The sequence below is a fragment of the Oncorhynchus mykiss genome, chromosome 11, assembly GCF_013265735.2.
Source record: "Oncorhynchus mykiss isolate Arlee chromosome 11, USDA_OmykA_1.1, whole genome shotgun sequence".
Classification (NCBI taxonomy): domain Eukaryota; kingdom Metazoa; phylum Chordata; class Actinopteri; order Salmoniformes; family Salmonidae; genus Oncorhynchus; species Oncorhynchus mykiss.
In genome coordinates this window covers 81,488,816-81,558,081 of record NC_048575.1, presented here as the reverse complement: position 1 = coordinate 81,558,081, position 69,266 = coordinate 81,488,816, and the positions used below count along the sequence as shown (strand labels likewise).

Genomic DNA, 69,266 nt, shown 5'->3' with positions numbered 1-69,266 from the left:
TAGCCAGCTGAATCATGGGGTTGGACCTAGCCAGCTGAATCATGGCGTTTGTCCTAGCCAGCTGAATCATGGGGTTTGTCCTAGCCAGCTGAATCATGGGGTTTGTCCTAGCCAGCTGAATCATGGCGTTTGTCCTAGCCAGCTGAATCATGGGGTTTGTCCTAGCCAGCTGAATCATGGGGTTGGTCCTAGCCAGCTGAATCATGGGGTTTGTCCTAGCCAGCTGAATCATGGAGTTTGTCCTAGCCAGCTGAATCATGGGGTTTGTCCTAGCCAGCTGAATCATGGGGTTTGTCCTAGCCAGCTGAATCATGGCGTTTGTCCTAGCCAGCTGAATCATGGGGTTTGTCCTAGCCAGCTGAATCATGGGGTTGGTCCTAGCCAGCTGAATCATGGGGTTTGTCCTAGCCAGCTGAATGATGGGGTTGGTCCTAGCCAGCTGAATCATGGGGTTTGTCCTAGTCATCCCAACCGTGAAGCACGGCGGTGGCAGCATCATGTTGTGGGGGTGCTTTGCTGCAGGAGGGACTGGTGCACTTCACAAAATAGATGGCATCATGAGGATGGAAAATTATTTGGATATATTGAAGCAACATGTCAAGACATCGTTCAGGAAGTTAAAGCTTGGTCGCTAATGGGTCTTCCAAATGGACAATGACCCCAAGTGTACTTCCAAAGTTGTGGCAAAATGGCTTAAGGACAACAAAGTCAAGGTATTGGAGTGGCCATCACAAAGCCCTGACCTCAATCCTATAAAACATTTGTGGGCAGAACTGAAAAAGCTTGTGCGAGCAAGGAGGCCTACAAACCTGACTCAGTTACACCAGCTCTGTCAGGAGGAATGGGACAAAATTCACTCAACTTATTGTGGGAAGCTTGTGGAAGGCTACCCAAACGTTTGACTCAAGTCACACAATTTAAAGACAATGCTATCAAATACTAATTGAGAGTATGTAAACTTCTGACCCACTGGGAATGTGATGAAAGAAATAAAAGCTGAAATAAATCATTCTCTCAACTATTATTCTGACATTTCACATTCTTAAAATAAAGTGGTGATCCTAACTGGCCTAAGACAGGGAAGTTTTACCAGAATTAAATGTCAGGAATTGTGGAAAAGTTTAAATGCATTTGGCTAAGGTGTTATATATATATATATTAAACCTATATATATATATATATATATATATATATATATATATATATATATATGTTTGGGGTCACTTAGAAATGTCCTTGTTTTTGAAAGAAAAGCACATTTTTTTTGTCCATTAAAATAACATCAAATGGATCAGAAATACAGTGTAGACATTGTTAATGTTGTAAATGACTATTGTAGCTGGAAACGGCTGATTTTTTTATGGAATATCTACATAGGCGTACAGAGGTCCATTATCAGCAACCATCACTCCTGTGTTCCAATGGCACGTTCCGTTAGCTAATCCAAGTTTATCATTTTAAAAGGCTAATTAATCATTTGAAAACCCTTTTGCTATTATGTTAGCACAGCTGAAAACTGTTGTACTGCTTAAAGAAGCAATAAAACTACACGTTTTTAGACAATTTAAGTATCTGGAGCATCAGCATTTGTGGGTTCGAATACAGGCTCAAAATGGCCAGAAACATAGAACTTTCTTCTGAAACTCGTCTGTCTATTCTTGTTCTGAGAAATGAAAGCTATTCCATGTGAGAAATTGCCCAGAAACTGAAGATCTCGTACAACGCTGTGTACTACTTACTTACCGTAACTTCAGAAATCCCCCAGAATGCCTCAGGCTGCCTTCACTACTTATTTTATTTGTGCGGTTCTGCTCTTATGTGGAGCGGTCATATTGATTGCCTTACACTTCAAGGCCAAGAAGTCTACACAATCTACTACCATTGTTTTCTCTGTAATCGAGCATTTCTGCTCGCATATCACATTAGCATTCGGCTGAGGTTCCACCGGTCTCCTCGGAGTGGCCATTAGCTGTTGTATCTGGAGCATTTTGAGCACTAGCTTTGTTATTCACTTCCTGAACAGCCTCAACATAGGATACATTGTTTGTCCAAAAAAAATAAAAAAAATATACCTCTGCGCTCCCATGGCTTTCTGTTGTACTTCACATCCTGCATATGCTGCACTATGTTCTCCGTCACAGTTACAACATTTACCTTTAGCACACATTTCTCGTTGATCACCACCACACTTTGCACATCTCATTTCACCTTTGGACACATTAGCAACATGCCTCATCCGTTGGCACCTAAAGCACCGAAGTGGAGGCGGCACATACTCTCTAAACAGGATAACTGAGTGATCCTACACTGCACCCCATTCGGCAGATTCCCTTCAAAATTGTAACAGTACAGTTGTAGTCTTTCTGCTCTTCCTCCTTTCAGAGAAGCCTTAACTTCTTCCATTGTAATTTCCACTGGAGGCGGCACACGTCCTCTCCGTTTAGACATAGCCCCGGGAATGTGACATTTCACCCGACCCCCCCCCCCCCCCCATTGGGTGTGCAATGTCAAAAACTTTCTTATGCTGGATTTTACTACTTGCAATGATCAGGACCTTCCCATAACCCATCGATATGGCACCCTTATCTCTTCTGTAATTTTTTTAATTTATTTTTTATGCTAAGGGTTGAAGTACTTTCTTGCTGGCTCTGAGAACACTACCATAACTTTATAACCTTCTACTCTGACCTGTGTGTCTAGGGTGGTCCTTTTAAAAGTATACTCTCAGTACTACTTGTTGTTTCCCCAGCAGTATTCATCCCTCATTGTGATTTCTCTTAATCCCGATCCTCCTATTCTCAACAGGTGTAAATAGCTGATCATCACTGGTTTCATCATCGTTATCTATTGTCCTAACGCTGCCCTCTGAATTGTCCGCCATGCCGACCCCCGTCACAGTACAGTTGTGCAACAAACAAACAGCTTGTTCCCACTTTTCGACCACCACCGACGATGAATTGGCTTCCTAGTCGTCGCCGTCTTCTTCTTCTTCTTCTTTAGGAGCTGTTTTGGCGGATCGTGTCCAACTTTTAGGCGTATACACCGCCACCTACTGTACTGGTGTGTGAGGCCATTCACGGCATACCTACATTCTTAATACAAAACTGAGAAAAGGGAAAAAGGAACATTTCCTTGCCAACTATTAACCGTCTAAAAAAAACACACCACCTTGTCCACTATGTAACCCTGTCTACTGCAGACCATCGGTCTGAGAGGACAGAAAACTACCACTCAACACCACCTTGTCCACTATGTAACCCTGTCTACTGCAGACCATCGGTCTGAGAGGACAGAAAACTACCACTCAACACCACCTTGTCCACTATGTAACCCTGTCTACTGCAGACCATCGGTCTGAGAGGACAGAAAACTACCACTCACCACCACCTTGTCCACTATGTAACCCTGTCTACTGCAGACCATCGGTCTGAGAGGACAGAAAACTACCACTCAACACCACCTTGTCCACTATGCAACCCTGCCTACTGCAGACCATCGGTCTGAGAGGACAGAAAACTACCACTCAACACCACCTTGTCCTCTATGTAACCCTGTCTACTGCAGACCATCGGTCTGAGAGGACAGAAAACTACCACTCAACACCACCTTGTCCACTATGTAACCCTGTCTACTGCAGACCATCGGTCTGAGAGGACAGAAAACTACCACTCAACACCACCTTGTCCTCTATGTAACCCTGTCTACTGCAGACCATCGGTCTGAGAGGACAGAAAACTACCACTCAACACCACCTTGTCCACTATGTAACCCTGTCTACTGCAGACCATCGGTCTGAGAGGACAGAAAACTACCACTCAACACCACCTTGTCCTCTATGTAACCCTGTCTACTGCAGACCATCGGTCTGAGAGGACAGAAAACTACCACTCACCACCACCTTGTCCACTATGTAACCCTGTCTACTGCAGACCATCGGTCTGAGAGGACAGAAAACTACCACTCAACACCACCTTGTCCACTATGTAACCCTGTCTACTGCAGACCATCGGTCTGAGAGGACAGAAAACTACAACTCAACACCACCTTGTCCACTATGTAACCCTGTCTACTGCAGACCATCGGTCTGAGAGGACAGAAAACTACCACTCAACACCACCTTGTCCTCTATGTAACCCTGTCTACTGCAGACCATCGGTCTGAGAGGACAGAAAACTACCACTCAACACCACCTTGTCCTCTATGTAACCCTGTCTACTGCAGACCATCGGTCTGAGAGGACAGAAAACTACCACTCAGCACCACCTTGTCCACTATGTAACCCTGTCTACTGCAGACCATCGGTCTGAGAGGACAGAAAACTACCACTCAACACCACCTTGTCCACTATGTAACCCTGTCTACTGCAGACCATCGGTCTGAGAGGACAGAAAACTACCACTCAACACCACCTTGTCCACTATGTAACCCTGTCTACTGCAGACCATCGGTCTGAGAGGACAGAAAACTACCACTCAACACCACCTTGTCCACTATGTAACCCTGTCTACTGCAGACCATCGGTCTGAGAGGACAGAAAACTACCACTCAACACCACCTTGTCCACTCTGTAACCCTGTCTACTGCAGACCATCGGTCTGAGAGGACAGAAAACTACCACTCAACACCACCTTGTCCACTATGTAACCCTGTCTACTGCAGACCATCGGTCTGAGAGGACAGAAAACTACCACTCAACACCACCTTGTCCACTATGTAACCCTGTCTACTGCAGACCATCGGTCTGAGAGGCCTGAAAACTACCACTCAACACCACCTTGTCCACAATGTAACCCTGTCTACTGCAGACCATCGGTCTGAGAGGACAGAAAACTACCACTCAACACCACCTTGTCCACTATGTAGCCCTGTCTACTGCAGACCATCGGTCTGAGAGGACAGAAAACTACCACTCACCACCACCTTGTCCACTATGTAACCCTGTCTACTGCAGACCATCGGTCTGAGAGGACAGAAAACTACCACTCAACACCACCTTGTCCACTATGTAACCCTGTCTACTGCAGACCATCGGTCTGAGAGGACAGAAAACTACCACTCACCACCACCTTGTCCACTATGTAACCCTGTCTACTGCAGACCATCGGTCTGAGAGGACAGAAAACTACCACTCACCACCACCTTGTCCACTATGTAACCCTGTCTACTGCAGACCATCGGTCTGAGAGGACAGAAAACTACCACTCAACACCACCTTGTCCACTATGTAACCCTGTCTACTGCAGACCATCGGTCTGAGAGGACAGAAAACTACCACTCACCACCACCTTGTCCACTATGTAACCCTGTCTACTGCAGACCATCGGTCTGAGAGGACAGAAAACTACCACTCAACACCACCTTGTCCACTATGCAACCCTGTCTACTGCAGACCATCGGTCTGAGAGGACAGAAAACTACCACTCAACACCACCTTGTCCACTATGTAACCCTGTCTACTGCAGACCATCGGTCTGAGAGGACAGAAAACTACCACTCAACACCACCTTGTCCACTCTGTAACCCTGTCTACTGCAGACCATCGGTCTGAGAGGACAGAAAACTACCACTCAACACCACCTTGTCCTCTATGTAACCCTGTCTACTGCAGACCATCGGTCTGAGAGGACAGAATACTACCACTCAACACCACCTTGTCCACTCTGTAACCCTGTCTACTGCAGACCATCGGTCTGAGAGGACAGAAAACTACCACTCAACACCACCTTGTCCACTATGTAACCCTGTCTACTGCAGACCATCGGTCTGAGAGGACAGAAAACTACCACTCACCACCACCTTGTCCACTATGTAACCCTGTCTACTGCAGACCATCGGTCTGAGAGGACAGAAAACTACCACTCAACACCACCTTGTCCACTATGTAACCCTGTCTACTGCAGACCATCGGTCTGAGAGGACAGAAAACTACCACTCAACACCACCTTGTCCTCTATGTAACCCTGTCTACTGCAGACCATCGGTCTGAGAGGACAGAAAACTACCACTCAACACCACCTTGTCCTCTATGTAACCCTGTCTACTGCAGACCATCGGTCTGAGAGGACAGAAAACTACCACTCAACACCACCTTGTCCACTATGTAACCCTGTCTACTGCAGACCATCGGTCTGAGAGGACAGAAAACTACCACTCAACACCACCTTGTCCACTATGTAACCCTGTCTACTGCAGACCATCGGTCTGAGAGGACAGAAAACTACCACTCAACACCACCTTGTACTCTATGTAACCCTGTCTACTGCAGACCATCGGTCTGAGAGGACAGAAAACTACCACTCAACACCACCTTGTCCACTCTGTAACCCTGTTTACTGCAGACCATCGGTCTGAGAGGACAGAAAACTACCACTCACCACCACCTTGTCCACTCTGTAACCCTGTCTACTGCAGACCATCGGTCTGAGAGGACAGAAAACTACCACTCAACACCACCTTGTCCTCTATGTAACCCTGTCTACTGCAGACCATCGGTCTGAGAGGACAGAAAACTACCACTCAACACCACCTTGTCCACTATGTAACCCTGTCTACTGCAGACCATCGGTCTGAGAGGACAAAAAACTACCACTCACCACCACCTTGTCAACTCTGTAACCCTGTCTACTGCAGACCATCGGTCTGAGAGGACAGAAAACTACCACTCAACACCACCTTGTCCTCTATGTAACCCTGTCTACTGCAGACCATCGGTCTGAGAGGACAGAAAACTACCACTCAACACCACCTTGTCCACTATGTAACCCTGTCTACTGCAGACCATCGGTCTGAGAGGACAGAAAACTACCACTCAACACCACCTTGTCCACTATGTAACCCTGTCTACTGCAGAACATCGGTCTGAGAGGACAGAAAACTACCACTCAACACCACCTTGTCCTCCCTGTAACCCTGTCTACTGCAGACCATCGGTCTGAGAGGACAGAAAACTACCACTCAACACCACCTTGTCCTCTATGTAACCCTGTCTACTGCAGACCATCGGTCTGAGAGGACAGAAAACTACCACTCAACACCACCTTGTCCTCTATGTAACCCTGTCTACTGCAGACCATCGGTCTGAGAGGACAGAAAACTACCACTCAACACCACCTTGTCCACTATGTAACCCTGTCTACTGCAGACCATCGGTCTGAGAGGACAGAAAACTACCACTCAACACCACCTTGTCCACTCTGTAACCCTGTCTACTGCAGACCATCGGTCTGAGAGGACAGAAAACTACCACTCAACACCACCTTGTCCTCCCTGTAACCCTGTCTACTGCAGACCATCGGTCTGAGAGGACAGAAAACTACCACTCAACACCACCTTGTCCACTATGTAACCCTGTCTACTGCAGACCATCGGTCTGAGAGGACAGAAAACTACCACTCAACACCACCTTGTCCACTCTGTAACCCTGTCTACTGCAGACCATCGGTCTGAGAGGACAGAAAACTACCACTCAACACCACCTTGTCCACTATGTAACCCTGTCTACTGTAGACCATCGGTCTGAGAGGACAGAAAACTACCACTCAACACCACCTTGTCCACTATGTAACCCTGTCTACTGCAGACCATCGGTCTGAGAGGACAGAAAACTACCACTCAACACCACCTTGTCCACTATGTAACCCTGTCTACTGCAGACCATCGGTCTGAGAGGACAGAAAACTACCACTCAACACCACCTTGTCCACTATGTAACCCTGTCTAATTCTACTGCAGACCATCGGTCTGAGAGGACAGAAAACTACCACTCACCACCACCTTGTCCACTATGTAACCCTGTCTAATTCTACTGCAGACCATCGGTCTGAGAGGACAGAAAACTACCACTCACCACCACCTTGTCCTCTATGTAACCCTGTCTACTACCACCTGCAACTGTTCTGCAGTAAATCCCCTCAAACACAAGTACTTCTCTGCCACTTCCATCTCAACCTCTATTTTCTTTTTTAATTCCATTCCATGTCTTCAGTATAATTGACAACCATGGCTATAAACGCTAAAAAAGCTCACCTTACTGAAGAACATATTCTTCCTATCACTCTCTCTGGTCTCTGCCTACTCACAGGAATCGTCAAGATGATCCCTCACCCTGTATCCATCTTCCTCTATCAATCTCTTTGCTTCAGCATGCAAAACTTTCTGTACTTTCTTCTTCTCTTTTGGAGTTTTATGGTGAACTACACTTAAAAGGTGTGTGGGGGGTTTTGGTTTGGTCAGGGTGTGATTTGGGTGGGCATTCTACGTTCTTTATTTCTATAGTAAAACATTTACAAAAGAAAGGTAAACTCCCATACAAGGGAATGTAAAAATCACCATGGAATCTGTATTTCTGATCAATTTGATGTTACTTTAATGGACAATTAAAAAAAAAAAAAGTTGCTTTTCTTTCAAAAAAACAAGGACATTTCTAAACTTTTGAACGGGTTTGGGGTGACTTAGAAATGTCCTTGTCTTTGAAAGAAAAGCAACTTTTTTTGGGGGGGGGGGGGGGTCCTTTAAAATACCATTAAATTGATCAGATATACAAACATCGGATGCTGAACCAGAATTCAAATGATGATCAGTATAATAAATAGTATTGTGGTGTTCCTTACCGGACTTGGCGTGTATACAAGAAACATGGTTTAAACCTCAGATGGATTATATTATACCTGGGGTTTATCTCTGTGTGAAGTGATAGAAGGGAGTGTTCGGGGTGATGGGTGTGCTATATTTATCAAAGAAGGTGTAGCCCATAGAGAGATTCATGATTTCAAAGAACATGCATGTGTGGCAGTGGAGATTTGTAGAGAAGGGGGGGGGGGGGATATCACATTGTTTGATTACTATAGTCTTTGTAAGCCCATCTCTGTATCTGAATTAGACATCGTTGCAAAATCCATGTCACGCCCTGACCTTTGAGAGCCTATTTATGTCTCTTTATTTTGGTTTGGTCAGGGTGTGATTTGGGTGGGCATTCTATGTTCTTTATTTCTATGTTTTGGCCGGTTATGGCTCTCAATCAGGGACAGCTGTCTATCGTTGCCTCTGATTGGGAATCAATCTGAGTCAATCAATCTGATTGGGTAGCATGTTTTGCTACCTTAGGTTGTGGGATGTTTTTTTAATTTTTTTTTTAGCTCTGAGTAACCTTCAGAACGTGAAGTTGTTTTGTTTGGATTAAATAAAGAATCATGAACACGCTGCACCTTGGTCCACTTCTTCCGACGGAGATATAGTGTGGACCGAGAGACTGGAAAAACAGCTTCTATCTCAAGGCCATCAGACTGTTAAACAGCCACCACTAACATTGAGTGGCTGCTGCCAACACACTGACACTGACTCAACTCCAGCCACTTTAATAATGGAAAAATTGGATGTAAGAAATATATCTCTAGCCACTTTAAACAATGGCACTTTATATGATGTTTACATACCCTACATTACTCATCTCATATGTATATACTGTACTCTATACCATCTACTGCATCTTGCCTACGCCGTTCGGCCATCGCTCATTCATGTATCTTTATGTACATATTCTTTATCCCTTTACACTTGTGTGTATAAGGTAGTAGATTTGGAATGGTTAGATTACTTGTTAGATATTACTGCATGGTCGGAACTAGAAGCACAAGCATTTCGCTACACTCGCATTAACATCTGCTAACCATGTGACAAATAAAATTTGATTTGATTTGACATATCAATGCACATAACAGGCTGTGGGGCAGCAATACCAATGTGTCTGAAGACTTTATGGAGTGGAGGGGACTAGTTTGTATAAATGACGGTTAGGGGACACGGGTAAATGTGACTAGAAGTATATCGTCATGTTTATTAGATCTTACATTACTGTCCTCCTCCATTGCTGGTATATGTGAGTGGGATGTGAAAATATAATCCACGATAGGTAGTGATCATTTCTCATTCATGTACCAACATACAGTACCAGTCAAAAGTTTGGACACAGCTGCTAATGCTAGTTAATTTTTACATTTTTACTATTTTTTACATTGTAGAATAATAGCGAAGACATCAAAACTATGAAATAACACATATGGAATCATGTAGTAACCAAAAAAAGTGTTAAAACAAATCAAAATATATTTTAGATTCTTCAAATTAGCCACCTTTTTCCTTGATGACAGCTTTGCACAATCTTGGCATTCTCTCAACCAGTTTCACCTGGAATGCTGAGGTGACCAGAGCTTTGGCAATGAAGGAAGTGATGTCAAAAGTATATTTTGATATTGAAAAAGCATGTGATACAATGTGGCAAGAAGGTCTACTGATTGGATTATGGATCATGTTTGACTGAACCTTCCAGGTAAGGGTGGGATTGTAGTTATCAAGAGAATATGAGGTGGAAAATGGAACTCCACAGGGTAGTGCTATTAGTCCTATCTTATTCACGTTGATGAGTGACGATATCTTCGGGGATATCGGACAGGGTATAGGGGGCGGAGTTATGTGCCGATGAAGGTGCCATTTGGAAAAGGGGAAGGAATATTCATCGAGGAAATGTAAGGTGCAGTTGTAGCAGTAGAGGAACGGTCCTTATCACGGGGTTTCAAGTTATCTTTAGTTAAATATTGCCATACGTTGTTCACTAACAAAAAGTTTAAGGAATATGTCAGTGTTCAATTAAATGGAGAACGACTGGAAAGGGTAACAGAATTGTGAGTATTTTGGGGGCCTATGGTTTGATGAAAAGCTGGAGACATATTACATTTATTGAGACTGCATGTAAGAAAGTATTACATCTTATGAGGACCATAGTTGGTCATGATTGGGGGGGGGGGGGGGGGGGGGCAGATAGGCAATCTTTACTGAATATTTTATTAAGGTCACTCAGAATGTGCGATGACGCTTTTAAAACTACACCGGTAGAGGCTTTATAAGTGTATACTGGGGAAACGCCACTATCCTTTAGACGAGTTAAGCTAGCCCTGGCATACTGTGAAACACTGAAGGGTAGTACGATAGATCATCCTACACTGACGCTACCGGAAGACTGTTGGGAATATAAACGATATCAAAATAAGTGTTTTGGGCGAGAGTTTGAATGAAAAGTTGATGACTATGGACTCAGAGATGTTGTTATAGGACCATCTGTGGTAATAGAAAATGTGCCACTGTAGTTTTATACAAGACCACATGTTGGTCTTAGCCTGATAGAAGAAAACAAACAGTTGTGTGAAGAAGATAATGTAGAAATAATAGTGGATCAAGATATTAGTAATCAGTTGTATTCTTGTCTTGCAGTGTATACAAATGATCCCATGAATGGGAAGACAGGAGCGAGGTGTGTTTATTCCTGAGTTTGACGTTAATCTACGCATAAGAGTGACTAATGATTTATCTGCATATTCAACAGAATTGCTTGTGATAATTGTTGTATTGCAATGGATAGAGGAAGGAGCAACCAAGAAAAGTAGTAATATGTTCAGACTCCGCATCAGTTTTAAGATCTGGAAAATCAGAATGTGAGGATTTATGGGTAGAAATAATGATGATGTTCTTGTGGCTACAAAGACATGGTATTGAAATTCAGTTCTGTTGGATACAAGCTCATACAGGAGTTAAAGGATATTATATAGTAGATATATATTATATAGTAGATATTATATAGTAGATATTATATATTATATAGTAGATATTATATAGTGGATATTATATATTATATAGTAGATATATATTATATAGTAGATATTATATATTATATAGTAGATATTATATATTATATAGTAGATATTATATAGTGGATATTATATATTATATAGTAGATATATATTATATAGTAGATATTATATAGTAGATATTATATAGTGGATATTATATATTATATAGTAGATATTATATAGTAGATATTATATATTATATAGTAGATATTATATAGTGGATATTATATATTATATAGTAGATATTATATAGTAGATATTATATAGTGGATATTATATATTATATAGTAGATATTATATAGTAGATATTATATATTATATAGTAGATATTATATAGTAGATATTATATATTATATAGTAGATATTATATAGTGGATATTATATATTATATAGTAGATATATATTATATAGTAGATATTATATATTATATAGTAGATATTATATATTATATAGTAGATATTATATAGTGGATATTATATATTATATAGTAGATATATATTATATAGTAGATATTATATAGTGGATATTATATATTATATAGTAGATATTATATAGTAGATATTATATATTATATAGTAGATATTATATAGTGGATATTATATATTATATAGTAGATATTATATAGTAGATATTATATAGTGGATATTATATATTATATAGTAGATATTATATAGTAGATATTATATATTATATAGTAGATATTATATAGTGGATATTATATATTATATAGTAGATATATATTATATAGTAGATATTATATAGTGGATATTATATATTATATAGTAGATATATATTATATAGTAGATATTTTATATTATATAGTAGATATTATATAGTAGATATTATATATTATATAGTAGATATTATATATTATATAGTAGATATTATATAGTAGATATTATATATTATATAGTAGATATTTTATAGTGGATATTATATATTATATAGTAGATATTATATATTATATAGTAGATATTTTATAGTAGATATTATATATTATATAGTAGATATTTTATAGTGGATATTATATATTATATAGTAGATATTATATATTATATAGTAGATATTATATATTATATAGTAGATATTATATAGTAGATATTATATAGTGGATATTATATATTATATAGTAGATATTATATATTATATAGTAGATATTATATAGTAGATATTATATAGTAGATATTATATATTATATAGTAGATATTATATATTATATATTATATAGTAGATATTATATATTATATAGTAGATATTATATAGTAGATATTATATAGTAGATATTACATATTATATAGTAGATATTATATAGTAGATATTATATATTATATAGTAGATATTATATAGTAGATATTATATAGTAGATATTATATATTATATAGTAGATATTATATATTATATAGTAGATATTATATATTATATAGTAGATATTATATATTATATAGTAGATATTATATATTATATAGTAGATATTATATAGTAGATATTATATATTATATAGTAGATATTATATATTATATAGTAGATATTATATAGTGGATATTATATATTATATAGTAGATATAATAGCAAAAAAGAGCAAGGCAAAATGATATTATGGATATACACGTGGAGTTGGGTAGATGGGGAAATTTAAACATTGATTCAGAAAAATGGGGTTAGATTGCTGGCAGAGACAATGGGAGGAAAGTAGTAAGGGCAGATATAAAAAAAAATTATAGTACAAGTAAATATGTACAGGAGATAATGTCATATAATGGGAACGGAAGGGAGGAGGTTATGTTGTGTAGGATAAGGTTAGGGCATACGGGATTGAATTAATCTTTGAAATTGATAGGGAAACATGGTCATGGAATGTGTAATGGAGGAAACGGTTGAACAGTATTATTTTGTGAATTGTATGACGTACAAAGGGAGAGGTTGTTTGATAGGGTCAGAGAGGTTGTGTAACGGATGTGAAACGGCTAGCTTAGTTAGCGGTAGTACGCGCTAAATAGCATTTCAATCGGTGACGTCATTTGCTCTGAGACCTTGAAGTAGTAGTTCCCCTTGCTCGGCAAGGGCCGCGGCTTTTGTGGAGCGATGGGTAACGATGCTTCGTGGGTGACTGTTGTTGATGTGTGCAGAGGGTCCCTGGTTCGCGCCCGGGTATGGGCGAGGGGACAGTCTAAAGTTATACTGTTACATTGGTGCCGTGACCCGGATCACTGGTTGCTGCGGAAAAAGGAGGAGGTCAAAGGGGGGGGTGAGTGTAACGGATGTGAAACGGCTAGCTTAGTTAGCGGTAGTACGCGCTAAATAGCATTTCAATCGGCGACGTCACTTGCTCTGAGACCTTGAAGTAGTAGTTCCCCTTGCTCGGCAAGGGCCACGGCTTTTGTGGAGCGATGGGTAACGATGCTTCGTGGGTGACTGTTGTTGATGTGTGCAGAGGGTCCCTGGTTCACGCCCGGGTATGGGCGAGGGGACAGTCTAAAGTTATACTATTACAGTTGGATGGGAATTATTTTATTTTATTTTAAATTCAGGGTTAGTTAATAGGAGCAGCGAGTAGCCTCATGGTTAGAGAATTGGGCCAGTAACCAAAAGGTTGCTAGATCAAATCGTTCTGCCCCTGAACTAGGCACTTTTAGTGGCACTGTTCCTAGGCCGTTATTGTACATAATAATTAGTTCTTAACTGACTGACTGGCCTGGTTAAATAAAATAAAAAAATAAAAATACAATATAGTGTTATAGAAATCTCTCGACCGGCCCCACTCTCCAGAACAATAGGTGGCGCTGTATGCACCTGTCTGTTGGTTGCGATTCGCCCAAAAAACTTAGAAGAAGAAGCCCAGCAGCAGCTCTTTTTGTTTAGTTTTGAACCTTCCCGTACTCCGTACAAATTAGCTGTTGACAGAATCATGGCGTCCTCAATGTCACTTCTAGGTTTGGGACGGTGTTCCCTGCTAAATACAGCCACTAAAGTAATCCTGAATCCTGTCAGGTAATTATGTTTTTATTTTGCTACATTGCTATAGTCATATTTCTGTCGCACAACGAGTTTCTATCCTCCTATTCGTCATAACATGCCATTGTTAGCTAGTTTATGCCTGTGTCATTGGTTTACTTTAGCTAGCTATTTAGCTTAGCACAAACAACACAAAAGTTACGTTTCACGGTGTGTTCTTGGGATATTTCTAGGTGATAATGAGTATGGATGGTTGTATTGGTTTTTGTGAAAGGCAGTGTAAATAAGTCATAGCTAGTTAAGGAGTTAATCGCTAGTGTTAACGTTAGCTAGCTGCATGTGTCCTTTAAATGTGTTAACTAGCTAGTTAGCAGCAAAGACAGTACAGTATGTGGAGATGGGCAGAAATCCGCGATCATGCTTGTATGCGATGTCATGTCGTCGGCTGGCTAAGTTCCGACTGGGAAAAAATATATTTGAATGGTTATCCAAGTCGGGAACTCGGGCCTCTTTATATATAGAGCTCCTACTTTCTTTTCTTACCGGAAGTAAATACTTTACCTCTTTATTTTTCCGACTTCCCAGTTGTCTTGAAAGCACCCAAATTTGTTTGACGACAATGAAAACGTGTCTGTTTGTCACTTTTCACAAGAGCTGCGTTCGAATACCCATAATAACATACTGTATGCTACATACTTTCTACTATTAGTTCATTTTAGTATAGAGTAAATGAGCGGTATTCTTTCAGTTGACTGTCCTAAGCACTTCGCCTGTCCACTGGAAGTGGATGCTGTTGCTATGCAACCGCCTGTTAGCATAGCAAATTAATATCTAGACATTTTATGACTTTGTGCGGGTTTGTCAATTCAATCTGGAGTGCCAGAGTGCGTTCTGGGTGTTTGTAAATTGTCAAGATGGTCCATTGGTAAATTCAGAGAGCGTTTTGCTATCGCCGTTCTGACCTCACAACGACAGTCAAGCACCCAAGCTAACTTACTAGCTACTTCCTGACACAAATGAGAGAACACCTCACTCTGACCATTTTACTCTGACCTCACTCTGACCACCTCTATGTCCACCTCTTGAACATCAGACTCTGAGGCCTCATCTTCACTGTCGCTTTCCAACCTTGTTGAGGATGGCTCGTTGTCAGGCTCAAAAAGCCTCAAATTTATGAGACACGGTAGCGATGACACCATAGGCCTTGTTGAGCTCTACACCAGACGGGATGCTCTTGCCAGCAGACTTGAGTTCCAACATATATGCTGCGGTGTGTATGGGCTTCAGGCAGAAGTCTTCACGCCTTTTGATATATTTCAGAACTGCAGTTTCCTCTGCTTGGAGCAACAGTGAAGTGGGCAGGGCAGTACGGATTTATTATCTTACATCTGCAAGCAGAGTCGGAACATCAGACTGGATGGCATTGTCTCCTTCAATCCGTGCACTGGCTACTGCTATAGGTTTCAGGCTGCTTACCGCTCTCTCCCAAAATACATCATCCTGGAGGATCCTCTTGATGTTGATGTCCATATTGACAGACTGAGATATGGCCATGTCTTGGAGACTCCTTCCCCTCCAGGAGACTATTAAACATCATAACAACACCACCCCAATGGGTGTTGCTGGGCAGATTTAATGTGGTGCTCTTATTCTTCTCACTTTGCTTGGTGAGGTAGATTGTTGCTATAACTTGATGACCCTTCACATACATAACCATTTCCTTGGCTCTCTTGTAGAGTTGGGGAAATGTTTTCAGTGCCATGATGTCCTTGAGGAGCAGATACAATGCATGAGCAGTACAGCCAATGGGTGGGATGTGAGGGTAGGACTCCTCCCACTTTAAACCAAGCAGCCTTCATGTTCACAGCATTGTCTTTCACCAGTGCAAATACCTTCTGTGGTCCAAGGTCATTGATGACTGCCTTCAGCTCATTTGCAATGTAGAGACCAGTGTGTCTGTTGTCCTTTGTGTCTGTGCTCTTGTAGACTACTGTTTGAAGGGCGGAGATGTAGTTAATTATTCCTTGCCCACGAACATTCGACCACCCATTAGAGATGATTGCAATACAGTCTGCTTTCTCTATGATTTGCTGGACCTTCACTTGAGCTCTGAACTCTGCATCTAGCAAATGAGTAGAGAAAGCATGTCTGGTTGGAGGGGTGTATGCTGGGTAAAGAACATTCAGAAATCTCTTCCATTACACATTGCCTGTGAGCATCAGATGTGAACCAGTTGCAGACACAGCTCGAGCAAGACATTCATCAGCATTTCTCTGACTATGTTCCTCCATTGAGACAAAAAAACTTGATTCCATTAGGACCATGAGCTGTTGCTATCGATAAGATGTCTGATTCATAATTTTCACCTTGAATAGATGTAGAATTTTGTCAGAGGTTGCTTGTTGTGAGCAAGTCTGTTTCATCTACTTTGTGCATGACACAAATACTTTTTCCAATAATTGTTTACAAACAGATTATTTCACTTATAACTCTGTATCACAATTCCAGTGGGTCAGAAGTTTACATAGACTAAGTTGACTGTGCCTTTAAACAGCTTGGAAAATTCCAGAAAATTGTCATGGCTTTAGAAGCTTCTGATAGGCTTATTGACATCATTTGAGTCAATTGGAGGGGTACCTGTGGATGTATTTCAAGGCCTACCTTCAAACGCAGTGCCGCTTAGCTTGATATCATGGGAAAATCAAAAGAAATCAGCCAAGACCTCAGAAAAAAATGGTAGACCTCCACAAGTCTGGTTCATCCATTGGAGCAATTAAATATAAAAAAAATTAAAAAGTACTTTTATTTATTTAACTAGGCAAGTCAGTTAAGAACAAATTCTTATTTTCAATGACGGCCTAGGAACAGTGGGTCAGGGGCAGAACGACAGATTTGTACCTTGTCAGCTTGGGGGTTTGAACTTGCAACCTTCCGGTTGTCCAATGCTCTAACCACTAAGCTACCCTACCGCCCCAAATACCTGAAGGTACCACGTTCATCTGTACAAATACATGGGACCACGCAGCCTCCATTCCGCTCAGGAAGGAGACGCATTCTGTCTCCTAGAGATGAACGTACTTTGGTGCGAAAAGTGCAAATCAATCCCAGAACAACAGCAAAGAACCTTGTGAAGATGCTGGATAAAACGGGTACAAAAGTATCTATATCCACAGTAAAACGAGTCCTGGCAGCATCATGTTGTGGGGGTGCTTTGCTGCAGGAGGGACTGGTCCACTTCAAAATCGATGGCATCATGAGGCAGAAATTATGTAATGAGATGATGCTTCAATATATCCACATCAGTTACATCTTGGTTGCAAATGGATCTTGCAAATGGACAATGACCCCAAGCAGACTTCCAAAGTTGTGGAAAAACTGCTTAAGGACAACAAAGTCAAGGTATTGGAGTGGCCATCACAAAGCCCTGACCTCAATCCTTTTGAAAATGTGTGGACAGAACTGAAAAAGTGTGTGCGAGCAAGGAGGCCTACAAACCTGATTCATTTATACAACCTCTGTCAGGAGGAATGGGCCAAAATGCACTCAACTTATTGTGGGAAGCTTGTGGAAGGCTACCCAAAATGTTTGCCCCAAGTTAAACAATTTAAAGTCAATGCTACCAAATCCTAATTGAGTGTATGTAAACATCTGACCCACTGGGATTGTGATGAAAGAAATAAAAGCTGTAATTAATAATTCTCTCTACTATTATTCTGACATTTAACATTCTTAAAATAAAAGTGGTGATCCTAACTGACCTAAGACGGGGAATTTCTACTAGGATTAAATGTCAGGAATTGTGAAAAACTGTTTAAATGTATTTGTTTAAGGTGTATTTACATTTACTGACACCGGCCATATTCAACTGGTGTTGAGCGCTCATAAATTCATTAGTTATTCTGCTCTCTGGCACACTCAGATGAGAGTGCTCTGAAATCGGTGTAGATAGCCAGAGAGCGAATTTACGAATGCATTACGACTATGCCGCTAAGCTAAGAATGACTTGAATAATCAATTCGATACACTGTGTCGTTAGAGAGGATATAGTTAATATACTGGCAAGTTCGATGTATCAGTAGCCAACTAACGTTAGGTAGCTAGCTAACATACCGGTACATCCTGCTGTTATGATATGCGATTCGTAAGGACAGCGTAGCGAACAAATTGTCAGCCAACATAAGTTACACGTTATCTGAAAAGTCATTGCTTTATTACATTGCTCAACATTTTTACATTTGTCATTAGTTAAAGCAATGATTTGTATCAGACTTCGGCTGCATATTTTCTTCAAATCTGAAAATTTAGTGAAGCCATGCCCATTTTCGGGAAGAATGGCATTATGGGCCCTAAAAGCACGGAAATAGTGTCCACTGCTTGTATACTACATATTCAATTTCTGTCGCAAATAGTATGTTAGTGTAGTTAGTATTCAAACACACCTAAGGACTTTACCGTGGTTGGAGTCATAACATGTTCGAATCCCCGAGCTGACAAGGTACAAATCTGTCAACTCTGCCCCTGAACAGGCAGTTAACCTGTTCCTAGGCCGTCTTAACCGACTTGCCTAGTTAACTAAAGGTTAAAAAAAAACAACTACTGAAGACATTGGCGGTAACTCAGGCCCCGTAATAGGGTTAGAGGCAGAGAATCCCGGCGTAGAGGAGTGAACCCGCCCAGGCAGACACAGCAAGGGCAGTTTGGTGCTCCAGTGCCTTTCCGTTCACCATCACACCCCTCGACCAGACTACACTCAATCATATGACCTACTGAAGAGATGAGTCTTCAGTAAAGACTTAAAGATCAAGACCGAGTCTGAATCTCTCGCATGAATAGGCAGACTATTTCATAAAAATGGAGCTCTATTGTAGAAAGCTTAGAAATTCTAGTGACGGTTAGGAGGCCTGCGTCTGGTGACCGTAGCGTACGTGTAGGTATGTACGGCAGGGCCATATCGGAAAGATGGGTAGAAGCAAGCCCATGTAACACTTTGTAGGCTTGCCATAAAACCTTGAAATCAGCCCTTGCCTTAACAGGAAACCAGTGTAGAGAGGCTAGCACTGGAGTAATATGATCACATTTTTGGGGGGGGTTCTAGTCCAAGAATCTAGCAGCCGTGTTTAGCACTAACTGAAGTTTATTTAATGCTTTATCCGGGTAATCGGAGAGTAGAGCATTGCAGTAGTCTAACCTAGAAGTGGCCAAAAACATGGATAAATTTTTCAGCATTTGTTTTAGGACAAAGTTTCAGATTTTTTTTGCAATGTTATGTAGATGGGAAAACAATGTTTTTAGTTAACCAAGTTACTGACTGACTAGGATCATTCTTCTTTGTGTTTTTGGGGGTGATTCAAAGGGAGTTAAATCACTAGAAAAGCAGCAATGCAGACAGACCAGGGAGAATTGAGCATGAGATGGAGTGAGTACAGTAAATCCTGTCTAACCATTGGCCCTGGATAATATGCTGACATCACACAAGCAGACTGCCATAGTGAAGGAGGTTTACCCAGTGGAGGAGGTTTACCCAGTGCAGCTTACTTCTCTGTGCTCTGTAGAGATCGCAGGTAGTGGGTCAGAAGGCTCTAGAGGTCCTTGGACCAGTCACTCTGTAGCACCCGGAGAGAGATGGATAGAGGTAGGGAGTGTGCTTGAAAGAGAGCTCTCACCTACCACTGGCTCAGGGCCTCCTGCCTAACCCTCTAATTGGTCTCCACTGGCTCAGGGCCTCCTGGCTAACCCTCTAATTGGTCTCTACTGGCTCAGGGCCTCCTGCCTAAACCTCTAATTGGTCTCCACTGGCCCAGGGCATCCTGCCTAACCCTCTAATCGGTCTCCACTGGCCCAGGGCCTCCTGCCTAACCCTCTAATTGGTCTCTACTGGCTCAGGGCCTCCTGCCTAGCCCTCTAATCGGTCTCCACTGGCCCAGGGCATCCTGCCTAACCCTCTAATCGGTCTCCACTGGCCCAGGGCCTCCTGCCTAACCCTCTAATCGGTCTCCACTGGCCCAGTGCCTCCTGCCTAACCCTCAAATCGGTCTCTACTGGCTCAGGGCCTCCTGCCTAGCCCTCTAATCGGTCTCCACTGGCCCAGGGCCTCCTGCCTAACCCTGTAATTGGTCTCTCTGACAGGAATTTACTCCAGGAGTAGAATGTTGTATGGGGTCTAGGGCTTCTCCACTTCTTATGAGTGTAGTATTAACTCTTGAAATTTCTATCATTTTTATTTATTTAACTAGGCAGGTCAGATGACGAAAAATTCTTATTTACAATAACCGCCAAACCCAGACGACACTGGGCCGCCCTAAAGGACTCTCAATCACGTCCGGTTGTGATACAGCTTGGATAATGCAATGTGAAGGAAACAATTGTATCATGACTTAGTGGCACCAAGTGGTCCATGTTCCTGCTGATATCACGGAGTTGTCCATGTTCCTGCTGATAGCACGGAGTGCTTCATGTTCCTTCTGATAGCGAGCCTCGACCTGGATGCGCCTGTAAATGACGTCAGAGCTTTCGTCACTAGTTACCACAGCCACAAAGTTTTATATCCCGGCCTATTTCTACATTTTCTCTACTTTAAAATCGGATAAAAAAAATAAAAAACTTAAGCCTAACCTTTTACTGAAACTTTTAAATTAAGACCCCATGTAAACGTGTTTCCCGTTTCACCCTACATATGAACAGGGTGATTCACGTCTAGCCTTGCCATGGAAACGTACCTGTAAAACATTTATGGTAGGCCTATTTTAAATTCAAAGAACCCGTAGTGTGATTATCCATGTCTGATTGGTCATCTGTAGGATATAGCCTGTACATCTGATTGGTCATCTGTAGCCTGTACATCTGATTGGTCATCTGTAGCCTGTACATCTGATTGGTCATCTGTAGCCTGTACATCTGATTGGTCATCTGTAGCCTGTACATCTGATTGGTCATCCGTAGCCTATAGCCTGTACGTTGTCCCCGGATTTTGGGAGCGTTCCCTGCCAATTCAGCTGGGTCTTATTCACTAGGAAGCAAACAGGCTGAAATGGCAAGGGACCTACCTGACTTTGTCCAATAAACTATTTTATTTTTTCCGTAAACAAAACATTTTTGCTACAGTGTGCACCAATGAATATGACCCATTCAATAGTCTTATTTAACCAGGCTATCAACGGGCTGGTCTTCCATGGACTAACACAGACGGGCAAATCTACCTCCCTGGCTTGCTCCAGTCCCTGGCTGGCCACTGGGCTGTTTTTGTGACAAGCTAATAGCCAGTAGGCCACTTTGTTCACTTCTCACAGAACCGCCCCAGTTCTTGCCCCACTGACTCAGTCGCCATGGTTTGACCAGGACATTGTTGGCTGGCTAGGCTTCCTGGTTGTTTCATGACAAGCCAGCAATGTTCACTACTCCACACAGAGCCATCCCAGTCCTTCCTTAGGCACTCGGTGGCGGTGAGCCGACATAAAATGTGGTCTGCCGTCAACTCATCAGCAGACCTGGGTTCAAAGGTTATTTGACATTGTTCAGATACTTTTGCTGGGCTTGATTGATTGTGCGATGGAACCGATTGAATAATTTGAACAGCCCAAACCCCTCCCATTTTGGCATTCCAGACAGGCTTGGGGCAAATGCTGTGTTTTGAAATATGTCAAATATGGGTTGAACCCAGCAGGTCCGTCTGGTTAACAGGCAAGCAGGAGCCAGAGACTCACCAGACAGAACTAATGGGGAAGGAAAATAACCCCCCCCCGTCTGTCTCCTTTCACTGTTTCCTTCCCTCCTTTCTTCTCCTCCGCTGAGTCCTCCAAGACAGTTAATTGTCATTTAAGTTCCTAACTTGTTTGCGTAATGTTGTGAGTGTGTGTGTGTGATTCTTTGCCATGAACAGTCTTCTAACTTCCTGCGTTGCCATTGCAGGTCGGTGAGCCTGTCGGGATGTAGGCTGGCAGAGAAAGCAGGACAAGAGACCCAACTGATCACCGTGGACGAGAAGCTGGTGAGTAATAGGCTACACACACACACACACACACACACACACTTCCTGCTCAACGTGTCTGTCTACATGACAGTATCTCTCGTGTGACGGCGTCCAACTCTGCTCTCACGGTGTCCCCCACCTCCGTGTGTCACGCCATCCACGTCTCACGACATCAGTTGTGTGTTAGCCTAGTTCCACACATGAATGGAACAGATCAGTTGTTTTATAAATATAATTGTAAATGTCATCAAACAGATTAGAAATATCACAGCCTGTTTTAAACAGTCCCCCCCCCCCCAGAAGGTTGTCTCCCCCAACACATTAGATCATACAGAGCTCTCAAGTCAAAGGCTAATTTCATGTTTCTAGAAATCCAAGGTCTTCACCGTCGTCCTTCTCATCTTCGTTGTATAACATAAACATTGATTAGCAAGCCTCTGGTGTGCTTTGAACATACTGTACCAAGGCTGGCTGTGTTTTTATAAGAACATTATTATTTTACACTGCAGGTGAAGTAATGGGGAGATAAGATGGGAGGCTGGTGTAAGTGGATGGATGTTGTGTTCTTCCCAGTCTCTGAGCTGGCCACCCTGGCACAGACAGAGAAAGGTGAAGTAATGGGGAGATAAGATGGGAGGGAGGCTGGTGTAAGTGGATGGATGTTGTGTTCTTCCCAGTCCCTGAGCTGGCCACCCTGGCACAGACAGAGAAAGCCTTTGACCGGCACAGGGCCCGGCTACATCCAAATGGTACCTTGTTCCCAATGGGCCGCCCGGTCAAATGTAGTGGCATTTATATAAGGAATTGGGTCCCATTTAGAGAAGCAGCCTCTCCGTCTGTCTGTCTCTCCTCAGTCCTCACAGCAGGAGACACGGTGAAGAGAAAAGGGGACCAAAGAATGAACGGGGGACTCATTCTGCCACTTGCATTCATTCTCACGCAGAAGACGGTGCTTCAGCATTGTGGGCCACAGAGATTTTTCATTGTGGTGGAGAGAGAAGCTTAAAGGGGCAATCCGCACATTTTTTATTTTTTCCCCCAACACTGTTTCAAATAGTTAAAAGGGATGAGGGATGAGGCTGAAAGGGATGAAGGGATAAAAGGGATGAGGCTGGAGAAATGTAACCACTCTCAAATTCATAGACAGAGATATGGATGCAAGGACTGACCATCCATGATATCAACAATTATAGTTTCAACCATGTTTTGAGGCTATAGAATGTTTGTTTACGTTTAATTTGTTTACAAACGTTGGAATAAAACAAGCTTATATTTTGGGTAGTGACGTGATGCGACAGTTGAACTAAGATCATGATGCATTTGTTTTAAGTTATATTCTTTTAAGAATCATTTTGTAGATTTCATTCATTTTATAAGTCGAGAAGTTGTCGTAGAAACTGCAGATTGACCATTTTAATGCTCAGTCAGACTGACCAGAGAGAGGACAGGAGGATATAATGGGACTGGCCAATCGGACGTAAAAATGTTAACGTTTCAGTCATATAGCAGACGCTCTTATGCAGAGTGACTTGCAGTCAGTTCATTCGTCTTAAGATAGCTAGGTGGGACAACCACATCACAGGCATAGTGAAGACACTTCCTCAATAAAGTAGCTTATCAGCAAAGTCAGATCTAGAAAGGCGGGGGGGGGGGGGGTGGTGCAAGTGTTTGTTCAGGAAAGATGGTTTTTAAATATCTTTTGAGTGGGGGTGTCAAGGTAAAGAAGGGTATTATTTAAGAAACACTTTGAAGAGGTAGGGTTTAAGATGTTTTCAGGAAGATGGGCAGGGACTCTGCTCTCCTAGCTTCAGGGAGAAGCTGGTTCCACCATTGGGGTGCCAGGACAGAGAAGCGCTTTAACTGGGCTGAGCGGGAGCTGCCTTCCCGTACGGGTGGGATGGCCAAGAGACCTAAGGTGGCAGAATGGAGTGCTCGGTTTGGGTTGTTGTCCAGGGTCACGCCAAGGTCCTTTGCACTGTCTGAGGCGACACTGGAGTTGTCAACCGTGACGGAGAGGTCTTTGAGTGGGCAGGCCTTCCCTGGGAGGAAGAGCAGCTCTGTCTTGTTGAGCTTGAGGTGGTTTACCGACATCCAAGTTGAGATATCTGCCAGGAACGCAGAGATGCATGTCGCCACTTGATTGTCAGATTGACGTAAGGTGAAAAGTAGTTGAGGTCCATCCACATAGCAATGATATGAGGCCATGTGAGGATATGACAGAGCTGAGTGACTTGGTGTATAGAGAGAAGAGGACAGGGCCTAGAACTGAACCCTGGGGGACACCAGTAGTGAGAGTATGTGGAGAGGATCTGTGTCTGCACCACATCACCTGGTAGGAGCGGCCTGCCAGGTAGGATGCAATCCAGGAGTGTGCAGAGCCTGAGACGCCCAGCCCTGAGAGGGTGGAGAGGAGGATCTGATAGAGCCTGAGACGCCCAGCCCTGACATGGTGGAGAGGAGGATCTGATAGAGCCTGAGACACCCAGCCCTGAGAGGGTGGAGAGGAGGATCTGATGGTTCACGGTGTCCAAGGCAGCGGATAGATTTAGGAGGATGAGAACAGAGGAGAGAGAGTCAGCTTTGGCAGAGCAGAGAGACTGTGACACAGAGAAGAGCAGTCTCCGTTCAGTGACCCGTTTTTGGAACCTAACTGGTTAGGGTCAAGATCGTTCTGAAAGAGAGACGGCATGCTCAAGTGTTTTGAAAAGAAAAGTCTCCAGAGATGGTCTGGAGGAGGGGATTGGGTAGAGTGGGCAGGTTGTCAGGCAGCCAGACCTCACTAGTCACAGGATTTCATCTGGAGAGAGAGGTTTTATTTTGATTTATTGAACCTTTATTTAATTAGGCAAGTCCATTAAGAACAAGTTCTTATTTACAATGGTGGCCTACCGGGGAACAGTGGGTTAACTGTCTTGTTCAGGGGCAGAACGACATATTTTTACCGTGTCAGCTCGGGGATTCGATCGAGCAACCTTTCGGTTACAGGATGAGTGACCTTTCGGTTACAGTAAAGACAAGGTCAAGCGTATTGCCTTGTGAATTGGAAGGGATTAGGAAATGGTGAGGTCAAGAGGCAAGGACGCGACAGCGAGAGCTGGAAAGAAGTGAATCGAAAGGCAGACGTCGGGAGGTTGAAGTTGCCAAGTATGAAGAGTGATGAGCCATCGTCAGGAAATGAGTTTATCAAGGTGTCAAGCTCATTGAGGAACTCTCCGAGGGCACCTGGTGGGTGATAGATGACAACACTGTTACGCTTGAGTGGACAAAGGACAGCGACAGCATGGAATTCAAATGAGGAGATGGACATGTGAGAGAGGGAGAAAAGACAATCTCCAGTTAGGAGAAATGATTAGCCCTGTGCCACCACCGCGACGACGACCAGATGCTCTCGGACTATGAGAGAAAACGTAGTCAGATTAAGAAAGAGCAGCTGGAGTAACCGTATTCTCTGGGGTGATCCATGTCTCCCATCAGGGCCAAAAAGTCTAGGGACTGAAGGTCAGCATTGGCTGAGATGAACTCTGCGGTGTTAAACGCAGATCAGCACTTCCCGAGCGCTGCCAGAGACCAGGAATTGCACATGGGTTGTGCTCTCAGGGTACACTAAATTTATAAGGGTTGCAGCCAAGGGGTGTGGAGCGTCTGTAAAGCCTACAGGGAGAGGCGCAAATAGGTTGCCAAACACACACCTAGTTGCCAAAGCGGCAAAAGATCAAAATGACAATCTGTAAATAACTAGGTAAGGTACTGAAGTCCGAGTGGAACCTTCCTCTTTTCTTCCTGCAGCAACTTGGCAGAACCGTCTTTGTTTTGGCGACAGTCTTTAGTTTTTACCAACGAGACCTCCACTGACACGACTGCCGTGGAGAGAACACTATTTGCCAGTTGCCTAGCAGAGGTGAAGTACACACCACCCAGACAGACAGGCGGTATACTGGGACTGGCTCGACAGACAGGAAACTATACTGGGACTGGTCAGTCAAACATACAGACAGGAGACTGACTATACTGGGACTGGTCAGTCAGACAGACAGGAGACTATACTCTATACTGGGACTGGCCTCACAGACAGACAGGAGGCCTTACTGGGACTGGCTCGACAGACAGACAGGAGACCTTACTGGGACTGGCCCCACAGACAGACAGGAGGCTATAGTGGGACTAGTTAGACACAGACAGGAGGCCTTAGTGGGAATAGACAGACAGACAGGAAACTATACTGGGACTGGTCAGTCAGACATACAGACAGGAGACTGACTATACTGGGACTAGTCAGACAGACAGGAGACTACACTGGGACTAGTCAGACAGACAGGGGACTGACTATACTGGGACTAGTCAGACAGACAGGGGGCCTTACTGGGACTAGTCAGACAGACAGGAGAATATACTGGGACTAGTCAGACAGACAGGAGAATATACTGGGACTAGTCAGACAGGAGACTACACTGGGACTAGTCAGACAGGAGACTACACTGGGACTAGTCAGACAGGAGACTACACTGGGACTAGTCAGACAGGAGACTACACTGGGACTAGTCAGACAGGAGACTACACTGGGACTAGTCAGACAGGAGACTACACTGGGACTAGTCAGACAGGAGACTACACTGGGACTAGTCAGACAGGAGACTACACTGGGACTAGTCAGACAGGAGACTACACTGGGACTAGTCAGACAGGAGACTACACTGGGACTAGTCAGACAGGAGACTACACTGGGACTAGTCAGACAGGAGACTACACTGGGACTAGTCAGACAGGAGACTACACTGGGACTAGTCAGACAGGAGACTACACTGGGACTAGTCAGACAGGAGACTACACTGGGACTAGTCAGACAGGAGACTACACTGGGACTAGTCAGACAGGAGACTACACTGGGACTAGTCAGACAGGAGACTACACTGGGACTAGTCAGACAGGAGACTACACTGGGACTAGTCAGACAGGAGACTACACTGGGACTAGTCAGACAGGAGACTACACTGGGACTAGTCAGACAGGAGACTACACTGGGACTAGTCAGACAGGAGACTACACTGGGACTAGTCAGACAGGAGACTACACTGGGACTAGTCAGACAGGAGACTACACTGGGACTAGTCAGACAGGAGACTACACTGGGACTAGTCAGACAGGAGACTACACTGGGACTAGTCAGACAGGAGACTACACTGGGACTAGTCAGACAGGAGACTACACTGGGACTAGTCAGACAGGAGACTACACTGGGACTAGTCAGACAGGAGACTACACTGGGACTAGTCAGACAGGAGACTACACTGGGACTAGTCAGACAGGAGACTACACTGGGACTAGTCAGACAGGAGACTACACTGGGACTAGTCAGACAGGAGACTACACTGGGACTAGTCAGACAGGAGACTACACTGGGACTAGTCAGACAGGAGACTACACTGGGACTAGTCAGACAGGAGACTACACTGGGACTAGTCAGACAGGAGACTACACTGGGACTAGTCAGACAGGAGACTACACTGGGACTAGTCAGACAGGAGACTACACTGGGACTAGTCAGACAGGAGACTACACTGGGACTAGTCAGACAGGAGACTACACTGGGACTAGTCAGACAGGAGACTACACTGGGACTAGTCAGACAGGAGACTACACTGGGACTAGTCAGACAGGAGACTACACTGGGACTAGTCAGACAGGAGACTACACTGGGACTAGTCAGACAGGAGACTACACTGGGACTAGTCAGACAGGAGACTACACTGGGACTAGTCAGACAGGAGACTACACTGGGACTAGTCAGACAGGAGACTACACTGGGACTAGTCAGACAGGAGACTACACTGGGACTAGTCAGACAGGAGACTACACTGGGACTAGTCAGACAGGAGACTACACTGGGACTAGTCAGACAGGAGACTACACTGGGACTAGTCAGACAGGAGACTACACTGGGACTAGTCAGACAGGAGACTACACTGGGACTAGTCAGACAGGAGACTACACTGGGACTAGTCAGACAGGAGACTACACTGGGACTAGTCAGACAGGAGACTACACTGGGACTAGTCAGACAGGAGACTACACTGGGACTAGTCAGACAGGAGACTACACTGGGACTAGTCAGACAGGAGACTACACTGGGACTAGTCAGACAGGAGACTACACTGGGACTAGTCAGACAGGAGACTACACTGGGACTAGTCAGACAGGAGACTACACTGGGACTAGTCAGACAGGAGACTACACTGGGACTAGTCAGACAGGAGACTACACTGGGACTAGTCAGACAGGAGACTACACTGGGACTAGTCAGACAGGAGACTACACTGGGACTAGTCAGACAGGAGACTACACTGGGACTAGTCAGACAGGAGACTACACTGGGACTAGTCAGACAGGAGACTACACTGGGACTAGTCAGACAGGAGACTACACTGGGACTAGTCAGACAGGAGACTACACTGGGACTAGTCAGACAGGAGACTACACTGGGACTAGTCAGACAGGAGACTACACTGGGACTAGTCAGACAGGAGACTACACTGGGACTAGTCAGACAGGAGACTACACTGGGACTAGTCAGACAGGAGACTACACTGGGACTAGTCAGACAGGAGACTACACTGGGACTAGTCAGACAGGAGACTACACTGGGACTAGTCAGACAGGAGACTACACTGGGACTAGTCAGACAGGAGACTACACTGGGACTAGTCAGACAGGAGACTACACTGGGACTAGTCAGACAGGAGACTACACTGGGACTAGTCAGACAGGAGACTACACTGGGACTAGTCAGACAGGAGACTACACTGGGACTAGTCAGACAGGAGACTACACTGGGACTAGTCAGACAGGAGACTACACTGGGACTAGTCAGACAGGAGACTACACTGGGACTAGTCAGACAGGAGACTACACTGGGACTAGTCAGACAGGAGACTACACTGGGACTAGTCAGACAGGAGACTACACTGGGACTAGTCAGACAGGAGACTACACTGGGACTAGTCAGACAGGAGACTACACTGGGACTAGTCAGACAGGAGACTACACTGGGACTAGTCAGACAGGAGACTACACTGGGACTAGTCAGACAGGAGACTACACTGGGACTAGTCAGACAGGAGACTACACTGGGACTAGTCAGACAGGAGACTACACTGGGACTAGTCAGACAGGAGACTACACTGGGACTAGTCAGACAGGAGACTACACTGGGACTAGTCAGACAGGAGACTACACTGGGACTAGTCAGACAGGAGACTACACTGGGACTAGTCAGACAGGAGACTACACTGGGACTAGTCAGACAGGAGACTACACTGGGACTAGTCAGACAGGAGACTACACTGGGACTAGTCAGACAGGAGACTACACTGGGACTAGTCAGACAGGAGACTACACTGGGACTAGTCAGACAGGAGACTACACTGGGACTAGTCAGACAGGAGACTACACTGGGACTAGTCAGACAGGAGACTACACTGGGACTAGTCAGACAGGAGACTACACTGGGACTAGTCAGACAGGAGACTACACTGGGACTAGTCAGACAGGAGACTACACTGGGACTAGTCAGACAGGAGACTACACTGGGACTAGTCAGACAGGAGACTACACTGGGACTAGTCAGACAGGAGACTACACTGGGACTAGTCAGACAGGAGACTACACTGGGACTAGTCAGACAGGAGACTACACTGGGACTAGTCAGACAGGAGACTACACTGGGACTAGTCAGACAGGAGACTACACTGGGACTAGTCAGACAGGAGACTACACTGGGACTAGTCAGACAGGAGACTACACTGGGACTAGTCAGACAGGAGACTACACTGGGACTAGTCAGACAGGAGACTACACTGGGACTAGTCAGACAGGAGACTACACTGGGACTAGTCAGACAGGAGACTACACTGGGACTAGTCAGACAGGAGACTACACTGGGACTAGTCAGACAGGAGACTACACTGGGACTAGTCAGACAGGAGACTACACTGGGACTAGTCAGACAGGAGACTACACTGGGACTAGTCAGACAGGAGACTACACTGGGACTAGTCAGACAGGAGACTACACTGGGACTAGTCAGACAGGAGACTACACTGGGACTAGTCAGACAGGAGACTACACTGGGACTAGTCAGACAGGAGACTACACTGGGACTAGTCAGACAGGAGACTACACTGGGACTAGTCAGACAGGAGACTACACTGGGACTAGTCAGACAGGAGACTACACTGGGACTAGTCAGACAGGAGACTACACTGGGACTAGTCAGACAGGAGACTACACTGGGACTAGTCAGACAGGAGACTACACTGGGACTAGTCAGACAGGAGACTACACTGGGACTAGTCAGACAGGAGACTACACTGGGACTAGTCAGACAGGAGACTACACTGGGACTAGTCAGACAGGAGACTACACTGGGACTAGTCAGACAGGAGACTACACTGGGACTAGTCAGACAGGAGACTACACTGGGACTAGTCAGACAGGAGACTACACTGGGACTAGTCAGACAGGAGACTACACTGGGACTAGTCAGACAGGAGACTACACTGGGACTAGTCAGACAGGAGACTACACTGGGACTAGTCAGACAGGAGACTACACTGGGACTAGTCAGACAGGAGACTACACTGGGACTAGTCAGACAGGAGACTACACTGGGACTAGTCAGACAGGAGACTACACTGGGACTAGTCAGACAGGAGACTACACTGGGACTAGTCAGACAGGAGACTACACTGGGACTAGTCAGACAGGAGACTACACTGGGACTAGTCAGACAGGAGACTACACTGGGACTAGTCAGACAGGAGACTACACTGGGACTAGTCAGACAGGAGACTACACTGGGACTAGTCAGACAGGAGACTACACTGGGACTAGTCAGACAGGAGACTACACTGGGACTAGTCAGACAGGAGACTACACTGGGACTAGTCAGACAGGAGACTACACTGGGACTAGTCAGACAGGAGACTACACTGGGACTAGTCAGACAGGAGACTACACTGGGACTAGTCAGACAGGAGACTACACTGGGACTAGTCAGACAGGAGACTACACTGGGACTAGTCAGACAGGAGACTACACTGGGACTAGTCAGACAGGAGACTACACTGGGACTAGTCAGACAGGAGACTACACTGGGACTAGTCAGACAGGAGACTATACTGGGACTAGTCAGACAGGAGACTACACTGGGACTAGTCAGACAGGAGACTACACTGGGACTAGTCAGACAGGAGACTACACTGGGACTAGTCAGACAGGAGACTACACTGGGACTAGTCAGACAGGAGACTACACTGGGACTAGTCAGACAGGAGACTACACTGGGACTAGTCAGACAGGAGACTACACTGGGACTAGTCAGACAGGAGACTACACTGGGACTAGTCAGACAGACAGGAGACTACACTGGGACTAGTCAGACAGACAGGAGACTACACTGGGACTAGTCAGACAGGAGACTACACTGGGACTAGTCAGACAGACAGGAGACTACACTGGGACTAGTCAGACAGGAGACTACACTGGGACTAGTCAGACAGGAGACTACACTGGGACTAGTCAGACAGACAGGAGACTACACTGGGACTAGTCAGACAGGAGACTACACTGGGACTAGTCAGACAGACAGGAGACTATACTGGGACTAGTCAGACAGGAGACTACACTGGGACTAGTCAGACAGGAGACTACACTGGGACTAGTCAGACAGGAGACTACACTGGGACTAGTCAGACAGGAGACTACACTGGGACTAGTCAGACAGGAGACTACACTGGGACTAGTCAGACAGGAGACTACACTGGGACTAGTCAGACAGGAGACTACACTGGGACTAGTCAGACAGGAGACTACACTGGGACTAGTCAGACAGGAGACTACACTGGGACTAGTCAGACAGGAGACTACACTGGGACTAGTCAGACAGGAGACTACACTGGGACTAGTCAGACAGGAGACTACACTGGGACTAGTCAGACAGGAGACTACACTGGGACTAGTCAGACAGGAGACTACACTGGGACTAGTCAGACAGGAGACTACACTGGGACTAGTCAGACAGGAGACTACACTGGGACTAGTCAGACAGGAGACTACACTGGGACTAGTCAGACAGGAGACTACACTGGGACTAGTCAGACAGGAGACTACACTGGGACTAGTCAGACAGGAGACTACACTGGGACTAGTCAGACAGGAGACTACACTGGGACTAGTCAGACAGGAGACTACACTGGGACTAGTCAGACAGGAGACTACACTGGGACTAGTCAGACAGGAGACTACACTGGGACTAGTCAGACAGGAGACTACACTGGGACTAGTCAGACAGGAGACTACACTGGGACTAGTCAGACAGGAGACTACACTGGGACTAGTCAGACAGGAGACTACACTGGGACTAGTCAGACAGGAGACTACACTGGGACTAGTCAGACAGGAGACTACACTGGGACTAGTCAGACAGGAGACTACACTGGGACTAGTCAGACAGGAGACTACACTGGGACTAGTCAGACAGGAGACTACACTGGGACTAGTCAGACAGGAGACTACACTGGGACTAGTCAGACAGGAGACTACACTGGGACTAGTCAGACAGGAGACTACACTGGGACTAGTCAGACAGGAGACTACACTGGGACTAGTCAGACAGGAGACTACACTGGGACTAGTCAGACAGGAGACTACACTGGGACTAGTCAGACAGGAGACTACACTGGGACTAGTCAGACAGGAGACTACACTGGGACTAGTCAGACAGGAGACTACACTGGGACTAGTCAGACAGGAGACTACACTGGGACTAGTCAGACAGGAGACTACACTGGGACTAGTCAGACAGGAGACTACACTGGGACTAGTCAGACAGGAGACTACACTGGGACTAGTCAGACAGGAGACTACACTGGGACTAGTCAGACAGGAGACTACACTGGGACTAGTCAGACAGGAGACTACACTGGGACTAGTCAGACAGGAGACTACACTACTAGTTAATTGAACGGTTAGAATAATCATTACATTTCCATTATTCTAACTCTATAGTTCCATTATTCTAACTCTATAGTTCCATTATTCTAACTCTATAGTTCCATTATTCTAACTCTATAGTTCCATTATTCTAACTCTATAGTTCCATTATTCTAACTCTATAGTTCCATTATTCTAACTCTATAGTTCCATTATTCTAACTCTATAGTTCCATTATTCTAACTCTATAGTTCCATTATTCTAACTCTATAGTTCCATTATTCTAACTCTATAGTTCCATTATTCTAACTCTATAGTTCCATTATTCTAACTCTATAGTTCCATTATTCTAACTCTATAGTTCCATTATTCTAACTCTATAGTTCCATTATTCTAACTCTATAGTTCCATTATTCTAACTCTATAGTTCCATTATTCTAACTCTATAGTTCCATTATTCTAACTCTATAGTTCCATTATTCTAACTCTATAGTTCCATTATTCTAACTCTATAGTTCCATTATTCTAACTCTATAGTTCCATTATTCTAACTCTATAGTTCCATTATTCTAACTCTATAGTTCCATTATTCTAACTCTATAGTTCCATTATTCTAACTCTATAGTTCCATTATTCTAACTCTATAGTTCCATTATTCTAACTCTATAGTTCCATTATTCTAACTCTATAGTTCCATTATTCTAACTCTATAGTTCCATTATTCTAACTCTATAGTTCCATTATTCTAACTCTATAGTTCCATTATTCTAACTCTATAGTTCCATTATTCTAACTCTATAGTTCCATTATTCTAACTCTATAGTTCCATTATTCTAACTCTATAGTTCCATTATTCTAACTCTATAGTTCCATTATTCTAACTCTATAGTTCCATTATTCTAACTCTATAGTTCCATTATTCTAACTCTATAGTTCCATTATTCTAACTCTATAGTTCCATTATTCTAACTCTATAGTTCCATTATTCTAACTCTATAGTTCCATTATTCTAACTCTATAGTTCCATTATTCTAACTCTATAGTTCCATTATTCTAACTCTATAGTTCCATTATTCTAACTCTATAGTTCCATTATTCTAACTCTATAGTTCCATTATTCTAACTCTATAGTTCCATTATTCTAACTCTATAGTTCCATTATTCTAACTCTATAGTTCCATTATTCTAACTCTATAGTTCCATTATTCTAACTCTATAGTTCCATTATTCTAACTCTATAGTTCCATTATTCTAACTCTATAGTTCCATTATTCTAACTCTATAGTTCCATTATTCTAACTCTATAGTTCCATTATTCTAACTCTATAGTTCCATTATTCTAACTCTATAGTTCCATTATTCTAACTCTATAGTTCCATTATTCTAACTCTATAGTTCCATTATTCTAACTCTATAGTTCCATTATTCTAACTCTATAGTTCCATTATTCTAACTCTATAGTTCCATTATTCTAACTCTATAGTTCCATTATTCTAACTCTATAGTTCCATTATTCTAACTCTATAGTTCCATTATTCTAACTCTATAGTTCCATTATTCTAACTCTATAGTTCCATTATTCTAACTCTATAGTTCCATTATTCTAACTCTATAGTTCCATTATTCTAACTCTATAGTTCCATTATTCTAACTCTATAGTTCCATTATTCTAACTCTATAGTTCCATTATTCTAACTCTATAGTTCCATTATTCTAACTCTATAGTTCCATTATTCTAACTCTATAGTTCCATTATTCTAACTCTATAGTTCCATTATTCTAACTCTATAGTTCCATTATTCTAACTCTATAGTTCCATTATTCTAACTCTATAGTTCCATTATTCTAACTCTATAGTTCCATTATTCTAACTCTATAGTTCCATTATTCTAACTCTATAGTTCCATTATTCTAACTCTATAGTTCCATTATTCTAACTCTATAGTTCCATTATTCTAACTCTATAGTTCCATTATTCTAACTCTATAGTTCCATTATTCTAACTCTATAGTTCCATTATTCTAACTCTATAGTTCCATTATTCTAACTCTATAGTTCCATTATTCTAACTCTATAGTTCCATTATTCTAACTCTATAGTTCCATTATTCTAACTCTATAGTTCCATTATTCTAACTCTATAGTTCCATTATTCTAACTCTATAGTTCCATTATTCTAACTCTATAGTTCCATTATTCTAACTCTATAGTTCCATTATTCTAACTCTATAGTTCCATTATTCTAACTCTATAGTTCCATTATTCTAACTCTATAGTTCCATTATTCTAACTCTATAGTTCCATTATTCTAACTCTATAGTTCCATTATTCTAACTCTATAGTTCCATTATTCTAACTCTATAGTTCCATTATTCTAACTCTATAGTTCCATTATTCTAACTCTATAGTTCCATTATTCTAACTCTATAGTTCCATTATTCTAACTCTATAGTTCCATTATTCTAACTCTATAGTTCCATTATTCTAACTCTATAGTTCCATTATTCTAACTCTATAGTTCCATTATTCTAACTCTATAGTTCCATTATTCTAACTCTATAGTTCCATTATTCTAACTCTATAGTTCCATTATTCTAACTCTATAGTTCCATTATTCTAACTCTATAGTTCCATTATTCTAACTCTATAGTTCCATTATTCTAACTCTATAGTTCCATTATTCTAACTCTATAGTTCCATTATTCTAACTCTATAGTTCCATTATTCTAACTCTATAGTTCCATTATTCTAACTCTATAGTTCCATTATTCTAACTCTATAGTTCCATTATTCTAACTCTATAGTTCCATTATTCTAACTCTATAGTTCCATTATTCTAACTCTATAGTTCCATTATTCTAACTCTATAGTTCCATTATTCTAACTCTATAGTTCCATTATTCTAACTCTATAGTTCCATTATTCTAACTCTATAGTTCCATTATTCTAACTCTATAGTTCCATTATTCTAACTCTATAGTTCCATTATTCTAACTCTATAGTTCCATTATTCTAACTCTATAGTTCCATTATTCTAACTCTATAGTTCCATTATTCTAACTCTATAGTTCCATTATTCTAACTCTATAGTTCCATTATTCTAACTCTATAGTTCCATTATTCTAACTCTATAGTTCCATTATTCTAACTCTATAGTTCCATTATTCTAACTCTATAGTTCCATTATTCTAACTCTATAGTTCCATTATTCTAACTCTATAGTTCCATTATTCTAACTCTATAGTTCCATTATTCTAACTCTATAGTTCCATTATTCTAACTCTATAGTTCCATTATTCTAACTCTATAGTTCCATTATTCTAACTCTATAGTTCCATTATTCTAACTCTATAGTTCCATTATTCTAACTCTATAGTTCCATTATTCTAACTCTATAGTTCCATTATTCTAACTCTATAGTTCCATTATTCTAACTCTATAGTTCCATTATTCTAACTCTATAGTTCCATTATTCTAACTCTATAGTTCCATTATTCTAACTCTATAGTTCCATTATTCTAACTCTATAGTTCCATTATTCTAACTCTATAGTTCCATTATTCTAACTCTATAGTTCCATTATTCTAACTCTATAGTTCCATTATTCTAACTCTATAGTTCCATTATTCTAACTCTATAGTTCCATTATTCTAACTCTATAGTTCCATTATTCTAACTCTATAGTTCCATTATTCTAACTCTATAGTTCCATTATTCTAACTCTATAGTTCCATTATTCTAACTCTATAGTTCCATTATTCTAACTCTATAGTTCCATTATTCTAACTCTATAGTTCCATTATTCTAACTCTATAGTTCCATTATTCTAACTCTATAGTTCCATTATTCTAACTCTATAGTTCCATTATTCTAACTCTATAGTTCCATTATTCTAACTCTATAGTTCCATTATTCTAACTCTATAGTTCCATTATTCTAACTCTATAGTTCCATTATTCTAACTCTATAGTTCCATTATTCTAACTCTATAGTTCCATTATTCTAACTCTATAGTTCCATTATTCTAACTCTATAGTTCCATTATTCTAACTCTATAGTTCCATTATTCTAACTCTATAGTTCCATTATTCTAACTCTATAGTTCCATTATTCTAACTCTATAGTTCCATTATTCTAACTCTATAGTTCCATTATTCTAACTCTATAGTTCCATTATTCTAACTCTATAGTTCCATTATTCTAACTCTATAGTTCCATTATTCTAACTCTATAGTTCCATTATTCTAACTCTATAGTTCCATTATTCTAACTCTATAGTTCCATTATTCTAACTCTATAGTTCCATTATTCTAACTCTATAGTTCCATTATTCTAACTCTATAGTTCCATTATTCTAACTCTATAGTTCCATTATTCTAACTCTATAGTTCCATTATTCTAACTCTATAGTTCCATTATTCTAACTCTATAGTTCCATTATTCTAACTCTATAGTTCCATTATTCTAACTCTATAGTTCCATTATTCTAACTCTATAGTTCCATTATTCTAACTCTATAGTTCCATTATTCTAACTCTATAGTTCCATTATTCTAACTCTATAGTTCCATTATTCTAACTCTATAGTTCCATTATTCTAACTCTATAGTTCCATTATTCTAACTCTATAGTTCCATTATTCTAACTCTATAGTTCCATTATTCTAACTCTATAGTTCCATTATTCTAACTCTATAGTTCCATTATTCTAACTCTATAGTTCCATTATTCTAACTCTATAGTTCCATTATTCTAACTCTATAGTTCCATTATTCTAACTCTATAGTTCCATTATTCTAACTCTATAGTTCCATTATTCTAACTCTATAGTTCCATTATTCTAACTCTATAGTTCCATTATTCTAACTCTATAGTTCCATTATTCTAACTCTATAGTTCCATTATTCTAACTCTATAGTTCCATTATTCTAACTCTATAGTTGGAATATAGTGGATAGCACTTTGAATACGTTGTTTCACATGACAACGAATTAATAAACCAGGGAAGAATTATTAACACGGTAGGAACCAAAAGTTTGTCAGTGTTTCCAGGTGACCCTAACTAGATGTTACATTACATTCTAGAACGCCAGAGCAGAGCATCATCTCACCAACGTTGTTGCATTCATCTGACCACGAAGAGGTGAGCGGTAAAGAAAATGCTCATGACACCTTGGTGGAGTCATTGCTCTCTCCTTCAGTGACGGGGCCCGTGGGGCTTGGCGTGATTAGAGGCATGTAGCAGGAGAGGGACAGAAAGAACTCGTGTAGCAAATTCAACCTATAAGAAGTGATCTATGCTCCCCGGGGTGGCGTATCACATTTTAACAAACCACACCATTGAAATACCGTTATAGAAGGTCAATTTAAAAATAACAAAACTCAAACCTGTTCCGTTTTTAAAATATTTTTCTCAAAAATCCTGTTAGGCAGAGGGAGGGAGACTTACCGTCCTTGCCCTTCCCTCCCCTGCTTCCCCCCCCCCCTGCTCTCCCCCGCCCTCCCTTCCCCGGCTCTGCCCTCCGCCGACCCACTTTTGTTAGTAATTACTGTTTGATTTAGCATGCTGTGGTACTCCAGGACCCGGCTGACAGGCTGGCCACTGATACACAGCTTGACATGAAATGTCTGCTCTCTCTACAAGCAGGCTGACTGGCCCTGCAGCCACCTCTACTCAACCAGCTAGTAGCTTACAGACACAGGCCTGGTCAGCTCAGCTAGGCGTAAAGGAGAGGCAGAAGCACTCTGCTTGATCTCTCTCACTCTCTCTTTCTATCTCTGTTAGCGAGCTAGCACCCTCCTCCCATCTCCGTTCTTACAAAGACAAACCAATAACCTTAAAGCGCTTGTGAAGCTTTGTTCTAGTCTTCTAAAGTAAACTATGGTTTTATGGGAGGAGAGGATTGTGGGAGAGGAGTGGAGGATGTAACATTGACTAGGTAGTTAGGACATGGTCCTTCAGTTCCAGCTGGTTTGTTTGGCATCAGTTGGCAGCCGTGACTAGTGTCCTGTCTGTTTGGTGACATTTTATCGTTATTTCATCCGGTTATCTTTGAAGTGCCTTTGCCACATATTTATGGAGAGACACTAGAGCTGATTTCTTTTCTCCCCCTTTTAACATTGTCCAAATGATGATGATGATGATTTATTATTTACGTAGACAGCAGGTGAGGCGGCAGTGGTTACTGTTGGGCCAGTAACTGAAACGTTGCTGGTTCGAATAGCTGAGTCGACAAGGTTAAATTGTCGGCTGTGCCCTTGAGCAAGGCACTTAACCCTAAAACAACACCTCTCATACTCCTACGACATTTAGAAAACGCAACTTTTTATTCTTTCAGTGAAATACGGAACCGTTCCGTATTTTATCTAACGGGTGGCATCCATAAGTCTCTAAATATTGCTGTTACATTGTACAACCATCAATGTTATGTCATAATTACGTAAAATTCTGGCAAATTAGTTAGCAACGAGCCAGGCGGCCCAAACTGCTGCATATACCCTGACTCTGCATACACTGAACGCAAGAGAAGTGACACAATTCCCTAGTTTATATTGCCTGCTAAAATGAATTTCTTTGAACTACATATGCAGGTCTAATAAAAAAATAATACTTCTGTGTATTGATTTTAAGAAAGGCATTGAGGTTTTAGGGTTACGTACATTTGTACAGAGATTGTGCTGATTGTGCTTTTTCCCGCAAATGCTCTTTTGTTAAATCATCCCCCCCGTTTGACGAAGTTGGCTGTCTTTTGTTAGGAAGAAATGGTCTTCACACAGTTCGCAACGAGCCAGGCGGCCCAAACTGCTGCGTATACCCTGACTCTGTTGCACAGAACGCAAGATAAGTGACACAATTTCCCTAGCTAAAAGAAATTCATGTTAGCAGGCAATATTAACTAAATATGCAGGTTTAAAAATATATACTTGTTTTTTATTTTTATTTTAAGAAAGGCATTGATGTTTATGGTTAGGTACACAGTGCTTTCTTTTTTTGCGAATGCGCTTGTTAAATCACCCGTTTGGCGAAGTAGGCTATGATTCAATCATTAACAGGCACCGCATCGATTTATATGCGACGCAGGACAAGCTAGTTACATTTGTAATATCATCAACCATGTGTAGTTAAAACTAGTGATTATGTTAAGATTGATAGTTTTTTATAAGATAAGTTTAATGCTAGCTAACAACTTACCGTGGCACCTTGCTGCACTCACATAACAGGTAGTCAGTCAGCCTGCCACGCAGTCTCCAAAAATGCAGATTACCGATTGTTATGAGAACTTGAAATCAGCCCTAATTAATCGGCCATTCCGATTAATCGGTCGACCTCTAGACAGGAGTAAAATGTCTGTCTGAAACTGAGCAGAGCATCTCTAGTCTGCAGCCTCTGCTGCTGCTCTGCTCACAACTTTTATTTTTTATTTGATTCATGGCTCAAAACCTACCTCTTTTATCAATGTCCACTTAGCAATGTCCACTCAGCAGTGTCCGCAATGTCCACTCGGCAGTGTCCACAAGAAGGTGTGCTTTATTGCCCTAACCATTTACCAAGTGATATGGTTATACTAGCATGTTAAGAAGATGAAAATGTCCAGCTATATCTCAGAACTTAAAACCTCTAGTGACACCCCATCCCGTGAACGGGACCGTTATCATCATCATCTGACACTAATTAGCATAACGCAACGGACATAAATCTTCCTAGAAAATATTCCTATTGATGAAAATCGCAAGTGAAATATATTGGAACACAGCTTAGCCTTTTGTTAATCACACTGTCATCTCAGATTTTCAAAATATGCTTAACAGCCAAAGCTAGACAAGCATTTGTGTAAGTTTATCATAGCCTAGCATTATGCCTTGCTAGCAGCAGGCAAACTTGTCATGGAAATCAGAAAAGCAATCAAATTAAATCGTTTACCTTTGAACTTCGGATGTTTTCACTCACGAGACTCCCAGGTAGACAGCCAAAGTTCTTTTTTTCCCCAAAAATATTATTTTTGTAGGCGAAATAGCGGCGTTTGTTCTTCACGTTTGGCTGAGAAATCGCCCGGAAATTGCGGTCACCACAATGCCGAAGAATATTCCAAATTAGCTCCATAATATCGACAGAAATATGGCAAATGTTGTTTAGAATCCATCCTCAAGGTGTTTTTCTAATATCTATTCGATAATATATCAGTCGGGACAATTCGTTTTTCACTCGGACCGATTGGAGTAATGGCTACCTCTGTATTTTACGCGAGAATCTCTCTCGGAGCCACCATGTGACCACTTACGCACTGTGGCTGCCTACGGCTATTCTTCAACAGAAATGCGTAAAACTACGTCACAATGCTGTAGACACCTTGGAGAATACGTAGAAAGCGTAAGCTGGTTGATAGCACATTCACAGCTGAATAGGGAGTCATTGGAACGCAGCGCTTTCAAAACCTGGGGTAATTCCGGATTGGATTTTTCTCAGGCTTTCGTCTGCAACATCAGTTCTGTTATTCTCACAGACCATATCTTTACAATTTTGGAAACGTTAGTGTTTTCTATCCAAAGCTGTCAATTATATGCATGTTCTAGCATCTTTTCCTGACAAAATATCCCGTTTTAAAACGGGAACGTTTTTTTTTCCAAAAATGAAAATACTGCCCCCTAACACCAACAGGTTTAATGAAGTGGATGAGTCTGAGCTCTGAAGCCTCTCTGGAGTTATGAATACTCTGACACAACGGTCTTCGCTATCTCTGTCTGTCTGTGTCTCTCTATCTGTGTCTCTCTGTCTGTGTCTCTGTCTGTGTCTCTCTGTCTGTGTCTCTCTGTCTGTGTCTCTGTCTGTGTCTCTGTCTGTGTCTCTGTCTGTGTCTCTGTCTGTGTCTCTCTGTCTGTGTCTCTCTGTCTGTGTCTCTCTGTCTGCGTCTCTCTGTCTGCGTCTCTCTGTCTGCGTCTCTCTGTCTGCGTCTCTCTGTCTGCGTCTCTCTGTCTGCGTCTCTCTGTCTGCGTCTCTCTGTCTGCGTCTCTCTGTCTGCGTCTCTCTGTCTGCGTCTCTCTACCTGTGTCTCTCTGTGTGTGTGATTGACAATGTGGACATAGAAGCGTGACTACCAGAGGAACACTGTCCTGTCCAGGGTATTTTTTAGAGTGATGAGTTAAGATCAGGGTTTGAATTCTCTAAGCCGGCCAGGGCCTGCCTAGCCTGCCTCGCTCTGGGGTAGGATGACATGCACTGGAGCATATTGCATTGATTCTCCCCTCTCTCGCTCTCACTCGCTCTCTAGACATATCAAGTGTCTGTTTTGTCTGGTTGCCTCCTTGTAGTGTGTGTGGGAATCTACCGGCTGGTGTGTAGAGTAGCCTAGCAGGTCAGAGGAGAGGCCTCTTTGATGGGGCCCTGGGACAAGAGGTTTATGTATGCTCCACTAAATAAGGATTTCATTTAGTTAACACACTTTCTACACAGAGAGAGGAGTGTTGTCTGAGCTGTGAAGGGTTGGAGGAAATGACAGGCCGTGGCTCGCTGGAGCATACGGTCTGATGTGTGGAAAACAGGAAATCTCCCAACCCCTTGTCTGTGGTAGTGCTAGTCACCCCTTGTCTGTGGTAGTGCTAGTCACCCCTTGTCTGTGGTAGTGCTAGTCACCCCTTGTCTGTGGTAGTGCTAGTCACCCCTTGTCTGTGGTAGTAGTCACATAGCCAGGCTGTCTGTCGGCTCCTGTTTTTGCAGGTTTTCTTTTGGTTCTGTGATTTTGGGCCTTTTTTTAAAAGTTTGTTTGTAAAATCTGTCCATTCCACATGACACAATTTCATTTTTTTAAATTAAACAAATGTTTTTTTTCTCCTTCAGGATGTAATACTTGACTTGCTAGACGTTGTGGACTTTCTTCAGCTGAGTCCTAACAATATAATAAAGTGTCAATGAGTGTTGTTTTGGCATGTGTCCCCTAAATGGCCGGCGGGTGTTTTCAATCTACTTTTAGGGGGTTGAAGAAGATCTGTATCTCAGTAACTGTCATAGTAACTGTCGTAGAGAGGCACATATAAACAAAGCCTGTCATGATTTCCGTAGGTTGCAGGTAGCTGGGCTAGTAACCGAATGAAAGGTCGTTAGTTTTGAAACCACTGAGCCGACAAGGTTGAGATCTGTCGACGTGCCCTTGAACAAGGTACTTAACCCTAATTGTTCCAGGGTTGTCGTTGATGATGGCTGACCGTGGCTGTGACCCCACTCTCCCAGGGTGGCTCAGGGGAAGTTGTGTTTTCTTATTTTTACATATCCCATTTCCAAATTCAACACCTAATACCCACTTTTATTTATATAACAGGACAAAGATTATCACCCACCAAATGATGAATTATTGTATATGATGTCCTGGCCAATAGGATGTGGGAACGGACACTGTCGGTATGGTAACCGGAGAACTAAGACAACCCTTAGCACCAGCTGCTCCTCGCCCTCCCGCCCTCTAAAACCACACACGCAAGCGCACAGTATTTGTTGCTATTAGTGACGGACGCCGTCTACATCCAGTCCATAATTAGCACGAGACTCCTCCTCTTTTACTCTTCAAAGCTGAACCCTACCCGCCAGGGTGAAAAGTGAGGCCAGCTGCCCTGGTCCAGACACTGGGGGGGGGCCTGGTTTGGACCCTCCCTCTGGAGGTTAAGGGGGACATATATGTCTCCTCCCAGCCCAAGGCGGTTCACTGTGATCGGCCTTGTTTTGGCTGACCTGCTGACCTCCTTGGAGCTGCTGAGTAGTGGTAGTAGTGATTTGGCATAGGGAGTCCGGTCTGGTCGTACACATGTGGAGCTATAGGGATAGTGTATCCTGTCCGTGGGCCTCTCAGTCAGTACGTTTGTCACCGGGTCTGCAGCCTGACAAACCAGCCCCCCAGCCAAAACATCCTGCCACTTTGAAGACTCTGTTATATAGACAAGCTTCCTGCATGCTATAGTGTGTGATCCTCAGTGACAGGGAAACCAGCATCTTTAAAATAAATAAAAAATAATAATTATATATATATATATATATAATTATTATTATTTTTTATTTATTTTAAAGATGCTGGTTTCCCCGTCACTGAGGATCAGTCTATATTGGGTGGGGGGGGGCAATTATTTAAGACTATTGAGCGGTATGCCTAAAAGTGATTCGCTATAATAGTTGTGTTGTTGTTCTTCTCTCCAGTAAGTGACTCTGCATGCAGTGGAGAAGAGGTCTTTAGTTTCTACATGTTACTTTTCATGTTTTCCTCATCAGTCAGTCATTCAGACCTTGTCCTTTTCAGATGATATTGTCATTGGAACCTGAGAATGGAAGGTAATATTGGGTTTCCTAGATAATGGACTTGGACCAGGAAGAGGACACCTTCTTTATTATGTTTTTAAAGGTAGTCCTTCATTCAATGACGGGATACAACCCTTACACCCTAGTGCAAAAGCAGAACATTAGGAGGGTATGCTTGGCCTAGGCCACTGTTTCCCCAATCCTGGTTCTCCAGTACCATCGACCCTGGTTCTCCAGTACCCCCCCCTGACCCTGGTTCTCCAGTACCCCCCCAAACCCTGGTTCTCCAGTACCCCACCAAACCCTGGTTCTCCAGTACCCCCCCAAACCCTGGTTCTCCAGTACCCCACCAAACCCTGGTTCTCCAGTACCCCACCAAACCCTGGTTCTCCAGTACCCCCCCAAACCCTGGTTCTCCAGTACCCCCCCAGACCCTGGTTCTCCAGTACCCCCCCGACCCTGGTTCTCCAGTACCCCCCCGACCCTGGTTCTCCAGTACCCCCCCGACCCTGGTTCTCCAGTACCCCCCCCGACCCTGGTTCTCCAGTACCCCCCCCGACCCTGGTTCTCCAGTACCCCCCCGACCCTGGTTCTCCAGTACCCCCCCCCGACCCTGGTTCTCCAGTACCCCCCCCGACCCTGGTTCTCCAGTACCCCCCCCGACCCTGGTTCTCCAGTACCCCCCCGACCCTGGTTCTCCAGTACCCCCCCGACCCTGGTTCTCCAGTACCCCCCCGACCCTGGTTCTCCAGTACCCCCCCGACCCTGGTTCTCCAGTACCCCCCCGACCCTGGTTCTCCAGTACCCCCCCGACCCTGGTTCTCCAGTACCCCCCCGACCCTGGTTCTCCAGTACCCCCCCCCCCCGACCCTGGTTCTCCAGTACCCCCCCCGACCCTGGTTCTCCAGTACCCCCCCCCCCGACCCTGGTTCTCCAGTACCCCCCCCCCCCGACCCTGGTTCTCCAGTACACCCCCCCCGACCCTGGTTCTCCAGTACCCCCCCCGACCCTGGTTCTCCAGTACCCCCCCCGACCCTGGTTCTCCAGTACCCCCCCCGACCCTGGTTCTCCAGTACCCCCCCGATCCTGGTTCTCCAGTACCCCCCGATCCTGGTTCTCCAGTACCCCCCCCCGATCCTGGTTCTCCAGTACCCCCCCGACCCTGGTTCTCCAGTACCCCCACGATCCTGGTTCTCCAGTACCCCCCCAAACCCTGGTTCTCCAGTACCCCCCCAAACCCTGGTTTTCCAGTATCCCCCCAAAACCCTGGTTCTCCAGTAACCCTGGTTCTCCAGTACCTACCCCCCCCCCCCCCCCCCCCCCAACCCAGGATCCCTGTTGGGCCTACTGGAGGATCCCTGTTGGGCCTACTGGAGGATCCCTGTTGGGCCTACTGGAGGATCCCTGTTGGGCCTACTAGAGGATCCCTGTTGGGGCTACTGGAGGCCCAGGGATGGGCCCTGGTTACAAACCGTATTTAACCATATACCGGTATTGATGCATGGACTTGGTTTGGGTTTTTACTTTACCTCCTATAAACGGTATTTTAATGTTTTGTTTAAATGTGACACGCTGTGTTTAACATCAATTTTTTTTATAGGTTACTTCGCTACTTGAGTCATCTCTCTGAGCTCTCTCTCTCTCTCTCTCTCTCCACCTCGCTTTCAACACAGCCCTAGCCCCCGCTACATGAAGTAGCTAAGAGAAAACAGACAATGTAGCGAAAGATTATAGGGTCCCCTAGGAAACAAGTATCAACACTTTGGTTCCTGCCCTAAGTGGTTGTTTTAGGAACCAATCATAGTAACTCCTCCCTGGCATTTTAATTTGTTTATGTCAAACAACACTATTCAATGTGCCCACTATCATATTCTAACTATAGAATTAGAATAATCATTATATTATTATCATTATATTGCAAAAAATCACTGAAGCTGGAGTCTGATCTCCCTCTCTACCTTTAAGCATCTGCTGTTAGTGCAGCTTACAGATCACTGTACCTGTACACAGCCGATCTGTAAATAGCACACCCAAGTACCTCATCCTCATATTATTACTTACCCTCTTGCTCTTTTGCACTCCAGTATTTCTACTTGCACATCATCTGCACATCTGTCAATCGTGTTAATGCTAAATTGTAATTATTTCGCCTCTATGGCCTATTTATTGTCTTACCTTCCTACTCTTCAACATTTGCGCACACTGTTCTTTTTTTGTGTTATTGATTATACGTTTATTTATCCCATGTGTAACTCTGTTGTTTTTGTCGCACTGCTTTGCTTTATTTTGGCCAGGTCGCAGTTGTAAATGAGAACTTGTTCTCAACTGGCCTAACTGGTTAAATAAAGGTGAAAGTGAACAGTATAAACCAATCAGAATGGAGAAAGACCCACTTCATGTACATTTGAAGTCGGAAGTTTACACCTTAGCCAAAAACATTTAAATTCAGTTTTTCACAATTCCTGACATTTAATCCTCGTAAAAATTGCCTGTCTTAGGTCAGTTAGGATCACCACTTTTATTTTAAGAATGTGAAATGTCAGAATAATAGTAGAGGGAATGATTTATTTCAGCTTTCATCACATTCCCAGTGGGTCAGAAGTTTACATACACTCAATCAGTATTTGGTAACATTGCTTTTAAATTGTTTAACTTGGGTGAATTTTGGCCCATTCCTCCTGACAGAGCTGGTGTAACGGAGTCAGGTTAGTAGGCCTCCTTGCTCGCACACTTTTTTTTTTTAGTTCTGCCCACACATTTTATATAGGAGTGAAGTCGGGGCTTTGTGATGGCCACTCCAATACCTTGACTTTGTTGTCCTTAAACCATTTTGCCACAACTTTGGAATTATGTTGGTCATTTGAACATCTTGGCCATGTTCTGTTATAATCTCCGCCTGGCACAGCCAGAAGAGGACTGGCCACCCCTTATAGCCTGGTACCTCTCTAGGTGTCTTCCTAGGTTCTGGCCTTTCTAGGGAGTTTTTCCTAGCCACCGTGCTTCTACACCTGCATTGCTTGCTGTTTGGCGTTTTAGGCTGGGTTTCTGTACAGCACTTTGAGATATCAGCTGATGTAAGAAGGGCTTTATAAATAAATTTGATTTCTTGATGGAAGACCCATTTGCGACCAAGCTTTAACTTCCTGACCGGTGTCTTGAGATGTTGCTTCAATAAATCCACAGAATTTTCCTGCCTCATGATGCCATCTATTTTGTGAAGTGCACCAGTCCCTCCTGCAGCAAAGCACCCCCACAACATGATGCTGCCACTGCCGTGCTTCATGGTTGGGATGGTGTTCTTTGGCTTGCAAGCATAACTCTTTTTTCCTCCAAACATAACTATGTTCGTTATGGCCAAACAGTTCTATTTTTGTTTCATCAGACCAGAGGACATTTCACCAAAAAGTACCATCTTTGTCACCATGTGCAGTTGCATACCATAGTCTGGCTTTTTTATGGCGGTTTTGGAGCAGTGGCTTCTTCCTTGCTGAGCGTCCTTTTCAAGTTATGTCGATATAGGACTCGTTTTACTGTGGATATAGATTATTTTGTACCTATTTCCTCCAGCATCTTCACAAGGTCCTTTGCTGCAGTTCTGGGATTGATTTGCACTTTTCGCACCAAAGTACGTTCATCTCTAGGAGACAGAACGCGTCTTCTTCCTTAGCGGTATGGAGGCTGCGTAGTCCCATGGTGTTTATACTCGCATACTATTGTTTGTACAGATGAACGTGATACCTTCAGGCGTTTGTAAATTGCTCCCAAGGATGAACTGACTTTTTTTCTGAGGTCTTGGCTGATATCTTTTGATTTTCCCATGATGTCAAGCAAAGAGGCACTGAGTTTGAAGGCAGGCCTTGAAATACATCCACAGGTACACCTCCAATTGACTCAAATTATGTCTATTAGCCTATCAGAAGGAATTTTCCAAGCGATTTAAAGGCACAGTCAACTTAGTGTATGTAAACTTCTGACCCACTGGCGCTCGTCGGATGGACCAGGAGCACTACTCATTCCGCTCTCATCCTCTTGGGCCACAACAAGACCATAGAACAACCGCTGTCAGTGTCCTGGAGTGTAATCTTTTTGGCTACAAACCATTTTCTCCAAACTGAAGTTCCTCCCTGTTTCCTTCTGTTTGGTAAAATAATAGAACAAGTTTTCCGTAATGAATACACCCCCCCTGGTCCAACCACAGTTGTAATTGATGTCTCCACTCAACTTTTTAAATATGAACACCATGTGGACCAGGGCTCTTTCCTTTCTCCACTTTGACCACAAAGAGACCACAGAACAACCACCCAGTGTCCCTGTCCAACCACAGCCTAAGGTTGTGTCCAAAATGGCACCCTATTCCCCTTTATCCCTGGTCAAAAGTAGTGCACTATAAAGAGTGTAGTGTACCATTTTAGGAGTCGCCCTGTAATTGATCCGTCTTCACTCAACTATATGTACAGTTTTTTTCAAAGATTTGTGTGTTTGTGTATGTATATATGTGTGTGTGTGTGTGTGTGTGTGTGTGTGTGTGTGTGTGTTTGTCCTTAGTTGTACCAGTTGTTCATTGTGTCCACATTAGAATGGTCCAACCTGATCTCACCTGCCTTCGATCCTTGAGGACATGTACTCTGTTGTTAGAGCGGTTACTTGAATATCTTGTCAATATCATTGATAGTCTTTGGCTTTGGCCCTGTGCGGGCGGGCCAGTTGGCCCTGTGCGGGCGGGCGGGCCAGTTGGCCCTGTGCGGGCGGGCGGGCCAGTTAGCATAGCTCTGCTGCTGGCTTTTGTGTGGAGTTCGTGCCAAAAGACCGCCTTTTATACAAATCAACTGGCAGATGACAGACAATGATGAAAATGTCATTCTTTTGAAGTTGTAATGGCCATCAAAATGTGTGAAATCCATGTATTGAAAGGGGAAAGCCCTCCAGTCCTGGGTGGCTGTGGCTGGGAGGTTGGTCTGGGTTTTGTAGCCGACTTCCCCATCGCTTGTTCGCTAATTCCCAGAAGAATTGGACCAGGTTCTCTATAGGGCTCTGAATGGGCTTCAGTTGAACCAGGAATATGCATATATTATATAGCCAAAGGTTGGGCTTTCCTTCCTTTTTTTTCCTCCTGCACCACCAGGGACCAGGCTAGTGGTGCTCAAGGTCTTTGTGTTCCACTTAGGTCAAGGTTTATTGACTAGGCTAAGTTATCTATTTGAATTTGGATTTATTTGATTCATTTTTGAGCTAAGCAACATGCAACTGCTATTTGCAGATTTTTGCTAAGTTTGTTCACCTCTGGGGTATTATGTTCCATTTTCAAATGAACATAAATAAACATTATCTGAAAACTGATTGAAACAGGGAGGGAGGTACTATTTCTTGTTGAAATAAGAAATGGTTGTTTTCGTAACTTGAGCCATGCTGGGAGCCATTGGCTGTGTTCCTGATAGGATCATAATTCTAACATAACATTTGTTGCCAAGCATTTCAGAGTTTTGAGGAATCAAAGTCTCAACAAGAGTTCAAGTCTGTTTTTAATAGTGACATATTTGGGCTTCATGCTGTTCAGGTCTGAAATATATGACGGATGCCAGTTATTTTTTAAAAATCTTTTATTTTGTTGCACAAAGTGATTCATTTTTCACAAGTAGTTTAACTTTAAAACACACTTTACTGAAATAGTTATTTCCAGTCTGCAGCCAAGACTAAAGTGTTTATTCGGCTTGCTCACCTAGCCTAATCTCCCAATGGAAAATATAGGAAGGACTCATCCAGTCACACAGTTTAACTCTTGTCTCCCGGAGGGAGTATCCTAGTCCGCAGGTCCTCAAAACGTTTTGCTTTGTGACCCACTAATTGAGGTGTCTGACGTCGCGAACAACCATAAGAGTTGAGTGGTGGGGGGGGGGGGGGGAACTCTGCCGACCAAAGAATACGAAAAAATATATAATTTTAATGAATACCCATTACTTCAAAACATCAACCTTTATTAAATGTCATGAATAGTCAAAATCATGTTTGTTTTTTTTCAGGAAATGTGATGATATTTGGATTAAACCAGATCAAAGAATGAAAAATGACTGTTACTTCGTCATTGATGAAGTTTGGTCATAAAGTTACTGGTCCCCCTCCCCCATGTAAAAAAAAATTGCAAACTATTTTATGACATTTGTTTCATTAGTCCATTGTTGAGAGGGGGGGCAAAAGAGAGATGGGGGGGCAAAAGAGAGATGGGGGGCCATCTCTCTTTTGCCCCCCCCATCTCTCTTTTGCCCCCCCCATCTCTCTTTTGCCCCCCATCTCTCTTTTGCCCCCCCATCTCTCTTTTGCCCCCCCATCTCTCTTTTGCCCCCCATCTCTCTTTTGCCCCCCTCTCTCTTTTGCCCCCCATCTCTCTTTTGCCCCCCCATCTCTCTTTTGCCCCCCCATCTCTCTTTTGCCCCCCCATCTCTCTTTTGCCCCCCCATCTCTCTTTTGCCCCCCATCTCTCTTTTGCCCCCCATCTCTCTTTTGCCCCCCCATCTCTCTTTTGCCCCCCATCTCTCTTTTGCCCCCCCCATCTCTCTTTTGCCCCCCCATCTCTCTTTTGCCCCCCCTCTCTCTTTTGCCCCCCCATCTCTCTTTTGCCCCCCATCTCTCTTTTGCCCCCCATCTCTCTTTTGCCCCCCATCTCTCTTTTGCCCCCCCTCTCTCTTTTGCCCCCCCTCTCTCTTTTGCCCCCCATCTCTCTTTTGCCCCCCCTCTCTTTTGCCCCCCCATCTCTCTTTTGCCCCCCCCATCTCTCTTTTGCCCCCCCCCATCTCTCTTTTGCCCCCCCCATCTCTCTTTTGCCCCCCCATCTCTCTTTTGCCCCCCCCCCCCCATCCCTCCCTCCCATCTCTCATTACTTAAACACGTTCATGTTTATCGGTAAGGAACTGCAGTGACCCATTCAATCTCCACCAATAGCTAGGTTTCAGTAGCTAGGTTTCAGTAGCTAGGTTTCAGTAGCTAGGTTTCCATCCAATTGGCAACAGATTTTCATGCAGATATATTCTAACATCGGCATATAAACAATATGTGCATTTTCCCACCAGAGACGTGTTTCCATCAAATTGACTTGTTCATAAAAAGCTGTGTTTTTATGTAAATCACATAAAAATACCTTTTGCGGTTAAATTCCCATGTACCAAATAAAACATTTTAAAGTTAATTGGGTTTCCATTGCATTTTCAACTCTACCGATGGTTTTGTCACAGAAATGTTTGTTATACACAGAGTGTAGAAAACATTAAATACACCTTTTCTTTCCATGACACTGACCAGGTGAATCCAGGTGAAAACTATGATCCTTATTGATGTCACTTGTTAAATCCACTTCAATCAGTGTAGATGAAGGGGAGGAGACCGGTTGAAGAAGGTATTTTTAAGCTTTGAGACATGGATTGTGTGTGATTGCCATTCAGAGGGTGAATAGGCAAGACAGCAGATTTAAGTCCCTTTGAACAGGGTATGGTAGTAGGTGCCACGCGCACCAGTTTGTGTCAAGAACTGCAACGCTGCTGGGTTGTTCACACTCAACAGTTTCCTGTGTGTATCAAGAATGCTCCACCACCCAAAGGACATCCAGCCAACTAGACACAACTGTGGGAAAGCATTGGAGTCCACATGGGCCAGCATCCCTGTGGAACGCTTTCAACACCTTGTAGAGTCAACATGGGCCAGCATCCCTGTGGAACGCTTTCAACACCTTGTAGAGTCAACATGGGCCAGCATCCCTGTGGAACGCTTTCAACACCTTGTAGAGTCCACATGGGCCAGCATCCCTGTGGAACGCTTTCAACACCTTGTAGAGTCCACATGGGCCAGCATCCCTGTGGAACGCTTTCAACACCTTGTAGAGTCAACATGGGCCAGCATCCCTGTGGAACGCTTTCAACACCTTGTAGAGTCAACATGGGCCAGCATCCCTGTGGAACGCTTTCAACACCTTGTAGAGTCCACATGGGCCAGCATCCCTGTGGAACGCTTTCAACACCTTGTAGAGTCCACATGGGCCAGCATCCCTGTGGAACGCTTTCAACACCTTGTAGAGTCAACATGGGCCAGCATCCCTGTGGAACGCTTTCAACACCTTGTAGAGTCAACATGGGCCAGCATCCCTGTGGAACGCTTTCAACACCTTGTAGAGTCCACATGGGCCAGCATCCCTGTGGAACGCTTTCAACACCTTGTAGAGTCCACATGGGCCAGCATCCCTGTGGAACGCTTTCAACACCTTGTAGAGTCCATGTCCCCGACGAATTGATTCTGTTCTGAGGGTGAAGCTCAATATTAGGAAGGTGTTCTTAATGTTTTGTTCTGTTGTATTGGCACTTGCGCTCTGGCCAACCGTTTTCAGATGCAATGCGAGTATAGCCTACTTAATGATGAGATTATCATAGACAGGACAGCAACATTGTATTTGTCAAATGACATTGATCATGTCACCCGAATAAAAACAGTCAATATTTATTGGAAAAGGAGAATCGAGCTCATCCACATTGCACTTCCACCACCCTGAAGTTCGTAACTTATTTAATCTGTAGCCTCATAAACTGCATGGTTTCATGAGTCGTGGAGGGAGGACCGCAGAACATTTTCATGTGACTCCGAAGTTAACTTCGATATAATGGTTATTATAATCAATATTTATTATTGCTATATATATATATATATATATATATATATATACATTTTTTTTTACAGAAACCAAACGATCCCACCTTGTCGAGAGTATTTTTGTTTTGTCGACATTTGGAAAGTTGACTTGAGAAGTTTTCTGTTTCCATCAGGCCTCCTCATTACATTATTTTTTTTTTTTTATACGTTTTTTACTCCCATAAAAAAAGGTTGGCTGGTTATGGGTCCACTTGACAGAATATGTTCAAAGGAACTCCCCAGGCAGGATCCTGACGGCCGGCAGTTAGCAGCCAAGGGGCCAGCTCTTTAAATCACCGTCTGGGAAAGGGGGAGAAAAACACACAAGGGGAAATTAAGCTGCTAAATTAGTTGAATATTGTTATAAAATGTGCATGTCATGGACTCTGTAATATGGAAACAAATAGGAATACATCTCTTGATTTAAAAAAATATATTTTTTACATCCACATTCGTTTTCAGTTGTCACAAACTAGTCGGTCATAAAGTCAAGTGTTGGTCAAAGTTTTTGAAAACGGCATTAAGGTAACATTTTTGAAATGTTTATAACCACTAAAATAAGTGATAGTCAGTCATCCATTTACATTATTTACGATGTAGGCCTACATTTTAATTATCCCAACCACACAGATCTTGTATATCCAAATAATTCTAGGCCTTATTAATTAGGCACCAAAAAGCAACTTGAAACCAGGAGGGAAACCAGGAGGGACTACGTTCGGTTTTTCTCTTGCTAAACATTTTTGATACGGTTTTCACTAATGAATACAACCCTAATGCGTAGGGGTGTAACAGATCACCAAATCCAATCTTCGGTACGTATTGTGGTTTTTAGGGCCACTGTTAGGTTTCGGTACACCGGGAAAATGACTCGTCATTCGCAGTGTTCTTGGCCATCGTCTGTTGTGACGTCATTCGCAGTGTTCTTGGCCATCGTCTGTTGTGACGTCATTCGCAGTGTTCTTGGCCATCGTCTGTTGTGACGTCATTCGCAGTGTTCTTGGCCATCGTCTGTTGTGACGTCATTCGCAGTGTTCTTGGCCATCGTCTGTTGTGACGTCATTCGCAGTGTTCTTGGCCATCGTCTGTTGTGACGTCATTCGCAGTGTTCTTGGCCATCGTCTGTTGTGACGTCGTTCACAGTGTTCTTGGCCATCGTCTGTTGTGACGTCGTTCACAGTGTTCTTGGCCGTCGTCTGTTGTGACGTCATTCTCAGTGTTCTTGGCCATCGTCTGTTGTGACGTCATTCGCAGTGTTCTTGGCCATCGTCTGTTGTGACGTCATTCGCAGTGTTCTTGGCCATCGTCTGTTGTGACGTCATTCGCAGTGTTCTTGGCCATCGTCTGTTGTGACGTCATTCGCAGTGTTCTTGGCCATCGTCTGTTGTGACGTCATTCGCAGTGTTCTTGGCCATCGTCTGTTGTGACGTCATTCGCAGTGTTCTTGGCCATCGTCTGGTGTGACGTCATTCACAGTGTTCTTGGCCATCGTCTGGTGTGACGTCATTCACAGTGTTCTTGGCCATCGTCTGGTGTGACGTCATTCGCAGTGTTCTTGGCCATCGTCTGTTGTGACGTCATTCGCAGTGTTCTTGGCCATCGTCTGTTGTGACGTCATTCGCAGTGTTCTTGGCCATCGTCTGTTGTGACGTCATTCACAGTGTTCTTGGCCATCGTCTGGTGTGACAGGATTGTTATGTTGGGCCTCTCCAGTTTCCACTCTGCTACGTCTCTGACCATGTGGGAGATGGGAATTTACCAGTTAACAAGTGCAGTTGTGAATGATGCAAACCTTTTTAATGTCTTAAATCAAAACCTATCTTGGCTGCATTTGTGAAAGTCGGGGGGGGGCTTGTCCCTTGTGCCCTTTCCCTTGTGCCCTTTCCCTTGTGCCCTTTCCCTTGTCCCCTGTCCCCTGTGCCCTGTCCCCTGTGCCCTGTCCCCTGTGCCCTGTCCCCTGTGCCCTTGTGCCCTTTCCCCTGTGCCCTGTCCCCTGTGCCCTGTCCCCTGTGCCCTGTCCCCTGTGCCCTGTGCTTTGCCTCAAGCTGCACACCCCTCAGACTATTCTCAATGTCATCTAGTCTTTACTAATATGTACAGATTGAAAGAGTTGGAGAGGGTTTATCTGATGTACCCTCGTTAGGTTATCTTGCTCTGGCTAACATTATTTGTTGATCTTGTTGATGTGCATAACAGAGAGAGAGACCACCTTTTTCATGGTGTTTTGATCAGTAGGACTGTAAACGTTCCCAAATGTAACAGGACTCCCTTGGTGTTTTACATATTTACAGAAATCCATTTAGGTGAATGTGTTCTAATGATCTAAAGTCACGCTGTTGCTACTTCCTTTCAATGTGAATGATGGCAGGACCTACTTCCTGTAAACACACAGTCCAGTTCATAGTGAATGATGGCAGGCCCTACTTCCTGTAAACACACAGTCCAGTTCAAAGTGAATGATGGCAGGCCCTACTGCCTGTAAACACACAGTCCAGTTCAAAGTGAATGATGGCAGGCCCTACTGCCTGTAAACACACAGTCCAGTTCAAAGTGAATGATGGCAGGCCCTACTGCCTGTAAACACACAGTCCAGTTCAAAGTGAATGGTGACAGGCCCTACTTCCTGTAAACACACAGTCCAGTTCACAGTGAATGATGACAGGTCCTACCTCCTGTAAACACACAGTCCAGTTCAAAGTGAATGATGACAGGTCCTACTTCCTGTAAACACACAGTCCAGTTCATAGTGACTGTAAACACACAGTCCAGTTCAAAGTGAATGATGACAGGCCCTACTTCCTGTAAACACACAGTCCAGTTCACAGTGAATGATGACAGGTCCTACTTCCTGTAAACACACAGTCCAGTTCAAAGTGAATGGTGACAGGCCCTACTTCCTGTAAACACACAGTCCAGTTCAAAGTGAATGATGACAGGTCCTACTTCCTGTAAACACACAGTCCAGTTCATAGTGACTGTAAACACACAGTCCAGTTCAAAGTGAATGATGACAGGCCCTACTTCCTGTAAACACACAGTCCAGTTCAAAGTGAATGATGACAGGTCCTACTTCCTGTAAACACAGTCCAGTTCACAGTGAATGATGACAGGTCCTACTTCCTGTAAACACACAGTCCAGTTCATAGTGACTGTAAACACACAGTCCAGTTCAAAGTGAATGATGACAGGCCCTACTTCCTGTAAACACACAGTCCAGTTCACAGTGAATGATGACAGGCCCTACTTCCTGTAAACACACAGTCCAGTTCAAAGTGAATGATGACAGGTCCTACTTCCTGTAAACACAGTCCAGTTCACAGTGAATGATGACAGGCCCTACTTCCTGTAAACACACAGTCCAGTTCAAAGTGAATGATGACAGGTCCTACTTCCTGTAAACACAGTCCAGTTCACAGTGAATGATGACAGGTCCTACTTCCTGTAAACACACAGTCCAGTTCATAGTGTATGATGGAAGGGTATAGCCTATTAAATAGATCACCTTAACTATTTGTACAGGTTGTCTGGGGCCTGTGTAGGGAAAGGACTTATTTGCATATAGGCCTAATTGTGGTGCTTATTGGCTGTACTGGTAGGGAAAGGACTTATTTGCATATAGGCCTAATTGTGGTGCTTATTGGCTGTACTGGTAGGGAAAGGACTTATTTGCATATAGGCCTAATTGTGGTGCTTATTGGCTGTACTGGTAGGGAAAGGACTTATTTGCATATAGGCCTAATTGTGGTGCTTATTGGCTGTACTGGTAGGGAAAGGACTTATTTGCATATAGGCCTAATTGTGGTGCTTATTGGCTGTACTGGTAGGGAAAGAACTTATTTGCATATAGGCCTAATTGTGGTGCTTATTGGCTGTACTGGTAGGGAAAGGACTTATTTGCATATAGGCCTAATTGTGGTGCTTATTGGCTGTACTGGTAGGGAAAGGACTTATTTGCATATAGGCCTAATTGTGGTGCTTATTGGCTGTACTGGTAGGGAAAGGACTTATTTGCATATAGGCCTAATTGTGGTGCTTATTGGCTGTACTGGTAGGGAAAGGACTTATTTGCATATAGGCCTAATTGTGGTGCTTATTGGCTGTACTGGTAGGGAAAGGACTTATTTGCATATAGGCCTAATTGTGGTGCTTATTGGCTGTACTGGTAGGGAAAGGACTTATTTGCATATAGGCCTAATTGTGGTGCTTATTGGCTGTACTGGTAGGGAAAGGACTTATTTGCATATAGGCCTAATTGTGGTGCTTATTGGCTGTACTGGTAGGGAAAGGACTTATTTGCATATAGGCCTAATTGTGGTGCTTATTGGCTGTACTGGTAGGGAAAGGACTTATTTGCATATAGGCCTAATTGTGGTGCTTATTGGCTGTACTGGTAGGGAAAGGACTTATTTGCATATAGGCCTAATTGTGGTGCTTATTGGCTGTACTGGTAGGGAAAGGACTTATTTGCATATAGGCCTAATTGTGGTGCTTATTGGCTGTACTGGTCTGCAGTGTCTTCATTGTCCAAACACATGGCCCCTTCTCCACTCTGTTGCTATAAACGTTTCACATCCCTCACTTAACGTTATTCCCAGAAATTGAATGAAAATTTCATGAAAATGTGAAAATTACCATCTCTAAGTGCTCCCTTGTCTAAACTACTTTGTTGTTGCTGAAATGGGCGCAGTAGGGACGTTTTGTAACGTTGCTCAAGGGCTTTTTCATGAGTTGCTGAAACCCACCTAGAATGGAAGAAATATCTGCGGCTATAAACCAATGACTGTTAAAAATGTAAACGTGGCCTACCTATCGATCTCTTGTAATTTCTTTGTCCCGGTCAGAATCAGCTGCCAAAGGGCTGCTTGAATGCAGGCCAGAGATGATGTTGTGTTGTTAATTTCTTTGTCTCGGTCAGAATCGGTGTAAATGTTGAGCGTGGCGACCATCATGTTTTATCCACAACTCTCTGTCCGTTGCCGTTGGGAAGGCTAAATGTTCCCAATTCTGGTTTATCCAACCCCACCACTCTCCATCGTATAGAACTAGTTCCCAGCTGCACCTGATAAAAGGACATTTTGAAATGCAACAATTTTTAACATTTTGAATTTTGACTACAACGTACGCATAGGCTCCTGTTTTAACGGGAATAGCACAAACTGTTTTAACGGGAATAGCACAAACTGTTTTAACGGGAATAGCACAAACTGTTTTAACGGGAATAGCACAAACTGTTTTAACGGGAATAGCACAAACTGTTTTAACGGGAATAGCACAAACTTTTAACGGGAATAGCACAAACTGTTTTAACGGGAATAGCACAAACTGTTTTAACGGGAATAGCACAAACTGTTTTAACGGGAATAGCACAAACTGTTTTAACGGGAATAGCACAAACTGTTTTAACGGGAATAGCACAAACTGTTTTAACGGGAATAGCACAAACTGTTTTAACGGGAATAGCACAAACTGTTTTAACGGGAATAGCACAAACTGTTTTAACGGGAATAGCACAAACTGTTTTAACGGGAATAGCACAAACTGTTTTAACGGGAATAGCACAAACTGTTTTAACGGGAATAGCACAAACTGTTTTAACGGGAATAGCACAAACTGTTTTAACGGGAATAGCACAAACTGTTTTAACGGGAATAGCACAAACTGTTTTATCAGCTCAGATTTACTTGAGGCATTTTTGAGGTATTCATTAGGTTTCCATGAATATGATTTACCGTTACACCCCTTACTAACGCGTGTGTTTGTGGTTCTCACCCTCAGGACATCTCCACTCTGACCGGGATTCCCGACGAACACATAAAGACCCGCAAGGTGCACATCTTTGTGCCGGCCCGCACGGCCATGCAGTCAGGAGCCCACGGAACCAAGAAGTGGAAGATTGACTTCGACACCAGGGAACGCTGGGAAAACCCTCTGATGGGATGGGCCTCCACGTAAGACAATACAGACATATATTAAATACCTGTTTCCAGTCAGAACCCTAACCCAAAAAACATCACTGGGTGGTGATATGTGATTTTATTTTTTTATTTTTTTTTACATTATTATTATTATTATTATTATTATTTATTTATTTATTTATTTATTTAAAAAAAAAATAAAAATTGAAAATCTGACTGAAATGTTGTTACGTTCAAGCTAGTTTTTAATGATTATGTTATCACATGGCTTTCTATTTGTTCTCTCAGGGGTGACCCCATGTCCAACGTGAACCTTACGTTCACCTCCAAGGATGACGCTGTCGCGTTCGCAGAGAAAAACGGTAAACATCATCACACACTGTTAAATCCCAAAGGTCCCTCTTTCCGACGTCCGCTAGTCGTTGGTTGAGGGTGACGCTGATAACACTTAACTCAAGGACACGTGTTCTGTTTATCATAGCAGGATAGAGATTAGTGCGGTTCTGTCTATACACAGCTTTCTGACGACACGTGTTTATGCCTCCCACTTTAAAAAATAAAACAAGTTGTGAATGGGAGTTGATCCAAGACGAATACACAAGCTGTTCTTGGCCCCCGTGGCTTCATTTCATTCATCTGAGCTGTTTATTATCTCAGGTTGGAGCTACGACATCACAGAGAAGATGGAGAAGAAGCCCAGAGCGAAGTCGTACGGAGCCAACTTCTCCTGGGACAAAAGGACTAGGAGGTCTGCTAAGTAAACTGGACTGTCCTGACCCCGGTCTGAAGACACACACCTGTTGTTGCTTGTACCATAATACTCTACTTGATTAAATAATACATGGATATTTATGTGTTCAAAGGAATTTTCTGTCCTGTTTTAGTATTGCAAGTATTACGTTTGTTTGTGTACTTTTTATGTTTGTTGCTTCGTCCCTTTTTTTATGCTGTAGTTTAAGACAACAACAACAACAAAGCTAAAATCCTGAAATTGCTTGCAGTCCAGAGAGAGCTATTTGTTAGGAATTAATGAGCTCCAAGTTTAACTTCCCATTTTGACTAATTACAGTTGGACTAAATTCTATTGTAGTGGGATTGTGTTGTAACCGTCAACATTTCAACAACAACAGCCAAATGAATGAATGTTTACACACGAGTCCCATCTTGGATTTTAAACCATCGCCATCACACTCCATTTCAAATAAGACATTGTCTCCCAGGTTCAGGCAATACCTATTATCTGTTGGGCCGTCCCTCTAACAGACCACTAATACACTATTTAAATCAAGTTGGGAGACATCAACAGAAAACTGAAGGAATCCAACTCATCGCCTCAGTAGGGCTTCTCTGAACAACCAGGGAAAACTCATCCCATTACCTCAGCAGGGTTTCGCTAGACAACCAGGGAAAACTCATCCCATTACCTCAGCAAGGTTTCTCTGAATAACCAGGGAAAACTCATCCCATTACCTCAGCAAGGCTTCTCTGAACAACCAGGGAACACTCATCCCATTACCTCAGCAGGGTTTTACTAGACAACCAGGGAAAACTCATCCCATTACCTCAGCAAGGTTTCTCTGAACAACCAGGGAAAACTCATCCCATTACCTCAGCAAGGCTTCTCTGAACAACCAGGGAAAACTCATCCCATTACCTCAGCAGGGTTTCGCTAGACAACCAGGGAAAACTCATCCCATTACCTCAGCAAGGCTTCTCTGAACAGCCAGGGAAAACTCATCCCATTACCTCAGCAGGGTTTCGCTAGACAACCAGGGAAAACTCATCCCATTACCTCAGCAAGGCTTCTCTGAACAACCAGGGAAAACTCATCCCATTACCTCAGCAAGGTTTCTCTAGACAACCAGGGAAAACTCATCCCATCGCCTCAGTAGGGTTTCTCTGAACAACCAGGGAACACTCATCCCATTACCTCAGCAGGGTTTCTCTAGACAACCAGGGAAAACTCATCCCATTACCTCAGCAAGGTTTCTCTAGACAACCAGGGAAAACTCATCCCATCACCTCAGCAAGGTTTCTCTGGACAACCAGGGAAAACTCATCCCTTCACCTCAGTAGGGTTTCTCTGGACAACCAGGGAAAACTCATCCGATTACCTCAGTAGGGTTTCTCTAGACAACCAGGGAAAACTCATCCCATTACCTCAGCAAGGCTTCTCTGAACAACCAGGGAAAACTCATCCCATCACCTCAGTAGGGTTTCTCTAGACAACCAGGGAAAACTCATCCCATTACCTCAGCAAGGTTTCTCTGGACAACCAGGGAAAACTCATCCCATTACCTCAGTAGGGTTTCTCTGGACAACCAGGTAAAACTCATCCTCATCGTATAAAGAAGGGAGGTCTTGTTAATTTAAACTGGAAAGTATAGAACGTACCCAAATCGGCTCCCTGTTCCCTATATAGTGCACTACATCTGGAATAGGGTTCCGTCTGGAGTACAGGTGATGGAGATGGGAAGACTTGTTAATTAGCCATTAAGTTAAACTATGGAAAGTATAGATTAGAGGGACATGGAGAGGTCACAGTATGAAGCCCTATATAGCACGAACAATGAGATACCTTTGTGTGTGTGTGTATATATATATACATATGTGGACACCCCTTCAAATTCAGCCACACCCGTTGCTGATGGGTGTATAGAATTGAGCACACCGCCATGCAATCATTGGCAGTAGAATGACTGAAGATCAAATCAAATGTTTTTATATAGCCCTTCTTACATCAGCTGATATCTCAAAGTGCTGTACAGAAACCCAGCCTAAAACTCCCAAACAGCAAGCAATGCAGGTGTAGAAGCACGGTGGCTAGGAAAAACTCCCTAGAAAGGCCAGAACCTAGGAAGAAACCTAGAGAGGAACCAGGCTATGAGGGGTGGCGAGTCCTCTTCTGAAGAGCTCAGTGACTTTCAATGTGGCACCTTCATAGGATGCCACCTTTCCAATAAGTCAGTTCATCAAATGTCTGCCCTGCTAGAGCTGCTCCCGACCAACTGTAAGTGCTGCTATAGTGAAGTGGAAACGTCTAGGAGAAACAACGACTCAGCCGTGAAGTGGTAGGCCACACAAGCTCAGAACGGGACCGCCGAATGCTGAAGCATGTAGCGCGGTTGTCCACGGTTGCAACACTCACTAACGAGATCCAAACTGCCTCCGGAAGCAACATCGGCATGGTTACTGTTCGTCGGGAGCTTCATGAAATGGGTTTCCATGGCCGAGCAGCCGCACACAAGCCTAAGATCACCATGTGCAAGCGTCGGCTGGAGTGGTGTAACGCTCGACGCCATTGAACTCTTGAGCAGTGGAAACACGTTCTCTGGAGGGATTCACCATCTGGCTGACGGACTAATCTGGGTTTAGCGGATGCCAGGAGAACGCTACCTGCCCCAATGCATAGGGCCAACTGTAAAGTTTGGTGGAGAAGGAATAATGGTCTGGGGCTGTTTTTCATGGTTCGGACCCCTTAGTTCAAGTGAAGGGAAATCTTAAAGCTACAGCATACAATGACATTCTAGACGATTCTGTGCTTCTAACTTTGTGCCAACAGTTTGGGAAAGGCCCTTTCCTGTTTCAGCATGACAATGCCCCCGTTCACAAAGCGAGGTCCATACAGAAATGGTTTGTCGATCGGTGTGGACGAACTTGACTGGCATGCACGGAGCCCTGATCTCAACCTCGTCGAACACCTTTGGGATGAATTGGAACACCGACTGTGAGCCAGGCCTAATTTCCCAACATCAGTGCCCGACCTCATCTAATGCTCTTGTGGCTAGGTATTTATAATGTGGTTTCCATACGTATTTTTCATCAATTCTGAGACCTCTCCAATACCCCCTTTAACACTGAATGCTTTGCAGGACCCACCACCAGTTGCTGTAACCGTGCTGAAAAGGCAAAAAAGGAAACAAACACACACATTGCACTAGGCTACCGTTGGCACGATAGTGTGAAACGGGTACAATAACAACAAGCAGGGCTTCTTTACAGTTGGTCTTTTGTGTTTCGGTAAACAATAGTGTTGCTGTCCAGTGGGCCTCTAGCTGCGTGACTGTGCCTTCCGTCTTTTTTCGCACAACAAACCACTTAATTGGTATAACCCAGCACTAATTAACGCATTGCAAATCCTTCAGTCTCTCGCTCTTTATTTAAACCCAATGCTCCCGAACACATCAAACGACCCACTCCGATATGAGCGTTCTGACCAAACACAAGACGTGTGTTTTTTTGTAAAGGACAACGGGCAGCATTTGTTGCTTTCGATGTGCCTCACTTTTTTGAGATTAAGGATGGGGGGGGGGGGGGGGACTGGTGCAGAGTTGACACAAATGTTCTACTGTCAATACTAAACTGGAACAATAAAGATTGAACGCTTTCCATCAATGACTTCAGTGGAATTAGTTCGGGAATTACAATCGTCACGATGAAGGGAAAGTTGGATCAAGTGGAATCGGCCAAACAACAGTACTTTGATTCAGTTATAGAGAGACCTATTTCATGTGACTGTCTGATGATTCCACTGTATTTTCACTAGACCTCAATTCCCATATCTTAGCATTTTCTGCATTCCAAATTGCACCCTTGTCAAAAGTAGTGCACTATGTAGGGAATAGGGCTCTAATCAAAAGTAGTGTGCGATATAGGGAATAGCGCTCTGGTCTAAAGTAGTGCACTATGTAGGGAATAGGGCTCTGGTCTAAAGTAGTGCACTATGTAGGGAATAGGGCTCTGGTCTAAAGTAGTGCACTATGTAGGGAATAGGGCTCTAATCAAAAGTAGTGCGCTATGTAGGGAATAGGGCTCTGGCCTAAAGTAGTGCACTATGTAGGGAATAGGGCTCTGGTCTAAAGTAGTGTACTATGTAGGGAATAGGGCTCTGGTCTAAAGTAGTGCACTATGTAGGGAATAGGGCTCTGGTCTAAAGTAGTGCACTATGTAGGGAATAGGGCTCTAATCAAAAGTTGTGCGCTATATAGGGAATAGGGCTCTGGCCTAAAGTAGTGCACTATGTAGGGAATAGGGCTCTGGTCTAAAGTAGTGCACTATGTAGGGAATAGGGCTCTAATCAAAAGTAGTGCGCTATATAGGGAATAGGGCTCTGGCCTAAAGTAGTGCACTATGTAGGGAATAGGGCTCTGGTCTAAAGTAGTGCACTATGTAGGGAATAGGGCTCTGGTCTAAAGTAGTGCGCTATATAGGGAATAGGTCTCTAGTCAAAAGTAGTTCACTAGGGTGCCATTTAGGACAGCTCCATTGTGCTATATACCTTCAGATCCACATACTCTGTACTCTATACCAAAACAGTCCACCAATCACCAACACCTTGTAGAAATGAACTGACAGTAGAGCAGAGCGATGCTTGATGTCTTGAAGTTAATGTTTCCATGAGTTGGAATACACAGCGCATTCGGAAGGTATTCAGACCCTGTGACATTTTCCACATTTTGTTACGTTACAGCCTTATTCTAAAATGGATTTTAAAAAAATAATTCCCCCCTCATCAATCTACACACAACATACGCCATAATGAGAAAGTAAAAACAGGTTTTTAGACATTTATGCAAATGCTTAACATTTTTTAAACTGAAATATCACATTTATGAAGTTTTCAGACCCTTTACTCAGTACTTTGTTAAAGCACCTTTGGCAGCGATTACAGCCTGGAGTCTTCTTGGGTATGACGCTACAAGCTTGGCATACCTGTATTTGGGGAGTCTTTTCAGCAGATCCTCTCAAGCTCTGTCAGGTTGGATGGGGAGTGTCGCTGTGCAGCTATTTTCAGGTCTCTCCAGAGATGTTTGATCAGGTTCATATCTGGGCTCTGGCTGGGCCACTCAAGGATATTCAGAGACTTGAATCCACTCCTGCTTTGTCTTGGCTGTGTACTTCGGGTCGGTGTCCTGTTTGAAGGTGAACCTTCGCCCCCAGTCTGAGGTCCTGAGCGTCCTCATCAAGGATCTCTCTGTGCTTCGCTCTGTTCATCTTTCCCTCGATACTGACTAGTCTCCTACTCCCTGCCGCTGAAAAAACATCCCCACAGCATGATGCTGCCACCACTGTGCTTCACCACCATGCTTCACCGTAGGGATGGTTGCCAGGTTTCCTCCAAACGTGATGCTTGGCATTCAGGCCAAAGAGTTCGATCTTGGTTTCATCAGACCAGATAATCTTGTTTCTCATGGTCTGATGGTCCTTAGGTGTCTTTTGGCAAACTCCAAGCAGGCTGTTGTGCTTTTTACTGAGCAGTGACTTCCGTCTGGCCACTCTACTGTAAAGGCCTGATTGGTGGAGTGCTGCAGAGATCGTTTTCCTTCTGGAAGGTTCTTTTATCTCCATAGATGAACTCTAGAGCTCTGTCAGAGTGACCATTGGGTTCTTGGTCACCTCCTTGACCAAGGCCCTTCTCCCCCGATTGCTCAGTTTGGCCGAGCGGCCAGCTCTAGGAAGAGTCTTGGTGATTCTTCAATCTTCCATTGAAGAATGATGGAGGCCACTGTGTTCTCGGGGACCTTCAATGGTGCAGAAATGTGTTGGTACCCTTCCCCAGATCTGTGCCTCAACACAGTCCTGCCTCGGAGCTCTACAGACAATTCCTTTGACTTCATGGCTTGTTTTCTTTTATTTGCTCTGACATTCACTGTCAACTGTGAGACCTTTTTATGATTGGTTTGAGAAGGTGTAGAAATGAGTCTTGGAGCTTTTATTCTTAATTTATTAAAGCGTTGTGTGTGTATATTGCAATTGTTAACTTTTTCAATACATTTAAAAATCTTTAAAGTAATAAGAGCCGACCCGAAGGGGATGGACGAAGTAGTAAGTCACTGAAAAAACGTTTTTATTAAACTAAGTTGGGATCGTTAAAGCTGCAATATGTCAATTTTAGGGCGAACTGACCAAATTCACATAGAAATGTGTTATAGATCTGTCAATCTCATTAATACCAAGTCTAAGAAGCTGTAGCTCTGTTCTATGTACTCTACTTCTATTCTCCGTTCTACTTATTCTCCGTTCTACTACGTCTTCTACTTTCGGTTGAAAATACATTATTTGGGGTTTCTGTTATATTTCACAGAGTTTTACAATGATTCTCTACCCTATATTGGCTTTTTTTTTGTCACAAACTGAAATTATAGGGATATTATTAGAATTTTAGCAACCAGGAAATGACGGAGCGATTTCTGCATAGTGCATCTTCAACAAAAAAAAGTAAAAATCCATAACCGAAAAGCGGTTTTTTTTTTTTCAAACTTTTAATCACATATAGAGAAATAAACATTCATAAAAAATACAAGTGTTATAAAGATTAACTTCTTGTTAATCCAGCATCTTTAAATCCAAAAGACTCTGTTTTGTTGGCATGTTTTGTTCAGTAATCCACTAGCTCAAAGGCGGTCACGACAGGCAGACTAATACATCCTAATAGTCCCGGTAAAGTTTATCGAAACATGTCAAACGATGTTTATAATTAATCCTCGGGTTGTCTATTGTCTAAATAATCAATAATATTTAAACCGGACAATGGCGTATTCAACAGAAAGGAAAAACAACGGACGGCGCGCAGTCGGTCACACGCGCAAACCAGCTCTGGTTTGTTCTACAGTCCAATTACAAAATGGTCTCATTCTTCCTCATTTTTCAGAAAACAAGCCTGAAACAATGTCTGAAGACTGTTGACATCTAGTGGAAGCCATAGGAACTGCAATCTGGGTCCTAACCCATTACATACTGTACAGGCATTCAATAGAAAACTACACACATCAAAAATATCCCACTTTCTGGATGGATTTTCCTCAGGGGTTCGCCTGCCATATCAGTTCTGTTATACTCAGACATTATTTTAACAGTTTTGTAAAAGGTGGTGAAATGCAAAGTTTGCAAGGTGTGATTTGAGGTACAGTGGCAGTATAGGCGAAATGCGTCACCATCTGCAGGAGAGTCACGGTGAGACACAAACTGTTGCTGGCAGCAGCGCAGGTCTCAACAGCAGACATTAGACAGGATCTTCACACCATTGTTGGCAGCAGTGCATTTAAACTTTTTTTTTTTCACCTTTATTTATTTAACCAGGTAGGCCAGTTGAGAACAAGTTCTCATTTACAACTGCGACCCTGACCAAGATAGAGCAAAGCAGTTCGACACAAACATCAACACAGAGTTACACATGGAATAAACAAACATACAGTCAATAATACAATAGAAAAAAAACTCTATACGTTGTGTGTGTAAATGAGGTGAGATTAGGGAGGTAAGGCAATAAATAGGCCATAGTGGCGAAATAATTACAATTTAGCAATTAAACACTGGAGTGATAGATGTGCAGAAGAGGAATGCAAGTAGAGATACTGGGGTGTAAAGGAGAAAAATAAATAACAATATGGGGATGAGGTAGTTGGATGGGCTATTTACAGATGGGCTACGTACACTATTTACAGACAGGCTATGTACAGGTGCAGTGATCTGTGAGCTGCTCTGACAGCTGGTGCTTAAAGCTAGGGAGGTAGATAGGAGTCTCCAGCTTCAGTGATTTTTGCAGTTCGTTCCAGTCATTGGCAGCAGAGAACTGGAAAGAAAGGCGGCCGAAGGAGGAATTTGCTTTGGGGTTGACCAGTGTAATATACCTGCTGGAGCGCGTGCTATGGGTGGGTGCTGCTATGGTGACCAGTGAGCTGAGATAAGGCGGGGCTTTACCTAGCAAAGACTTACAGATAACCTGTAGCCAGTGGGTTTGGCAACGAGTATGAAGCGTGTGCCAGCCAACGAGAGCATACAGGTCGCAGTGATGGGTAATATGTAGGGCTTTGGTAACAAAACAGATGGCACTGTGATAGACTGCATCCAATTTGCTGAGTAGAGTGTTTATAAATGACATCGCCAAAGTCGAGGATCGGTAGGATAGTCAGTTTTACGTTGGTATGTTTGGCAGCATGAGTGAAGGATGCTTTGTTGCGAAATAGGAAACCAATTCTAGATTTAACTTTGGATTGGAGATGTTTGATATGGGTCTGGAAGGAGTGTTTACAGTCTAACCAGACACCTAGGTATTTGTAGTCCACATATTTTGAGTTTGTAGTCCATATATTCTAAGTCAGAACAGTCCAGAGTAATGATGCTGGACGGGCGGGCAGGTGTGGGCAGTGATCGGTTGAAGAGCATGCATTTAGTTTTACTTGTATTTAAGAGCAATTGGAGGCCACGGAAGGAGTGTTGTATGGCATTGAAGCTCGTCTGGAGGGTTGTTAACACAGTGCCCAAAGAAGGGCCAGAAGTATACAGAATGGTGTTGTCTGCGTAGAGGTGGATCAGAGAATCACCAGCAGCAAGTACGACATTGATGTATACAGAGAAAATAATCTGCTTGAGGATTGAACCCTGTGGCACCCCCATAGAGACCGCCAGAGGACTGGACAACAGGCCCTCCGATTTGACACACTGAACTCTCTCCGAGAAGTAGTTGGTGAACCAGGCGAGGCAGTCATTTGAGAAACCAAGGCTGTTGAGTTTACCGATAAGAATGTGGTGATTGACAGAGTCGAAAGCCTTGGCCAGGTTGATGAATACAGTTGCACAGTAATGTTTCTTATCGATGGCGGTTATGATATTATTTAGGACCTTGAGTGTGGCTGAGGTGCACCCATGACCAGCTCTGAAACCAGATTGTATAGCGGAGAAGGTATGGTGGGATTCTAAATGGTCAGTGATCTGTTTGTTAACTTGGCTTTCAAATACCTTAGAAAGGCAGGTTAGAATAGATATAGGTCTGTAGCAGTTTGGGTCTAGAGAGTCTCCCCCTTTGAAGAGGGGGATGACAGTGGGAGATCTTT

At 43.3% G+C, this 69,266-nt stretch overlaps 1 protein-coding gene across 1 annotated transcript; it reads left to right on the top strand.

Moving 5' to 3' along the window:
* Nucleotides 1–14,506: 14,506 nt before the first annotated feature.
* ndufs4 (NADH:ubiquinone oxidoreductase subunit S4) lies at nt 14,507–60,295 on the top strand. Its single transcript, XM_021622252.2, has 5 exons — nt 14,507–14,666; nt 22,536–22,614; nt 59,294–59,466; nt 59,722–59,795; nt 60,091–60,295. Exons 1-5 carry the CDS (start codon nt 14,584–14,586, stop codon nt 60,192–60,194), a joined length of 513 nt encoding a protein of 170 aa, XP_021477927.1. The 5' UTR covers nt 14,507–14,583; the 3' UTR covers nt 60,195–60,295.
* Nucleotides 60,296–69,266: the final 8,971 nt, after the last annotated feature.

What these genes read in the sequence shown, in the direction of transcription:
- ndufs4 (XM_021622252.2), top strand. Translation starts at nt 14,584, where the DNA reads ATGGCGTCCTCAATGTCACTTCTAGGTTTGGGACGGTGTTCCCTGCTA. An exon ending in TCACCGTGGACGAGAAGCTG is followed by an intron (nt 22,615 to 59,293) that starts GTGAGTAATAGG and finishes TCTCACCCTCAG; the next exon opens with GACATCTCCACTCTGACCGG. An exon ending in CTGATGGGATGGGCCTCCAC is followed by an intron (nt 59,467 to 59,721) that starts GTAAGACAATAC and finishes TTGTTCTCTCAG; the next exon opens with GGGTGACCCCATGTCCAACG.